The sequence below is a fragment of the Myotis nattereri genome, assembly GCF_964212035.1.
Source record: "Myotis nattereri genome assembly, chromosome: 9".
NCBI lineage: Eukaryota > Metazoa > Chordata > Mammalia > Chiroptera > Vespertilionidae > Myotis > Myotis nattereri.
The window spans coordinates 36,114,502-36,175,449 of NC_138084.1; the positions used below are offsets into that span (position 1 = coordinate 36,114,502).

The window sequence follows — 60,948 nt, forward strand, 5'->3', positions numbered from 1 at the left end:
GATCATGTTGATCTACAAGTCAGTGCCCTCTATGCTCTGCAGGTGCACTGCTACAACAGCAACTTCCCAAAAGGTGAGAGGACCAGCCTCAGAAAAGGGGCAGGTAGGGGGCGACTTTTACACAGCACATTAAGTAATGAGATGAAATTTTGTTTTTAGGCATGTTACTCCGCTTTTTTGTTCACTTCTATGACATGGAAATTATTGAAGAAGAAGCTTTCTTGGCTTGGAAAGAAGATATAACCCAAGAGTTTCCGGGGAAAGGCAAGGCTTTGTTCCAGGTAAATGTTACGCTGGAGAAATTTGGTCTGCTTTGTCCAGTTTACTTGGTCTTACTGTAATGACAAGTCTTTAAAACTGAAATACAAGCAAAATAGTCATAATGGTTTGAAGGTACCATTCTGCGCTGTCATGCTGTGGTAGAGTAGGTAGTTAGCTTCAGCAAAATGAGGTAAAGCTATGAAGTAAAAGGCTTCAGTCCTTTGTGTAAAATGTTAGGTTAGAAGTGGCTAATTTTAAGTAAAGCCACTTAAAGGCTGGGTGAGATTGCAAGGTGGGTTTAAGCCCTTTTTTTAAATGCCATTTAAAATGAGATTGTTTTTTCTCATAGCTTGATTTTTCAGTCTTACTGAGTGGAATTCTGGTTCTAGGGGATTCTAAATGACAGCAGGTTCCAGGCCAGATACAGAGATTCTGACTTAATAGGTCTGTGGTACACGATCCAGGTGATTGTTAAACTAGTGTTCCAGGGGACCAGGCCTTGAGAAACTGGTCTACAGTATCTTATCTACTCCTAAGGCTCTATGAGGATCAGTCACCCTTGCAGCATTTACACTTAGCTCTGTCCTTGGAGAGACTGATCCAGCAATTTTGGGGTGCTAGACATTTATTTAGGAATCTTCTTTTGACATTTTTTAAGAGGGGAAGGGAGAAACATCAGTCAGTTGCCTCACACACACAAGCTGGCTGGGCATTGAACCCATAGCCCAGGCATGTGCCCTGGCCTGGAAGCAGACCCGCAACCTTTGGGTGTATAGGAGGACACACCAACTGAGCTACACCAACCAGGGCTAGGAATCTTCTTTTCACCCCTCTCCTTCACAGTATAGCTTTAACAGATGTAGGTTTGGAAAGAGCATCTTGTCTCCTAAAAGGATCCTGAAATATATAACGAGTGGTGTCAAAAAATGACATCTGAGCTAACTTACCATAAATAGTTTGTATCAGTAGTCACCAACTTTTCGAACCTCATGGACACCAGTGGTCTGCTCACCACCATTTGGGACTGCTGGCTTGTATGGTATCCAAACTTTAAATAATGAATACTTTAAAAAATAACTTTAAAGCTAATATGTAAATAGTATATTTGCTCTGTGTCCTGGAGACAATTACAAAAGGTAAACATAAAACTGCTGTCCTTGGGTGGGTGCTAATTCGGTCTTCAAAGCTTCTGTTTGGAGTTTTTCCATCAGTACTACCTATTTTTTTACGTTACAAATTAATTTACAGGTGAATCAGTGGCTAACCTGGCTAGAAACTGCTGAAGAAGAAGAATCAGAGGAAGAAGCTGACTAAAGAACCAGCCAAAGCCTTAAATTGTGCAAAACATACTGTTGCTATGATGTAACTGCATTTGACCTAACCACTGCGAAAATTCATTCCGCTGTAATGTTTTCACAATATTTAAAGCAGAAGCACGTCAGTTAGGATTTTCTTCTGCATAAGGTTTTTTTGTAGTGTAATGTCTTAATCATAGTCTACCATCAAATATTTTAGGAGTATCTTTAATGTTTAGATAGTATATTAGCAGCATGCAATACTTACATCATAAGTTCGCAAGCAGAAGGCAGTCTATTGCAAGGATCTTCTTTGCTGCCAGTTATCATAGGCTGTTTTAAGTTAGAAAACTGAATAGCAACACTGAATACTGTAGAAATGCACTTTGCTCAGTAATACTTGAGTTGTTGCAATATTTGATTATCCATTTGGTTGTTACAGAAAAATTCTTAACTGTAATTGATGGTTGTTGCCGTAATAGTATATTGCCTGTATTTCTACCTCTAGTAATGGGCTTTACGTGCTAGATTTTAATATCCTTGAGCCTGGGCAAGTGCACAAGTCTTTTAAAAAAGAAACATGGTTTACTTGCACAAAACTGATCAGTTTTGAGAGATCGTTAATGCCCTTGAAGTGGTTTTTGTGGGTGTGAAACAAATGGTGAGAATTTGAATTGGTCCCTCTTATTATAGTATTGAAATTAAGTCTACTTAATTTATCAAGTCATGTTCATGCCCTGATTTTATATACTTGTATCTATCAATAAACATTGTGATACTTGATATAGTTGTGTGTGACTTTAAGTTATCATCCACCAACTTACAAGTTTGGGAACTTTAAATTCTTACTACTTTACCTTTCCATGATGAGACAACTTCTCAGGTCAGGTTATTGGAAATAATATATAAACAATTCCTGTAATCAAAGGCAGTGCTGAGATCATAAGTCTCAACAAACTTGGGTGGTAAGTAGAACCAATGTGTGTCCTATTTGAGTCAGAGAAGCTTGCCCTTAACTATTTTGGCAGGCCTCTTCACTGACATTCTAACATACATAATAGACTTAGAGCTTTTGGTGGATATCCTGAGTACAATGAAATTAAAGCTAAGTAGAGACGTGCAGATGAATTTTTCTTTAATGTTTTGATTTTAGAGAGGGAGAGTTCTAGAAACATCAGTGAATGATGAATCATTGCCTCCTGCAAGCCCCCTACTTAGGGATTGAGTTCATAACCAGGGCATGTGCCCCAACCAGGAATGGAACTGACCTCCCTGCAGACCACTTTAGATAAAGAGAACTTAGGAAGCTGACTGCTGGGCTGTGGAATTAATGAGCTATAAACTGCATTATTCCTGGCCTTCTGCCCAACCTTTCCCTTAAAGGGGACATTGGAGTTAGCCTGGTAAATGTGTATAGTAGGTCTTTGCTTCAGTTTACAGCCAGAATTCCTCTAATTCAGCTAGGGAACTGGACCAAAGGAAGTCTTAGGCCTGATGTGTAGTCTTTGGTTAAAGAAGTCGGGCTTTCACATATCAGTCACATGCTTCAAGAACAACTCAACAATGAGTTGGGGGGTGGGTCTGGGAAGTGGGGCAGGCTGGGAGAGGACAATGAGGGAGTGGGAAGGAAACATATGTAATACTTTAAACAAAAAAAACCCCTCATGATCCCTTGAATAATCCATCTTTCTCCAAACAGTATTGTATAACCTACCATACTATGGAACATTATTTGGATGTACTCAGCATGCACCTCATATGAATAATGCCTTTAGCATCAGCACACAATTATGCAGTGACTTACCTTAAAAATAAGATTCCACATCTTTTACTATCCCTTTGAGAGAGTTGTCTCTTCATTTTGCCAGTTCCTTTTCCATTCTCAAACAGGCTGCGCTCAAATACACCAAAGCTTTCTCAAGATCAATAACCAGGGCTATGTTCAGTCGTTTTCATTCTGTAGGCAGAATTGGAAAGTAAATCATTCCCTGGGATTTCTTTTCAGTCAACAAACTTCATTTCTACCTTGTTTGTTGGCTGTCCCTTCTCAGTCTCTGGTGGGAAACACCTCAGCTGCTTAACTGTCAAACCCAACATCTAATCAACTCCTGGTTCTCCCTCCAGAACAGGAATTGGGCAGCTTACCTCTCCTCGTTTCTATCCTATATGCCCCAGTAGCCTTAACTGGATTCTCTGGCCTGGCCTCCATTTGGTTCCTGGGACACGCCAGGTATTGGAGGTTTTTAATGCCTAGATAACTGGATGACTGGCTACCTCAGCTTCATCAGGTCTTAGCTCAAATGTCACATTTAGTAAGTCCCTACTGTCCACCTCTTCAAAATGTAACCCTGCACACATATATGTCTTCTTTCCTGCTGTAGGTAACTCCATGCCTACCATTATCAGGTGTGCCGGTTAATGGGATTTTTTTCAATAGATGGAGTACACATATGTTGATATATATGCGATTTGATACGTATGTTACTTTGTTGTATTGACAGCAAGCTTCAAAACTTCGTCATATTTTCTGAAGATGTAAACATGGATATTTTAAAAATGTCGAATTTCATGCCAAAGACATTTGCGGCAAGTTTTTAATGTGCCCTTGGCCAGAATTGAACCTGGGACCCTTTAGTCTGCAAACCGACGCTCTATCCACTGAGCCGAACTGGCTAGGGCGCATTTGTGGGAAGTTTTAATTCATTATTTTGAAGAAAAGTGCTGCTGAAAGTTATCGTATACTTCGAGCAGCTTATGGTGAACATGCTCCATCTCAAGATACTTGTGAACGCTGGTTTAAATGCTTTAAAAGTGATGATTTCGATATGAAAGACAAAGAATGTCCAGGTCAACCGGAAAAGTTTGAAGACCAACAATTACAAGCACTGTTGGATGAAGATGCATGTCAAACAAAAACAACTTGCAGAAAGATTAAACATTGCTCAGCAAACAATTTCAGATCGTTTACAGCAATGGGAAAGATTTTAAAGGAAGGAAAATGGGTGCCACATCAACAACAAAAGACAAATGAAAAACCGAAAAGTCATCAGTAAAATGTTTCGATGGCATGAAAGACTTTTTTGCATCTAATTGTGACTGGCGATGAAAAGTGGATTTATTTTGAGAATTGCAAACGCACAAAATCATGGGTTGATCCAGGTCAACCATCAACATCGACTGCAAGGCCAAATTGCTTGGGAAAGAAGACAATGTTCTGCGTTTGGTGGAATCAGGAAGGTGAGGTGTATTGTGAGCTTCTAAAACCAAGTGAAACCGTTAGTACTGATCGCTACTGACAACAACTAATCAATTTGAACCACACTTTGATCGTGAAATGACCAGAATGTGCCAGAAGACACGGCAAAGTAATTTTGCTTCATGATAACGCACCATCACACACTGCAAAACCAGTTAAAGACATGTTAAAAGATCTTACCTGGGAAGCATTAACCCACCCCCCGTATTCACCAGACCTTGCTCCTTTAGATTACCACTTGTTCCGATTGATGGCGCACACATTTTCTGAGCAGCACTTCAAAATGTACGAAGAAGTGGAAAATTGGGTCTCTGAATGGATTGCCTCAAAACAAGAAAAATTCTATTGGGACGGTATCCACAAATTACCTGAAAGATGGGGGAAATGTGTAGTTAGCGATGGACATTACTTTGAATAAAGCACTTTTGATGTTTCTCTTGAAATTATCGTGTTTTCTTTGATTACAAAATCGCATTAACCGGTACACCTGGTATATGATGTACTGAATATATCTGACCCCCTACAGAATGTGAAGAGATTGAACTTTTTGACTGTTTTGTTCTCTGCTGTATCCCCCACACCTAGAATCATGCCTAGCACACAGTAAGCTCAAGTATTTGTTGAACCAAATCACAAATTAATAAAATTATCTTACACAGCAGGAACTGGACATAAAAGAAGAGGTTGTGGAAAGAACTCAGACTTAAGCCCTAAACGGTTTGGCTCAGTGGATAGAGCGTCTGCCTGCTGACTGAAAGGTCCTGGGTTCGATTCTGGTCAAGGGCCCGTGCCTTGGTTGTGGGCACATCCCCAGTGAGGGGTGTGCGGGAGGCAGCTCTTCGATGTTTCTCATTGATGTTTCTGACTCTATCCCTCTCCCTTCCTCTCTAAAAAAATCAATAAAATATATATATCTCAGACTTAAGTTATAGATAGATCTAGGATTCATCCCTACCACCTATTAGCAGTGTGATGTTAAGCAAGGTCATTTCAATTCTGAGCTTTTAATTTTTTATAATGGGGTGAATGGTTAAGCATTGCCAGGAGAACTAAATAAAGTAATATGTGAGTCAGCTTACAGTCCCGCACCTAGTAGTCCTTCAATATATGGGGGGGGGTGGAGGGGGCAAAAATAGGTTTAGTCGTGAGTACATGAAACATTTTATTCTTGTGTGGAAAATAATACAACAGTTAACAATACAAGAATAAACTGTTCCATGTACTCAAAACTAAACCTGCTTTGCTCCACCCTGTATGTGAATTCATGTCTGATCGCAATAGCTTTTTTTTTTTTCCTATTTTAAATATTTATCTCAGTAGCTTTTCTAAAACATCTCCCCTAAGAACTTCCATCCTGAGCTTGCAATCACCAGCTAAGATCTAATGGGCATTGCTCGGTCTTACTTGACTCAAAAGAAGCAGTCGTCCTAGCTGGTTTGGCTCAGTGGATGGAGTGTTGGCTTGTGGACTGAAGCGTCACAGGTTCGATTCCAGTCAAGGGCACATGCCCAGGTTGTGGGCTTGATCCCCAGTAGGGAGCATGCAGGAGGCAGCCGATCAATGATTCTCTCTCATCATTGATGTTTCTCTCTTCCTCTCCGAAATCAATAAAAATAAAATAAAAACAGTCGACTGCTCTTTGTCTTCCTCTCAGGCTTATTGGTCTCCTTTTTAGGCTCTTTTCTAGCCTGGCTCATGAATGCTCTGCTTTCTTCCCTCAATTCTTATCACTTACTCTTGTAACTCCAATCACTATCTGCTGATGACATCTATGTCTTGAATCAAACGTCTTCCCAGAATGTCAGACTTGCACCTCCAGCCAGGTCCTGGACGTTATCTGAATGTGCCATAAGAATTTTAAATGGGCTGAAGAAACCAAGATGGTGGCATAGGTAAACACAGGAGATTGCTGCTTCGCACAACCACTTCAAATATACAACTAAAAGACGGAACGGACATCACCCAGAACCACAGGAAGGCTTGCTGAGAGAAAATTCTACAACTAGAAGGAAAGAGAAAAGCATACTGAGACTCAGAGGAGGCGCAGTGCGGAATATACAAAGGTGCGGAGGTGTGTGCAGAGCGGGCTGGCAGCTGAGGGCGCAGTTGTCTGTTTCAATCCAGAGGGAGTCTCAGGCTCTGAGCTCCAGTTCTGGGCGAGCCTCTGGGGACCCAGACTCAAACGGGAGATGCGGGACTCTCTGGCATCGGTCGGAACTCGAGGGCAGCTTTCTCTCCGAGGTTTGCAGCGGTTGCTGGGACTCTGAGAGGCAGAGCCTCTGGGGATGGGACTGAGAGCAGCCATAACTGCTCGTTCCACCCGCCCTGTTGATCCCCTGGGACCCGCCCTGCCCAAGCCTTGCACAGAGGCATTTGTGGGATAGCCTTAGGCAAGGGCTAGATTAGCACCTCCCTAGAGGACAGAAGTTCTCCCACTGCAGACAGAGCTGATTTTCACAGCCAGTTGGCCTGGAGGTCAAATCCCCCCCCCCCCCCAGTATTACCTACAACAATCAAGGCTTAACTACAACAAGACTGCGCACAAAGACCACAAGGGGGTGCACCAAGAAAGCATAAAAAATGCGGAGACAAAGAAACAGGACACAACTGACAGAAATGGAGGATATAGAGTTCAAAACCACACTTTTAAGGTCTCGCAAGAACTGTCTAGAAGCCGCCGATAAACTTAGTAAAGCCCTCGAAAAGACTGGTGAGACCGCCGATAAATATAGTGATCCTCAATAAATGAGACCCTCGATGTTGTGATAAAGAACCAACTAGAAATTAAGCATACACTGACTGAAATAAAGAATATTATACAGACTCCCAACAGCAGACCAGAGGAGAGCAAGAATCAAGTCAAAGATTTGAAATGCGAAGAAACAAAAAACACCCAACCGGAAAAGCAAAATGAAAAAAGAATCCGAAAATACGAAGATAGTGTAAGGAGCCTCTGGGACAGCTTCAAGCACACCAACATCCGAATTATAGGGGTGCCAGAAGAAGAGAGAGAGCAAGATATTGAAAACCTATTTGAAGAAATAATGACAGAAAACTTCCCCTACCTGGTGAAAGAAATAGACTTACAAGTCCAGGAAGCGCAGAGAACCCCAAACAAAAGGAATCCAAAGAGGACCACACCAAGACACATCATAATTAAAATGCCAAGAGCAAAAGACAAAGAGAGAATCTTAAAAGCAGCAAGAGAAAGAAAGTCAGTTACCTACAAGGGAGTACCCATACGAATGTCAGTTGATTTCTCAACAGAAACTTTGCAAGGCAGAAGGGAGTGGCAAGAAATATTCAAAGTGATGAATAGCAAGAACCTACAACCAAGATTACTTTATCCAGCAAAGCTATCATTCAGAATTGAAGGTCAGATAAAGAGCTTCACAGATAAGGAAAAGCTAAAGAAGTTCATCACCACCAACCCAGTATTATATGAAATGTTGAAAGGTATCCTTTAAGAAGAGGAAGAAGAAGAAAAAGGTAAAGATACAAATTATGAACAACAAATACTCATCTATCAACAAGTGAATCTAAGAATCAAGTGAATAAATAATCTGATGAACAGAATGAACTGGTGATTATAATAGAATCAGGGACATAGAAAGGGAATGGACTGACTATTCTTGGGGGGGAAAGGGGTGTGGGAGATGTGGGAAGAGACTGGACAAAAATCGTGCACCTATGGATGAGGACAGTGGGTGGGGAGTGAGGGCGGAGGGTGGGGTGGGAACTGGGAGGAGGGGAGTTATGGGGGGAAAAAAGAGGAACAAATGTAATAATCTGAACAATAAAGATTTAATTTAAAAAAAAAAAGAATTTTAAATGGAACATGAGTCAGCCGTGACCCCTCCTCCCTCTCAACCAATCACTGCATTCTATTCATTTTATTTACATTATAGCTATTGAAGCCACTTTTCTCCCTCTCTCTGCACTGCACCACCCTAGTCCAAGCACCTGAATAACTCATGCACTAAGCTTCCACTTGGTCTCCTGCCTCTCATCTTGCTCTCCTAGTCCATTCTCCACATTACAGAGTGGTCTTCCATAAGCATCTGCTCTTTCCTTGGCCTTTCCGTGGCTCCAGGTTTTCCTCAGAATAAAACTCAAATTCCTTAATTTAACAAGGCCTCAAGCCATCTGCTGTTTCCCCTCTTTTACATTTTATTTTTTCATCTCTCCTAATCTCTGGGCCTTTGCAAAGGCTATTTTATCTGCCTGGAACATTGCTCTCCCTACTATTCCCCGCTCCCCTCCCTTCATCTAACTTAGTCTTACTCTCCTCCAGATATTAGCATGGGTAGCCCACATTTGGAAAGCCTGCCTCCTCTGCCAAGGTTGACTTGGGGGAGTTCTTGGTAGCAAAGAAGAGAAACTCACTGTGGACAAACTAAGTAGAAGGGGGGTTCATTGGAACTCCACTTAAGAGATCCACCAGGTTTGGGAATGAATGGTGACTAAGAGAAGTTGGATAGAATCAACCAGAGAGAACCTGGCTAAGACAGTGGTGTAACCACCCCCATCAAACCCTGGAGCTTCCCGGGCCAGAATGCGAATGAATTCTCCAGGGACCTCCAGTCCAGGTTCAGAGTCTCAGGGAGAAGTCCGCAGTTAATTGAGCTTGGATCATGTGTCCACCCCTTGCTGCCTTGGTTTTCTTTAGCAAGCAAGGACTGGCCTTCTGGGCCCCTGTTGTGTCAAGACTCCCACCAAGACTTACAGTATGGGGGAAAACAAAAAACTTTGTAAGGGATCTGGGTGGGTAGTAAAAAAAAATAGTAATTGTCCACTCTGTACCTCACTTCCCCAATGTAGAACTACTGCACTGTGACCACAGCTTACTGCCTGTCTTTCCATTGTACTGAGCAGAGAGTGCCAAGATTGGGAGTGTCTTTCTCATTCGCTGCTCTATTCCCAGTGCCTAGCACAGTATTGAGCACATATCAGAGATCAATAAATAGCTTTTTTTTTTTTTTGCTTAAAATTAGATATTTATTTAGTGTTATAATGCAGCCATCATTTATGTTTCGTTTTCTTTCTTTTTTTTATTGTTTAAAGTATTACATATGTCTCCTTTTTCCCAATCGACCCCTCACCATGCAATAAATAACTATTGAATGCAACGGTAAGTCCAGGTTTTGTGGAACCTGAATTTGATACAATTGTGGGGAGAAGGTGTGGCTCTTAAAGAATTAGGTTTAGGATCCAGAAAGAGTCCAGTGTAAGAGGATGGCCTTGAAACTTTACTGATCTCATGGTAACTGTGAAAGACTGACCATAGTTGATACACTACATTATAAAAATGTTTGTACCTACCTGCGCCAATGCTCTAGATGGAAACTAAAAACTGGGTAGTTATCGGTAGGTGCTTGCTGCAGTGACTTAAGATTTTTCATTTGTGGCTGTCCCGGCCTTCCCATTTCTTCCCAATGCTTCCAATTCAATTACAAAGCCCCCAGTTTCCTACATTATGTTAATTTATTCACTTGTGCATTCAAAAGTGAGTGCCTCGTCACTGCCAGCCTTGTGCCAGAGGCTGGGACACAGCATGGCTAAGGCAGTGTCTCTCCTCCAAAGGAGTCCACTGGTCAGCAGGGGAGACAGCCAGGAGCAAATCATGGGGACACTCAGATGTGAGTAAGGTGTCACCTGCGCTGAGAAGAGGAAACATCCTGGGGCAACTGAGACTTCAAGGAAGAGTCACTTTCCCAGCAATCATTCAAGGAAGAGTTTTGTAGGCAGAGCCAGGGACCCAACTGTGCTTTCTCCTGGTTCCACAGAGCTCCACCTCCCTTCTCCTCTATAACGGAAAGACCCACAGTCTGAATGAGGGACATCCTTCACCTTCTGTTGGAGGTGGCTGTGCAGAGCAGCTTCCGATACCAGCTGTGTAGTGGGGCCAGGAGGACAGGGACTTACTCTTTCCCACTTATCTCACCAGCTTTAGAGACAGCCTTCCAAGGGGTGTCCAAGGAAAGCCAGGGCTCTGGCCCAGCAGAAGCTGGCACCAGACTGCCTGCTTCTGTACAGAACTGCTTGCACTGTTCCTGCCATCTGAGCCAGCCCTGTCAGTCATCGGTGACTGACACTATACTTTCCGTCTGGAAGACAAAACAGGCTGGGCACTTAACGTGTTATAGGAGTTCTGGAATCCTATTTCAACCAATGGGACTGAAGTTTTCCCCATCCAACAGGAACTGCATAGCTCCAGCCAATCAGGCTCTATTCTGACCAATCAGGACAGCACCTTTTAGGCCAATCAAACTTCCAGGACTTGGAGTCCTCATTTACATGAGGATGGACAGGGACTTATGTCCATATAAGCCAGTTCCCTCTGGCTCGGAGAGTGCACTTTACTTTTCCATTCAGGACTGTGTCTCTTTGGGCTGAGTTGAAACATGGCAGATGTCTCGCCAGAGCAGATCAGCACAGCATAAAGCAGATTGGCATGGAGCAGAGCAGAGACCATCAAGGCACAGAGCTGTGTCGCCGAGAGGGGCCTGGCTATGGGGCCACCTCACAGCCATGCTGCTTTCGCAGCTGTGCTGTGTCACAATTGAGCCGTTTTACACTGAATATAGTTTTCTTCTTCACTGACTCAAATTAGGGATTCCTGTTGGCACTGAATTGGTGCCAACGACCATCGGTTGACACACATTAACCTGACATGGCCGAATCATGGCTAGTTTTCAATGTTTATGGAGGCCCCCTGATGGGCTTCGTACAAAACCAAACCAAACCAAACCCAAAAAAGCACAAAGAAGTTTAACACAGCTTTAACGATTATTCCTGGAGACATGATCACACAATCTAAAGAGTTAACAAAAGTTATAAACAAGCGTTTTAAGGATTGCTTTAAAAAATCATACGCTCAGTTGAGACTGAAAATACCCATCTACTGGACAAATAAAAGGCCTAATCTCCCGATGTGATGCAGATGAGCACTTGTAACTAGGTGTAGTATTTCCAGCTGAACACCGTCAGATTCTCCGGCCTGGATCTCAAGCAATGCCATGGAAGGGAAGGAAATGTTCTCTCGAAAGCCATGTTAGATGATTTGGAAAGCGGTTCAAGATCAAGACCCTGGTCAAAGATTTCATCATGAATTTAAAGTTATTTAATTATTTTATATAATTTCACATTATTTTATGAAATGTAAATGAAGTTCTTTTTTTAAAAAATATATTTTATTGATTTTTTACAGAGAGGAAGGGAGAGAGATAGAGAGTTAGAAACATCAATGAGAGAGAAACATCGATCAGCTGCCTCCTACACATCTCCCACTGGGGATATGCCCGCAACACAGGTAGGTACATGCCCTTGACTGGAATCGAACCTGGGGCCTTTCAGTCCACAGGCCGACGCTCCATCTACTAAGCCAAACCGGTTTCAGCATGAAGTTCTTTTTTAAAAATATATTTTTATTGATTTCAGAGAAGAAGGGAGAGGGAGATAGAAACATCAATGATAAGAGAAAATCATTGATCGGCTGCCTCCTGCATGCCCCCCAGTGGGGATCGAGCTCACAACCCGGGCATGTGGCCCCTCCCCCACAACCAGAATCAAACCCAGGACCCCTCATTCCCAGGCCAACACTCTATCCACTGAGCCAAACCAACCAGGACAAGAATGGGGTTTTGATTACATTATATTCAGGCCACCATATATTGGAGCATATATGATATTTAGATCTCAAGACACAATTATCACTTTGTCTTTAGAAAAGCTGAGTAGGGAATACTAAGCCACCAGTGTAATGTAGACACTGCATTGTTTAATTATGTTGCTTTAAAAAAGCAACATCAGCTCTGGCTGGGTAGCTTAGTTGGTTAGAATGTTGTCCTGATACGACATGGTTGCAGGTTCGACTCATGGTCAGGGCACATACAAGAATCAACCAATGAATGCATAAATAAGTGGAACAACACTGATGTTTCTCTCTTCTTCTCTCTCTCTCTCTGCTTCCCTCCCTCTCTCTCTAAAATCAATCAATAAAAAAGTTACAAAAGCAACATCAATAGCAACATGCCATGGAGAAACAAGGTTCTGTCCATATGCCTCATGCTTCAGGGCCACAGTGCAACAGGGCTCTAGAGAAGGGACGCCCCAGCTTCCTGCTCCAGGAGTGACACCACCCCTGTCATTCTTGTGCCCCGCCCCTCTGCCCGAGACAAGATACGTACGTACGTGCATTACTGGAGCTGCAGGGGACAGTACTCACCCACAGCCCCCTTATACAACCTGAACTTATTACCCATCGTCTCATCACGCCTTCCTCCCACCTCAGCTCACCAGAGCCCGAGGCCAGGCCCCCGGTCATCCACCCTGGATCCTTACCCATAACTCCTCCGCACCTACGAGTCTGTCCCATCCCCGACCCCTTCTCTCTTGAATCCTTCCTCCACACCCTCTGTGTCCCACAGTCCATCACCAGCCAACGTCCCTGTATCCTCAATGACTCTGAACATTCCTGTCACCTTTTTGCTCTGAAGGAAACCTGCTGGTCCATGCCCCCCACCCCACTCCCCCCCCAACACACACACAGTGCCATTGCTCCCCCTGCTGTATTTCCTCTCACACCAATGGCCTTGGTGTGGCCACTGATCACCTTGCTTCCCACTAGTGCTTTCCAGCCACTCTGCCCTCCTTTCCACCAAGGACTCAGATCCTTTGAAGTTCTCACCACCAGACTTCACTGCTTCCCTGGTGCGCTCCCTTTCCATTTTGTATCTGCTCCTCTTTCCCTAACCTTCTTTGATTCTTCCCTCCTACCTTATGAAATTACCTTGTTAGGCCTTTCAGCTATATTGGGGGGGCGGGGAACCAACAAAAAAACTGTGGGTGTCCCACCAGCAAGGATGCATTTACAATGATATACAACCTGCTACTCAAAGTGTAGTCTTTGGGCTAGTGCCACCTGGGAGTTTGTAGGAAACGCAAAATATCTGTTCTCACTCCAGTCCCACTGGATCAGAATCCCTAGGTTCTTTGTTAGCCCGTTCAAGTGTGATGAGCTCTGATACACAACCTAATACGCGCCCCTTGCTGACCAGCAAGAACTGTACTGCGTCCCCAGCCACAGCGTCCTGGGACTCAGCTTCTACCCCACTGAGAATCAGTTGAATCCCCTTCATTTCTTCCTTCCATGGAAACTACCAACTGACCAGCAATTGCCCCGACACGTGACTTCCCTCCTTTTTTCTATGGATGAAAGGTTTTAGTTCTTTCCAAAGGCCAAACCCTGTCCCCATTCTCAGACCCCATTCCCTGGGGCCAAAAAACTGTAAGGCGCGTGCCATCCCCACTGAAGGGAACAAGGGGCCACTGGCCAGAGCATGATGGTCATTGGGAGCACGCTGCCAGCTCACGTGAAAACGGAGAGCTTCAAGGTTGCCCTGAATAGGGGCCGTGAAGATCAGCTGTCTGCAATGTGAGATTCCAGCAGGAGGACTCCCTGAGTCCTCTTCGATGATCAGAAAAGTGGAAACTTGATTTCTGTGAACCATGGAAGAGAAGAATGTCTGGTTCCTACGCCAGAAAGTTCAGACGAGACCAGCAAGAGAACTGCGGGTTGCTGAAGCAAGCAAGGCGTTACCATCCGTTGAACTTCTGGCCCTCACATAATTGCTCAAGGCCAAGGAATACAGTGGCGCTCCCTTCTCCTAACTCCTTGGCCCACGCGTGGTCCCTGGCATCGCTTCAGCTGCCGCTCTAAGCAGCAGGAGGAGAGAGAAGCGAGGAGTGTGTCTGCACCCCGGCAGGGGGACGCACATGCGGCCCGGACAATGCAGCAGCAGGCCGAGGCAGGAAGTGAAGTCTCCGCTTCTTTCCAGCGAAGGAAATGGAAGCACTGGCTCCCATTGGAGAAATCAAAGCAGCATTGTTTCAAATCACAGAACCGTCCAGGAGAGAACAAAGGTTTTGGCCTTGATCCCTCTCTGGAGAAGATGCTATCACAGACGCTCCACCCCACTCGGATGCATCCAGCCTGCTCGGGTACTAAGACCACTTACAAGTTTGTTTATTAGGATCGTGCTCAAGAGTAGTGATCCTCTGGCCGTTTGACCAGCACTCGGTGCCTTCACAGTTGTCAGAATGAGAACGAAAGCTGGTGAGCAATGTGAACGGTTTCTAAGAAACAGCAACCTGACCGTTTACAGCTACGTGGAGGGTCTACAGCTCATCTGAGGGTCACCACGTCTGCGACTCACGCCTGAGTGCAGGTGCCCTGGCCTCAGAGCAGATGGCTGCCTTTGACAGTCCAAGTGGAAACATCACGCCAACAAAGTGAATTTGCTAAAACACAGTGCAGGAGAGGACGGAGCTACCAGAGACCGCAGTGGAGAGAGTCCAATCCTTTCCTGCAACCTCTATTTTTAGATAAGAAATTTGATTTTTAAGAACAAAATATCAATTAGCACCCACTTCTTCTTGCCAAGTCTTATGCTTGGCCCTTGGAAAATAGATGAAAAAGATATAATCCATGTCCTTGAGCTCACTGTCTGGTCTGGTGGGGACATATGAATAGATCATTTCAATTAATAATCTGGGGTAATTTAGAACAGAGGTGAGAAGCCTAACACATCTCCTTTCTTTTTTTTTTTTTTAAAAAAAATGTATTTTTATTGATTTCAGAGAGGAAGGGAGCGGGGGAGAGAGACAGAAACATCAATGATGAGAGAGAATCATCAATGGGCTGCCTCTGCACACCCCACACTGGGGATCAAGCCTGCAACTGGGGCATGTGCCCTGACTGGGAATTGAACTGTAACCTTCTGGTTCATAGGTCGACGCTCAACCACCGAGCCACGCCAGCTGGGCACACATCTCCTTTCTATGGGAGCACACAACAATAACCGATGTTCAAATTATGACCCTGAACCATCAAGAGGATTAAATATCTCACTCAGAAGTATCATATCTGGGAATGGAGAAGGGTGCAACTAAGAAAGGGTACACAGGAAGATTCTAGGGGTGTAGGCGTTGCATTATCTTCACATTTTACTACATTATATGTTCTTCTGTGTGCATGACAAAAAGAAGGAATGAGCTGAGTCTGGCAATACTGAGTCTTCCTATTTAATCGTACTTTCTTTTCCCCAATCCCCCCAATGCCCAGGGCAGGACCTTTCCTGATTGTTAATTCAGTTTGAAACTGTTTGCTGTGATTTGTCACCCAAAGCATCCTCATTGCAATCGGGCTACAGAATACAGCGTTTTCCTAACTTATTGCCTATCTATCCCATTCTTTCTTAAGGAGTATCTTCTGGGACTGGCGTCTCATAGAAAACATTCTGGGGACACGTGGATTGGTGATCTAGTCAGGAGGCAGAACTGACAAGAATTCAAAGTGCAGTGACTTCTGGATAAGAGACTGGCACATCCAGCCCAGATGTCTTGCCCCTTGGTATTCTCTTCACTACACAGCCGTGGAGCCGTGGACCCCACAAACAAATACAGATTTGCCCCCAGGATGCTGCAATAACGGCAATCTTCAGTCACTCAGCTACGACAAGCAAAATACATAGAAAGTTGACATATTTTTGGAAACTCAATATTTTCAAAATGAAAAATATTACCAGGACATTTTTGCTGTAGTAAGCAGAATAAAGAAAAGCAAAAAGCAGCAGTAAATACATATATTTCAGAAGCAAAAAAAAAAAAAGTAACTTATCTGTACCTTTGGAAATATTAGGCCTGAAATAGCAGACATGGTTTTCAGTTACAGTGGGGCCTTGACTTACGAGTGTCCCGACTAACGAGTTTTTTGAGATACCAGCTGTCTCTCGGCCGATTTTTTAAAAAATATATTTTATTGATTTTTTACAGAGAAGAAGGGAGAGGAGAGGGATAGAGAGCCAGAAACATCGATGAGAGAGATTGATCAGCTGCCTCCTGCACGCCCCCCAGTGGGGATGTGCCCGCAACCAAGGTACATGCCCTTGACCAGAATCGAACCTGGGACCCCTGAGTCCGCAGGCCAACGCTCTATCCACTGAGCCAAACCGGTTCGGCACTTGGCCAATTTTTTGCATTGAGTTGATAGAGTAATTTGAGTTAACGAGCTCCTTAACGAGCTCGGTCTCGGAACGAATTAAACTCGTAAGTCAAGGCCCCTCTGTACTTAAAACAGAAAGACCTCAAGTTACTAGTGCAGTGGAGGCTGATTACACAGTCTGTTTCAAATTCTCTGTGATGGAGACAAGAGACCCAAACCACGGGCCCTGCAGCGGAGGAGGCACGTGCAGAGGAGAGAATGACCTCCGGCTGCACCTGGAACCAAAGACCCCCCCCCCCCTCCCCCCGCCCACGCCACGCTCCCCAGGGGACCAAAGGACTGGGATGTGGACGAAACCTGAAGCCTAGAACCCTTTCAGAAGTGAAGGGTCCGTTGCCCAGGAAGATCTGGCTGAGCCCCTTACCATGCCTGGCTGAGTCCCAGGGCCCTGCAGGTGAAACCTGCCCAACCAGCCTTCCCTGTGTCCGAGCCTCCTAAGCCAGTGGTTCTCAACCTTGGCTGCACGTGAGAATCACCTGGGAATCTTTTTAAAATCCTGATTTCTGGGCCTCATCCTCCGGAAATTCTGTTTCTTTGTTATGGGATGGGGCCACAACATTAGTAACAAAGAAACAGAATTTCCGGAGGATGAGGCCCAGAAATCAGGATTTTAAAAAGATTCCCAGGTGATTCTAATGTGCAGCCAAGGTTGAGAGCCACTGTTCTAAGTCCTCAGAAACCCTTACCCTCGGGCAGTGGTCGGCAAACTCATTAGTCACCAGAGCCAAGTATCAATAGTACAATGATTGAAGTTTCTTTTGAGAGCCCCATGTTTTAAACTTAAACTATATAGGTAGGTACATTGTTATTAACTTAATTAGGGTGCTCCTAAGGCTTAGGAAGAGCCACACTCAAGGGGCCAAAGAGCCGCATGTGGCTTGCGAGCCGCAGTTCGCCGACCACGGACCTAGGGGTAAGCAAGCACGGTGGATTTGAGGCACTGTCTTCTCCGTTGGTGCCTTCTTGATCAAGAAACCTTTTTTTACTCCGAATAAACAAATAAATAAAGTAAAAATAAAACTGTGCAATGGCCCTGGAGTGTATAACTTAAAAGGAGCCTCAAACAACCTTGCTTTATAGGTGGGGAGGCTGAGGCTGAGGCGTGAAGCATTCTGTCACATCAGTGTCAGCGTCAGCGTTGGGCTGGCGGCCAGGGCCACCTTCCTATGGTCAGGGCCTGATGCCAGCGGAGACTGAGGACAGCCTGCAGTCTGCTGACAGCTCCACTCAAATCAAGGACACACCGGTGTCGGTGAACTTGACTGACCTGTAGCACACCCCCCTGCCCTGTGCAGAGGATGTACACGGCAAGCAAGCATCGCGACGGACCTGTCCTGCTCCCACACACACGGAAAGCCAGAGCGCCAGAAACCACCTTTAGGGAAAACCTGCACTGGCTTAGGCTCCAAATTCTAGCTCTAGTTTTCAGAGCTGAGACTAGTCTCCTTGAAAAGGTCTTTCTTGCTTCTCTTGGCTACTTACTCTCCCAGGGAAGAAACTGCTCACTAGTGGAATCAAAACAAGGGATACTTTGAAAGCTCCAGGAAAGTCTATTGCCTGGAGAGTAAACATTTTTTTTTTCCCCCTCAAGGAGAACTAGGAAGGAGCAAGAATTCCTTAAAGGAAGGACCTATGAAAAAGAGTAACTGACCAGTCCCCAGGTGGCCTGAAGAGGGCTCCGTGAGCTTGATGCCTGCCAGGCGTTCAGGACCCATCCGCTCCTGGGAGGGCTCCTCCGGGAATTCACCAGGTGCTCACCCCTGACCCTGCCTGCATGCTCCTTGCAACAACCTCATGAATTAGGCGTCGTCTTCTGCTATAATGGAATAGTTGCTCACCTAGGAAACTCATGGTATAAAAATAGTACTGTCGGCGGAGGAAGTGATTTAGTGACAGAGTCAGAATAACCATGTGGTTTTTCCTGCCTAAATTTAGGCAAAATTTACTTTACAATTAAGTAGCTCTAATTATGGTTGTGGTACTTGGTCTAGCTCTGAATTGACATCACAGCCGATGCCATTCACATTCTCTCACTGTGACAGATCCGACTGAGGCTCTCCAAGCTTGCAGTGCGGTGCTCACTTCAGCAGCACACAGGCTGAGACTGGAACGGTGCTGAGATTAGCATGGCTCCTCTGCAAGGCTGACACGCAAATTCATTGTGTTCCATATCTTTAGTAAGAAGCACAAATTGGTAGTTGCAAAATAGTCACAGGGAAGTAAGTACATCATAGAAAATATAGTCAATAATAGTGTGATAACTATATATGGTGGCGGTTGGGCTACTGGAAACAGCGAGGGGAACGCTATGTACATGGTTGTCGGCCCGTGGTTGGTAAACTGCGTCTCGTGAGCCATATGTGGCTCTTTGGCCCCTTGAGTGTGGCTCCTCCTAAGCCTTAGGAGTACCCTAATTAAGTTAATAACAATGTATACCTACCTATATAGTTTAAGTTTAAAAATTGAGCTCTCAAAAAATTTCAATCATTGTGCTGTTGATATTTGGCTCTGTTGACTAACGAGTTTGCCGACCACCCTAGAGTCTAGGGTGCTATATCTCAGAAGAGCATAGACAGGAATTCTTGTTCCAACCAGAGTCTGGGTCTCACTTCGAGGGAAAGTACCCAATAGCTATGAGAAGAAAGAAAGTACACAGGTGACACACTAACTTCGCTATGTGACTCTGGGCAAGTCATGTCCCCCTTCTGAACCCTACCTCCTCCTCTAGCCACCAAGAATTTGGGCCCAACACTTTGTAAGAATTTGTTGAATCTTTGGAGATAAATAGACTCACTTTCCAGCCATGAGCCTTGTCTAGAGTGGAGCTATTATTTTTCCCCTTTAAAAGGCCTCTTGAAATACAAGAACATCATTTAAAAGTGAGATCTTGCTGTAGATGGATATGTTCCAGTATTAGATGAGAAGGGGAATAAAACCACATCCATTTAAAATCTGACAGAGGACCAAGGAGAATAAAACCCTCTTGGTCTAATGACAGGACTAAATTGGGTTCTGTTTCAAGTTGCCATTGAGTTTCTGAGTTCTTTAGAAGGAAGATAAAACAACCTCAAAAAAAAAAAATGATGTATATAACGGATTAATTTCCAGAGCATTCACAGATGCCATTTATGTTGCAAGTCTTCCTTCCTGAATTGTTTTCAATTTTCAATTAAGTGGTTATTTCAAAGCAAATAGATGAACCTGGTGAAAGGGAGAAAGAGAGTGAGGAGGGAGTGTGGGAAAGAGAGGCTTTGTAATGACTTCCATGTGAGGACAGCCTGGGACCCCTTTCTCCAACCTCATCTCCTTCCATCCTTTCTTTCACTTTATGGTTGGAACACATCATAATTCCCCAACCTGTACACTATTTCAAGCCTCTGGGGTCTTACTTGGACTGCTCTGTGTCCAAGTAGAGAAGTAGAGTTCTTTATTCCTCCTTTTGGTACGGCTTCAAAACCCTGTGCCTTATCCCCTAAAAAAAAGACAGGAGAAGAGCGCAGATTGGTTTGGCTCAGTGGATAGAGCGTCCGCCTGCGGACTGAAGGGTCCTAGGTTCGGTTCCGAGAGAGAGAGAGAGAGAGAGAGAGAGAGAGAGAGAGAGAGAGAGAGAGAGAGAGAGAGAGAGAGGATGAGGGGGAGAGGGAGGATGAGCCATTATGCTGTACACCTGAAACCCATACAAAATAAAGTTGAAGGAAAAATAAACTTACAGAGCAGGAGAAATGGCTCATTTAGATGCGGAAAGTGGAGTACCCAGGGAAGAGACTTGCCGGAGGTCACATGGCTCATCAGCAGCACAGAGCAAGGTCCCAGGACTGCTGCAGACCCCCTGGCATCGCAGGTCTGCACGTAACCACCGACTCCGGTGCTGCCGCCAAACGGGAGGCTGAGCTTCTTTTCAAGATGGTGCACAGGAAGATCCCGACCTCCCCTCCGCAGAGGGTGCACCAAAACCACCGCTTCGCAAGGGTCAGTTTCTCCTAAAAACACACATACCCCCCTAAGAGCCAGTAAAATACTGTTTCAATTCAGGTAAATGAGAAAAAACCACTTCGAAGGCAGTAGGAAAGGCTGACACAATCTCACCTAAATCCCACCCACAATCTGGAGGGAACCCACCACCCAGGGTTCTCCGAGGAGTGAGTTCTACCCTACATCGGCCACCCAACTTCTAAGATCTGCACCTGGGAGACGAGCCCCCAGATATCTCCCTGAGAACCGTCGGGGCCTGTGGTGAACTGAGAAAGGGCTGGCGCGCACCCACTCACCTGGGGCCCAGCCGGCAGCAGCCTGGGGAAAGCACGCCCCCAGGTGAAAGCGCTCACCTGCCCATGTAAAGCGGGGGAGGAGGGCAGGGCCTGATGGGATGCTAGCCTGAGGGAAACTGGTGGGTGCCATCCTTGTGCACTCCCTCCGCCTTGCGAAAGCCGTCTTTCTTTTCAGGTGCCTCTCCCTGCTCTGACTTGCAGAAGCTAGCAAGCACCATCGTCTTCTTTTTTTCTTTCTTTTAACTTTTTTTTTTGGTGGGTGACATTTTTTGCACGCCCCCTCTGCCTTCGCCACTTCCATGCCCTCTCTCCGCTGCCCTCCAGAGCCCCAGTGCCTCTCAGAGGGGAGCTCCTAGGCGTGGCCAGTGCCCTGGTGTTTGCATCTGTGGCCCAGTTTTTGTGGTTGCTGCCCAGGGGACACCCCTTGAGCCCTGGCTCTGGAGGCCAGAGGGGCTTGTGTTCCTCTGTCCCATGAAACTGTACCATCAGAGACAGTTCTTGGCAGGCCAGCACCCTTCCCCCCCCCGCCCCCCCCTCCACCCCGGGCACTGCACAGACAGCAGTGACTCCCCTAACCCCCCGCCCCCCTCTTTCTATGAAAGAGGCTGATTTGTATGTCTGGGAGCTTTGGCTGCACATGGAGGGATCCATGGAGCTGCTCTCTGAGAGCAGAGGCTGGAGCAAGCAACCTCTGCCTTCCCCCTCTCACTCGATCCGCAGAATCTCAGAGCTACACTCTCAGGGCACAGCCTGAGACAGACCAGGGCCTCTGTGAGAGGCCTCTTGCTTACAGTCACCATGCACTGAGGGCGCCTTCCAATACAGGTCACATTTTCTTTACCCAGCAGTTCATCGTGGGCACGGAGGTTGTTTCCATTATTCAGGTTGTAAATAATGCTGCAATAAACACAGGGGTACAGGTATCTTTTTGTGTGTTTCCTCTTTTTATACTTTTTTTCTTTTTAGTGTTTTCTTTTTATCTGATAAATTCCCGGAAGTGGAATTGCTGGCTCATATGATAGTTCTATTTTTAATTTTTTGAGGAGCCTACATACTGTTTCCTATTTTTATAACTATGGATGGTGATGGATATTAACTAGACTTAATGCAGTATATACAAATATCAAGTCATTAATGTTGCACACCTGAAACTAATGTTATATACTTGAAAAACAAAACAAAAAAAGGCTAATCCTGACAAGCAGGCTCCAGGACAATGAAGCTGCTCTGAAGCTGCTTGGGGAGCCGAGGGCAGTGGCAGCAGACAACAGGTCAGTCGGGTTTCCTTTGTCACGGGAGGGACCCTCTCCTTCTGTGGGGCCTTCCCCAGGTCTGTCACTTCTGTCACCTCCAGGTTCCAAGGGGAGCTGCACCTGAAGAAACGGTGGCTTCTGACTCGGCCAAAGTGGGCAATGCGACTGGGGGAGAATATTGCTGTTCTGCTAATCTGAGGGCTCACCTGGGAGAACTAGCCATAGTAGGCGGATCGGCCTCCAAGGGTGCAGGAATATACTCACAAGCACCTTTGTAGCCAAAACCTGGAGCAGGTAGTGAAATTGCCATCAGCACTAGGTTAAATCCCTACGTAACCAGCATGCCATTGGACCACCTGCCAGTGAACTTCGGTTTAAATACTGCTTGAAGTTCAGAGTTATCAGTTGGGAAATGCTTTTCTGAGGTGGACTTTTGTCATTTGGGGATTAACTGATTCACCTCAGTTATGTGACATTGGAAAAAGCAGGCAATTTGAACCTCACCTTCAAGAGCTGCATGAGCTTCTGAATCTCAGGCTCTTCACCTTTCAAAGCCTCACCTCCCTTATTCTGGTTCCTGCCACAGCCTGTAACACCCGCCCTTAATTCTCCACCTGAGTCATCTCAGGTGTCCCGTCCATCAGGAAACTTGGCCTAGACTCCATCCTCCCTTTGCTCTCACAGCCTGTCCAACATTACCCCATTTTTCATACCATAGGGACAATGAACTTTCACCACTACATTTTTTAGGACAGAAAAGACTTCTTTTTTTAAATCTCTCCATTCTCAAAACCTAATACTTATTGAATATATTAATTATAGCTTTTACAAACTGTACTGAGCTAAATAAAAATTCTGCTTAGATTAACTTATTGAAAGTAAAACTCATAGTACCACCTTAGTTTACTTGCAACTCCAAAAAAAAAAAAAACCAAAAAAAAAATACCTCCACAAATCTACAAAGAATTACAAGTTTTGAATAAACATTTGACTTAGTTCAGGTTCTTCCAAATATCTGTCTAGTCCAGTGGTTGGCAAACTCATTAGTCAACAGAGCCAAATATCAACAGTACAACGATTGAAATTTCTTTTGAGAGCCAAATTTTTTAAACTTAAAGTATATAGGTAGGTACATTGTTATTCACTTAATTAGGGTACTCCTAAGCTGGCCTTTGCTAAAACGTCCTCAATCTGATTGAGGTACGTTGGCTGAGGTGGACCCCTTCCAACTCTCCCATCCACACTCGTCTTGTATACTTTTTTCGTCTATCTCCTTTCGTTCATCCTCTCTATATGTCCACCCCCCACTTCTTCTAACGCCACTTCTTCAAAATAGACTTGCCCAGGCCAAAAACTGACACCTGCGCATGGGACACGAAGTTTCAATTGCACTGTACGTGCGCGCCCGCACATGGTATTTTGTGGAAGAGTCACCCTCAAGGGGCCAAAGAGCCGCATGTGGCTCGCGAGCCGCCGTTTGCCGACGACTGGTCTAGTCTATGTATGCTAAATTTTCACAAATAAAAAAAAAAGGCACAAAGTTGCCCATAAAAGTTTGAAAAGAATTTTATTATGCAGCTTAGGTTTCTACTAACAAAAAAACATTTTCCACATCTTAACCTAACAAATTATATATAAGTTTGTGATTTTTATCTACATCACTACAGTATTACACTACTGAAGAAAACCTTCTTTTCATTTGTACTTTGGTGCAATTATACAGTAGGTACCTCTTCCTCCAGAAAATAAAAATATTCTTAATCTAAGATTAAAATGGAACAAAGACATTAATGCCAAGTTTCTTGCACCACTTGGTAAAAGATTGCAAAAGTCAAAACTGGATGCTGCTTAACACAAAGAGCATGAGACTGCCAGTTTCAGTCAAACCTTGTAGGAATGGTTTAGCATCGGGTTTATCTTTACTGCAGTTTTCACATATGATAGGTGGGACTGTACCATCATGAAGAATAGTCACATTCTTCACTTGCACAAGAGAGTCAAATATTGGGCTCGAGCACAGGAAATGTCGCTTGGGCTTAGCAATATACAAACGGATAAAAAATATTGCCTTAGGAAAAATTTCACAACTGTTTGACTAAACATTTGAAACACTTTTATCACAGCTTAATATATTAAAAAAGTTTCCTCCAGAGATGCTTATTTATGAAATAAAACCTAGTCGCTATCATCTGACCCATGTTCTGAGCCCCGATCCGAGGCCTCATTGTTGGATCCCTCTGGTTCTGACTCGTTTCCGGAACCTCGGCCAGAACCCTCGTTATCAGATCCTCTCTCCGAATCTCGCTCTGACTCAGCACTCGGGGAAGCCGGCCGAGAGTCCACCTCCGAGCCGGGGCTCCTCCCAGACCGCAGAGACTCATTGTCCGACTGTTCCGACCCCGAGGGCCTCCTCTTCCTGGACGGCTGGTCGCTGTCCGAATCCTCATCCGACCGCTGTCTGCGGGGCCCTCGGGGACTGCCCGCCTCACTGCCAGACCTGTTCTGGTTCTCATCTGAATCGCTCTCGGAAGAGGCTCGGTCCTTCCGCGGCTCACCCTCGTCCGAGTCGCTGTTGCTGTTGCGGGGATGTCTGGCAAAAAGACAAACACTGGTCAGACACCAGGATTCTGGCCAACCAAGAACTTGACAAGTAGAGAAGGTGCTTTTAACACATAAGGGCATTTAATGTTCTATTTCTTAACTTGAACGGTGTTTATACAGATGTTCATTTGTGATATGTTTTGGGTACTTTTTAATAAATGTGATATATTTCATAATAAAAAAGGATTAAAAAGGAAAAAAGAAGGCACTTTATAAGCAATATAAACACTGAAGAATGGCCCTCACTGGCTTTAAGCACCTTTCATTAGAACAAAGCATTACATTTCGTATATAAAATTATAGAAAAAGGATAGTTTATTTTTATAAGCAAATTCATAGCAGCCCAGGAAAAGCCCAGGATCTCACTTGGCTGTAGAAACTGGAGGTTAACCCTGGCCCCAGGCTGGATGACTGGGACATTTCCTGTCCTGTGACCACCTGCCTTCAGCACTGAGCAAAGTCACCTTTTCTCCCCCTGGATCTGCTACTGCACTGGTGCCCTCCAGCCAGACACCTACTCAAGCTGGGAAGCTGGGCTCCAGGAATTCTGCAGCTTGTGTACTCTACTTATCAGCTGTGAGGTTAGGGGAAGGGTGCTTGTGCCTCTGCTTGGAGTGGTGGCGGCACCAGGGACTCTGTTTCCTGGAGGCTCTGGAGGAAAGAATATTCCTTTAGCCACTCACCCCCCCAGAGGCTTGGAGAGGGGACATACTTCTCTGGCACATTCCTCAGTTATGGCTCCCATTGCAGATATCCCAAGAAAGGAATACTGAATCCTATAGGGTTCAGTCTAAGAAAGGTGAGGGAGGTGAATGTACTAGGTTCTTCCGAAACCTACATGCGTGCATGTTACGTAACTTGGGTCACGCTGACAGAATATGAAGAGTGACCAAGAGGACACTAAATATTCATTCTGTATAGACACCAAAGCCACTGGGCACCCTGGGATCCAATTCACTCCTTTTCATCTTGCCAAGCACGTCACAGTGGTTAGGACAAAGTCTAACTGATGTAAGTGGCCCCAATCAACCTGGCCTTGGCCTCAGGTGTAGGTTTGGCAGCAGCTCTCACACTGGATCTTCCTGGCTACGCATTTTAACAGTGCTTAATCCAAAACCACACACTTCATTGTTCTGATCACACATGCCTCTAACCAATGGGCCAGGGCAACACTGTGGGCAAGGGCAAAACAATGCCGTAGAGAAAAGCAGCCCGAATTTGTGTCAGCCAGTGTCTCTGTCAGAGAAAAGGGGAATTGCAAATCTTCACAGGTGACTCCTTTCAGATCCCTCCCCTACAAGGCCAGCCTCTCATCAGCACTCAGGCCCTCAATGTGCTAGCCTCTCATCTCTGCCTCAATCTCTAACCCACCAGGAGGATCTATTCTTTTTCTAACACTCAACTCAAACCACCTCTCACAAAAAATATCTCTTACAGCTTCCCAACTCCAGATTAGGTATTGTCCCTGGAAAACGATAAATGCAAACCTAACTGATAGCACTTAACCTACTAGAATGTGTTTTATTTATCTGTGATTCCCCGCTGCTTCTAAAGCATAAACTCCTTGGGGGCGGGGTCTACATCTTTTTCCTCTATATCCCAGTACTTAGCACACCATCTCCTACAATGTTGTTCAAATGTCTACTGAGTGAATAAATGATGTGATGACCATCAGAAGAACATGGTGTAGTAGAGTATCATGAGTCCTGGTCTTAAGATTCCAAATCGGGGAGTGGGGGGCACCTCAATCTTGAAGGGCAAGTTCAGGACAAGTAAAAGCAAATATTACTTCACTGGGAGCTGTGAGGTAAGGAGGAGTACTGCACAAGCTGTCTAGGATAAGCCCTCACCAAGTGGGTGGGGCTGAGTCACCTCAACATGGGAGGAAACGGTCAAGCAGTCCCTATCTCCACGTGACCAGGATCAGGCTCCTCCACTCAATGGTAGTACAGCAAAATTACACATTTAGGAGAATGGTGTGCAGGAAATTTCAGCTAATATCCATGAAGAAATAAGATTTCAAAATAGGTTTTCTTCTAGGGACAAACACATAGTGGAACAAAATGATGGGTTAGAAGAAGATGGGTGCAAAGGCTTCTTCCAACTATAAGATTCTAAGAAGTTGGAAGAGAAGACATTTTGGCAGTGACCATTCTATTTCTTTCCTTCCTTCCTTTCCTCCCTCCTTCCTTTCTTTTTTTGTCTTTTGTTTTTATTACTCAAACAAGCTTCATTTTTTTAACTTACCTTTTTGACTCTGTGCTTGTGCCTTCAACACTTTCACAATGATTTTCTGCTCAATACGAAAAACACGCCTGATCTTGTCACAGCACAATTTACACACAGGGGCCCACCCTAGGCTCTACTGACATGTTTTTTTCATTTTAGAAAACCTCATTACAACTTTAGGTCTCACACACTAACTCCACAAAGAGTGCTTAGGCACACACCCCATATGGATATTGGCACTTTCCCACCCTTTTTGGTGTAAAGGTAAACAACTCTATTACCAGGGATTCAGGCCAGACTAGTTTTGTTAGAGGCTGTATTGCAGGACAGCCTATAGTGGTATGTCAAACGCTGGACCATTCTGAATGCTTATAGAGACCGTCCCTGGAAGAGCTCAGTTATCTTTCATTGGAAGAATATGCCTACCCTTCATCAGCAATCTTCAGTTTATCCTCATCCGAAGAATCATCACTTGATGATATTATGGCTTTGGATTTTATTTTTCCCTTCATTGAAGGAGGCAGGCGTTCTGGCTTGGGCTAAAGAAAGATCAAACATAACAGATCAGTCAAGACTCTCACGTCAGGACATTTTGTTCAGTTGGGTTTGTACTATAATGATACATTCAAACAGCAACCAGTAAGTTTCAAAATCAAGAGTCAGTGCTTGAAGAAACTGCAGGGAAAGAATGTATTTTAGTGCACTAAACCTCTTATGGAGAACCACAGTATTATAAACTCACCGCCTTCTTCTTCTCTGCTCTTGGTGGGCGGCGCTTTTTCGGTTTGGGGCCATTTTCTGTTTCTTCATCATCAGATCCTTCTTCTCCCTTTGTAGGTCTTAAGTAGTGAACACCAAGAAAAAGTCTGTCAAGATTCATGCATGCCTATAAAGTCACTTGCCATCAAAACATTCACGTTCGCCAGTTAAGTCACTCTTGGGCCCTCTTATTATCTAAAATAAGTCTGAACCTGGCATTTGGTGGTGACAGAGGATGTGAGACAAGACCCAGGTTCCAGACTTCAACATCTCCCTGTCCTTTCTTCCTTCCTAACTACTCATTCTAGGCCAGCTGATGTCCCATTGCAGCTTCAATCCTATGGGTCTGTGTGAATGAATTAATCAGATTCTTTCCCAAATGTAGTCATCCAAGGGTTGGGAAGAAGAGGCCAGGGGAGAGGAACGGGACCCTTTAGAGCAGTGGTTCTCAACCTGTGGGTCGCAACCCCTTTGGCGGTTGAACGACCCTTTCACAGGGATCACCCAAGACCATCCTGAATATCAGATATTTACATTACGATTCATAACAGTAGCAACATTACAGTTATGAAGTAGCAATGAAAATAATTTTATGGTTGGTCACAACATGAGGAACTGTATTTAAAGGGCCAGAAGGTTGAGAACCACTGCTTTAGAGGCACCTCCAGGTGAGAGATGGGCAGGGCACCACTTATCTCAAAGTGGATGGCACTGGGCCGATTAAAAGAGCTTTTTTTCACATGAATTCACTTTTTAAAATACCCATCAAAACCATGAAGTGGGCATCACTATTACTATTTTACAGGGAGGAAAGTAAGGCACAGTGACTACACAGGGACAGGCAGTACGGACACACAAGGTTTTCTCATTCTAAATTGCACACATCCTCCAATAAATATTACAACTTTAAAGGTAAAAGAAAAGCAATTAGTTCTAACTTGTGGCTCTCAGAAGGGAAGCTGTGACGATGTGAGGTGATTCCAGTACTCAAGGGACTTTGGTGATCTCTTGAAGGATTAAAAGGAAGTGGGATATGAAGAGGCGCTACTACCTGGAAGATCAAGTGATTTCCAGGTGTTTGCAAATTCTATACATAAGATTGATTCAGAAAATGAGAGGTCTTTTGCCACCTTCATAAGGTTATTTATAACTCATTGATAATACCTTCTCCTCTTTTTCTTCTTTCTCTCTCCACCCTCCTCTTCTTCGCCTTCTTGCTCACTACCACTGCCCTTTCTTCTCTTCTTCTTTTTGGATACTGGTAGGTCTTCATCGGTGTCATCATTGACAAATTCATCAAACTCTCCCTTCTTAGAACGCTGAAATGCAAATAAGACTATAATCAGCTCTTTCCTGGACGATGGAATGTGGCTGGAATTCTAAGGTATAGAAAGAGGCCATAGCCTCTCAGTCATGTGACAAATGAAGGATTTTGTACTGAATCACATGGAAGAGGTGCCTGGTGAGGCCCATATTTTAAAGACTTCTAATTAGGATAAATGCCTCAAATGGCAAAAATTGTCAACGACTTAGGTAGGTCACTACAAGGTAGAATGTACTCAGCTAACACCGGAATGCATTTCTAAGTAAAAGCACTCTGTCTGGGAAGACTGTCTATAGCTGAGGACTAAGTACAGAGGGAATGCAATCATTTTTATCTTCGTTTCTGGAAGTCAAGGCAGGGACTGGGGCCAGCAGTGTTAGGGGGAGGCACATCTTACCCGTCCACCACCACTGCCTCTTTTCTTTTCTTTTGCTGCTTCAGTCTCTCCAGTAAACATAAGGATGTTTTTGGTCTTCTCAACATACTGGGCCCGCTGTTCTAAAAGTTTCTTTTGCTCTTCCTTCTCTCTCAGACGTTTCTCTTCCTGTGAGAAAAAAAGAAAAAACCTCATCAAAATGTTCTTACGGTGAAATAAATCATAGCTACCCTCAAAAGGACTTCTTTTTTACCATAAGAAGTATATGTGTGCACATAATTCTTTAATTCTAGTATAAGTCACAATAAATACCTGTTCTTTAAGAAGTTTCTGCCGTAACAGTTCTTTTTCTTGCTCTTGTTTGGCCCGCAACTCCCTCTCTTCTTCGTCTTGTTTGCGTGCCCGGGCCACATGGTATTGGGCCTGGCTCAGTAAGTCAGAGCACTGCCTAGAACATTTCAGAGTTAGAGAAACATGAGTGCAGCCAGTGTACTTTTTGTTCAAAAACTCAAAGCATCTGTTTTCCTTACACAAATTAAGAAGTCTGAAGCATGATCATTAGCTCTTATCTATGGGAAGTGTTAATAAGCAAAATTAACTTCATTTTCCATAAACCTATACTATCAACTATGTTAAGTTTCCAAATTTTAAACATCTGCCCAAAAGGTCTTCAATACTATCTTCACGTGACTCAAAGAATCAGGAATCATATCTCGATTCTGGTGACACAGCTGATGTAGTTTCACAGCCAATGTAAGCACTAAACAAATGTTGCCACATTCCCTGAAAGAACCCCCAGAAGAAAGCCTTGGTCCAGGCTGGGGGTCCCAGAGAGGAGTGTGAAAGACTGACCCCTGGCAGAGCAGGACCCTGCTCACTGCATCACTCTCCCAGCCCCCCTCGCCATCACCACTTCTCCCAAAGTCACCATTTACAAACAGTAGTTACCTGGCTTCTGTGGCAGCAAGGGCCAAATCAAATCTCATTTTATCTCCCACTTTACTCAAGTAACTGAAGTATCTAAACAAAATGAGAAAATAAAACTTAAAATAATTTTAATAAAATAGGCCCTTTAGATTTTTTATCTGTTGTACAACAATAGTCTGAGCAAAGATTTATACATCAACTGACTTATATGCACGTATTTAATACATGAAGGGCTAGCATCTCAATAGGAAAATTATATATGCAACCCACTTAAAAAAAGGACTCTCATCAATATACCAATTTGTTCAATAAAAAACCAAGTTCATTAAGAAAAGCCAAATTATACTTAATGTTATCAGTAAACTAACAAATAACCAAAAGTCAGTTCAAGCAATGAGTATTTACTAAACACTAAATTTGCTAAAAATGTCAGCATGGAGGTTAGGATTCTGAGACCACGAAAACACAATCTAACAAGCAAAAGAAGAAATGCTTAAACAAGGATTCAAAAAAGGTTGGACAAAACCTGAAAAGATGTCAGGTTTTAATTTTACCATACACTGAATTACAAATAAGTACTATCAAGTTACACACATTTTAAGCTTAATAAACATATTCATTATTTAAGAGGGAAGGCCTTAATCTTAACTCAATGAAAATTAATATCCCATGAAAAGACACACTGGCATAACGAAACCAACGTAAGTGGAATCTAAAAGTTTCAGTGTGTAAAATGAGGGGTCGTATCACTGTCAGGTTAATGAAAAATCTAAAAATGAAAAGCTTGCAAAGCTAGCTAGTCAGCCAGTTCCGGGGATCTGGCTCTGTGATCCAAATCTGGCAGGATCCCAGCTACAGTTTGGCACCACCTGGTGGCAGCTATCTGCTTTGGTTTAAAAATCGCTGGAATTATTTGAATGGATTCCCTTTTTCTAAGAGATTCCCGAGAGAAGTGATTTTCAGCACCTTTTGAGACACATAGGTCTAAAGAAATAAAGCATTTCAAAGGTTGTTTCTGCAAACTCTTTACCTGTGTGCAAGCTCCAGTTCTTTCACAGCATTAAGCACTTCCTTTAGATTACTCTTCTCGTCTTTCAGGACAGAGGTAGCTAACCTTTGTAGGACCAAGGCCACATTAAACATAAGAACTGTATCACTGGGTGCCACATGTCTAGCCTATAAGTAAAAAACAAAGTAAATATTTCACATAATCTAATGACACAAAAAAGGATTTTAGTCAAATAGTGTCAGGTATGTGAACATGCATAAAACAGAATAAAATGTATATGAATTATTTTTACCTTCAGCAAAGTCTGTTTGCATTCCTGCAACTTGCCACACTTGAAGAGGGCCCGGGCCAAATAGAGCACAACTTCAGTGTTCTGGTGCTTATAGAACTTTCTGAGGCAGTTTTCATACTACAATAAAAGAGGAAGTTAAAACTCAACAAGGATTAAATTATACTGTTATTTTGTAGTAACATTTCAAACAGTCTTAAAGCTATATAAAAACGTATTTAATCCTTTGAATAGTTAATTTCAAAGAATCTGAGAATGATTTTTGACTTTCACCAGGATACATTTTTACAACATAAAAAATCTGATCAAAAGAAAAACTATTAGAAATAGCTTTTCCATTTGAAATTTGGACCAACATAGAAAGGATAAGCATATTGGAAGGCCGTTTTCCTCTTTAGCAATACTATTTAGAATCAGCTATTGACAACTTATTAGAAGTCATATACCTTGCTCCTTTGGGTTATACTCTCTACCACCTTTTTTTAGGATTGGCAGAACCTACTGGCAATGGGCATGAGAAGGCTCATATTTTTGGCTGTTAGCATTTTGGAAAACCAGTAATATAACAATACTGGTATTACTTTTGCCATGAGCATGTCACTTGTTGATCATGGAACACATCTTGTCATACATAAGATCTTTTTCATAGAAGATGGTTAGACAGTTTCCCCCGATTATCTCTAGAAATCAACTGGCATTTTAAAAGGCGACATTATCATTCTGCAGATCAGGAAGGTGCACCTCCAAAAACATAACTTCTGACACTATCATATGCAATCTGGCTTCTGTAAGTCCTTGCGACTAGTGCCGTTCTGATATTCTGAATACAGCAGTAATACCCACCCTTCTTAGACAGGCCACCAAAGACAGGCCTTCACATTACACAATTATAAATCTCTGAATTGACACAGTATCACAAGAGAGCATGCAACTCCATGATAGGGTCAGAATGGTTCAGGAAACATCTGCTCAACAATAGACACAAAATAAAAATATCTTGAAAGATAAGACGTTACCATCTGGACAGCACTGATATATTGCTTCTGTTCCACATAGATGTGTGCTAGGTTCAGCCACACATCACTGATATCTGCTGTTGCTTCTCTTACTTGGGCAAATACATCACGAGCTTCACGGAAATACCCTTTGTGGGCCAAAACAGCTCCTAAAGTTAGAAAAAGGTTCACAGTTCAGAATTTTCTATTTGTGGTGGGATAAACAAGTGAAAGTCCATTTTAAAACAACTAACTTCACTACACTTAGAAGAAAATTCTGATCTACAAACATTCCTCCAAAAGCACTCATTTCACAAATTATGGAGGTCCCAGTCTCATAATCACCTATTCCATTAGCCGCATACAGGTTCTTTGCATCATTTCTCAGTACTTGCTTGTAGATGGCCAGAGCACGATCTTGATGGCGCTTTTCCTATAAAAAACACCCAGATGATATACAAAAATTCAAACAAGAAGGAAACAAGTATCAGTTTTGTTTTAAAGAGACAAAAAGAAATTACTTTTTCTCTATCTCGGGTGGGCTGATGCAAAGTTTGGAGCCAGACGTTGCCCAGGGCCAGCATAGAGTACGTGTCACTCTGTGTAGCCGGTTGTTTTAATATCCTCTCAAATTTCTTCTGGCCTGGACCCCATTCTTGTTTCGCCAAATGAAGATTACCAATCAAAGACCAAGCATCTGGATGGTCCTGAGACACATATAAAAATAAGTGAAATCTGTAATTTGAATTCAGAGATCAATTATCTTTCCACACAGCTGATTACTGAAGAGGTTTATAAGCTACGTTTACAACAGTGTTTTCAAACTGAGAGTTGTTAAATCAATTTAGTGTGTAATTATCAGCAAAAGAAATGCAGTAGAATGGAATAATACAGTAAAGATATCAGTGTCATCCACATGGCAAGAGCACATAATGACTAACAGAACGTTCAGTTTGTATACGTGTGTGTACTAAGCTAGGATGAGAAACCTATTTCTTTCTGTGGGCCATATAAAAAAGTTAAGATAAATTCTATACTCTTTAATATCTTTAACAAGTAAATGGAAAAAACAACAACCAAAAAACAAACAAACACAGAGAGATGCCAAGATACTAGAAATATAATAGCCATTAAAAGGAAAAACTGATTTACTGGGGCAAAAAGATGAAATAATTATTTTTCAAACCTAAGTGTTAATATTACCAACCTGATTAATCTGAAGCGCTTCCTTAAACCAATCTGAAGCCTCATAAAAGTTTCCTTTATCTCGAGCCATGGCTCCCAGGCGCAGATAGCCTGAAAATAAACATTTAAAAGTTTTTGCTTAAAATATTAGCTATAAAGGTCATAATTTTAAAGGCATACACTTGAAACAATTGTGTTTTTTTTTTTTGGTTACACATTCATATGATGAACAGAAAAAGTCCCACAGGTAAAAAAATATCAAGCATCAATATAACTAATTAATAATCTAGCAAGTTAAAGCAACTCAGCCACTATCAAGTCTTACTGTTTGAAATCTCAGATTTACCTCTCCCACTCCATTTCCAATGTTAGCACCCTGTTCCAAGTCCTTATCTCAAGCTAAATCCTGTTAAATGCTTAGAGCTGTTCCGTATCCAATTTCTCTCTGATGCACAGCACTGTCAAGTTACTTTTCCTTACAAAGCTGCTCATCACCCAGCAAAACAGTGAAAGCAGGGACGACTAGGAGTTACTTGTTAGAAAACCTGTACTCTAACTGTGACTCTTTCACTTAAGTAATATTAATAAAGGTGCCACACAACCGTACGTTATTTTCTCTAGAAAACGTCATTTTCCTCAAGAAACCAACCATCGCTGACTACTGCCTATCAAATCAATCCAGATTCAGTCTGGCATTCCACTAAACTCTTATTGATTACTGCATCAATAATAGCATGTCAGAAGCCAAGTTAATAGCTCCTGATTTGACAAGTCAAAACACCATAGCTTTAGGTTCTTTTAAGGAAGTACTGTATGTAAATTATATTCAATTAAAAACTTTCCAAATTTTACAATGTTTAGGTTGTAAAAATTCAAGGAAGAACATTTTTAGTACTGATTATTTTAAGGAAAAACACTGCTCGTTCTCACTATTACAAACATTGCAAAAATTTTTCCAGGAAATGAAAAGCAGGACCAACATAAAGGTAAATCCATTACCAAGGAGTTGCTAAGTCTAATAAAGGTAGCTGACTCACTGCGATAGCCTTACCCATGAAATATGTACAACTGATTTTTAGTTGTGTCAGTTTCTAGAATAAATTTAAGAGAAGCTGCATTTTAAGGCCACAACTTTGCCTTAAAGAAAAGGGGACATTGTAACCTTCAAATTTTTTACTACTGGTTTTAAGAAAGATTTTTTATTTTCAGGCTAAATTTCTGTTGCCACTGTGGGAATTTTAATACATTAAAATGAGTTTAAAATTCTTACAATCAACATAGTTAGGATGTTCCCGTAAGATGTTCTTATACAGTTTTTCTGCTTCATGGAATTCACACATCGCCTCATACAGCCTGGCTAAATTGTAGGATGTTGTGACAGAAATGGCATTATAATAATGTTCATCATGCTCAGCTTCAGCCTTTGCACGATCCAGTGATGCCAAAAAATATTTCTATATAAAAAAAAGAATCTTTTGTTAAAAAACTTAGAGGATACAGCTAGAAAAGTATGCATTCAATTTGATAGCATAGAAGAAGGGAATATCTATTTTCTTACCTTTGCCTCCCCTAGATTTCCAAGTCTAAAATGGAGAGCACCCACATTATTTAGAATCTCTGGGGGGACATCGGCCTGTACTTTTTCCTGAAGGATCCGTGTTGCTGTTCCATAGGCTGAGAGGGCACCCTGTATTTTCAAAGTGAGCAGAATAAGATGTAAGTGAAAGTGAGTGAGACATACACTCTGCCAGGCTTACAAAAAGCACATCAGGTAGGAGATGAAAAGCATTGCTATAATACCTGGATATCAGTCTGTTCTAAGATTTGTGCCAGTTCAATCCAAGCTTCAACATCATCAGGATACTGCTCTGTGACCTTCTTCAAATGGCCCTGGGGAAAAAGAGTTTAAGCTAAAGCATTCCAACTACAAGCTGTCAAAGTAGAAAGTGGTGACTACTCTACAACTGTTCTTTCAATTGGAGCTAGCTCAGCTAACAAACTGCTTTCATCCTATCTCTACCAGCAATGACAAGAAATAAGGCATGAGTCTAGGGAGAAATAGATAACAGAAAATAGCTAAGATTTTAAAAACATGTACCTTGGCAATGTCTCGTTTTTCTTGATCTTCTGAGGCAGCATACAGAGAGCCAAGAATTTTCATAGTTTCGTAATTATTAGGATAAGCTTTCAAAACTTTCTCAAAGCACTGAGATGCATTTTCTTTGTCACCTCGATAAATATACATTTGTCCCAAACCAAAAAACGGCAGCACAAAAGAGGATGAGGCAAACTGTGTGGCTTGATAGTAGTACTGGAAAGCTTGGTCATAATCTTCCTAAAAAATGAAAGTAAAGCAGGACCAACAATATGTACAAAGTTTTTCAAAGACATGAAAAACTAGAAAAAGGATTTCATATTTAGAGAAGGCTGAAAATGATCTTACCTGAACATGGAATGATCTAGCCAGCTGGTAGCAACTTTCTGCTTGCATAGCCTCCACTTCTGTGTTATGGAATGCATGGAGGGCCAAGTGCTGGACTTTACTGTAATCCTGAACAATGAAGATCCGAAACCAACAGAGTGAATTCAATCTCTATCACTCTCAACTTTAAAAGACTTCTTTTAAAATGTTAACCGAACTAACAGCACTGTATACAGATCACTAATCATTTTTCTCATTTCCCTTGCTGATAAATTTAGGGGAAATGGGAACTAACATTTACCCGGTATTTAACATTTGCCCATTATATCTATTACTTTCTTAATCCCTACAACAATCCTTTGCAGTAATCAGCCCTATATTTGTGATGAGAAAAATCTAAGAGAGGTTAAGTCCCTTATTAACAGCGATGGGAGCAGTTACAATTTATTGAGAACTACTACGTGCCAAACACTATGCTAGGGATACTTACATTAGTTCCAAATTTAGTCAAAATCCTGCCAAGAGTGTCATTATTACCATTTTACTGATGGGGAAGTGAAGGCTTAAAGAGATAAATAAAGCGTGTTGTCAAAAGTGGAAAAACTAGACTCTGAATTCAGGTGTTTGTTTGTTTAAAATATATTTTTATTGATTTTAGAGAGGAAGGGAGAGGGAGAGAGATAGAAACATCAATGATGAGAGAGTATCATTGATCAGCTGCCTCCTGCATGCCCCACACTGGGGACCAAGCCCAGGACTGGGCGAACTAGCGAGCTCCTGGTTCGTGGGTCGATGAGCAACCACTGAACCACACCGGTTGGGCTGAATTCAGGTGTTTTTAACTCCAGGGAAATGTTGTATCACCCGAGAATAGCAACTGACAGACTGAATTCAGCTCCATTTGAATGCATGGATCATGACCTTCACGAAAGACCTGATTTTTCACTTGGATTACCGAAATCATACAGGTTCCAAGAGTATAATTCTACAGTCATCACTTGTATATTACATTGCATGTTTATCACCTAATGTCAAATCTCCTTCTGTCACCATATATTTGACCCCCTTTACCCTTTATTATCCCCTCCCTGCCCTTTCCCTTTGGACACCACCATACTGTTGTTTCTATGAGTTTAAAAAAATTATTTTTTAAAAGCATAGAACTTTAAGAAATTACTTCTCCTACCTTTTTGAAGAAAAAGTGATTTGCCAAGTGGTTCAACACCATAGGGTTGCTAGGATCGATGGTATAAGCTCTGGAAAGAAGCTGGACACCATTTTTGATGGAATCAGCCTGAAAGAAAAACAATGATGACAGGGCTGAGTGAAAACATTACTTAACTAGCACTTTCCAGTTTTCCTTATAGTCTGAAGAAATAAGGTTATATAAATCTAAGTTCCGATGTCAAAATATAGCTCTTGTTTTAGTTGACCTTCACCAGGGATAAAACACTTCAAGCAGTGAGTTAAACTGTAAAAATTTAGTTTTCTTATAATTAATTGCAGAAGCACCTCCACTGAAAGCCCTGTCTAGGCAATTATACAGGGAAGTATGATGGGAGCTTACTTCTCAATACAGGATAGAACTTTACAAAACCATTACAGAGGTATTTTATTATTTTCCATTTATAATGCTAGGAATTCACAGGGAAGGGTTCCAGCAGCTCAGGCTCCTTTCCACTGGTCCTCACAAAATGTTTCTCTGGGTGGAACAGGCTGACACTTCAACTGAACCCATGTACCTTTCTCTTTGGCTTCTTTTTCTGATCATTTTCCTTCACACATTTCAGGAAATTTTCTTGGCTAACTACGCACATTCATTCTCTTGGCAAGAATCTTGCCCTTAATTTGCTTGTTCATAGCAATGTCCACTGCATGCTGGTGACACTGCAGACTCTTCCAGTTTTGCCCTGGCAACATTTGTGGGGCGCTCCTTTTGGAAGAGTGCCCATTCCCTCGATGTCTACAATATCACCTTCTTACAGATTCGCATGTATGTGGCCAAAGGAATAACTCCATGTTTTCTAAAAGGCCTAGAGAACATACAGCGGGTGCCTCTCCTCTTTCCCTTTGTGTTAGTCATTTTGGTGACTTATTGGAAGACGGTGGTTCCAGCCGAAAGGCAGGGTAGAACTTCTCTAAGAGAAAGCCTTTTATCCTTTCCCTTTCCTCCTTCCTTATACAGATATAATAATGAGATCCCTGGAGATGTATCTTACAACTATGAGGTGAGACATGAGGAGGAAAGGCCACACGTAAGGGAGGACAGAAAGATATAAAACCCTGGGTTTGATGATAATGAGGTGCCAAATCCAAGTATAGCTGGTTTAGTACACAATGAAAAGCCTTATGTTTTTTTTTTTGTGTGTGTGTGTTTTTAAGCCTTATGTTTAAGTCACTTGTGTGTGCCTTTTGTTTGTTACATGCAGTTGAAAGTACTCCAAACTGATAGACAGTCTATAATCTCATAACTGAGATTCTGAAATCCAAAGCCTCTAAAAAAGTTTCTTTATTACTTTGGAGCAAGCTCATTTGGTGGCAGACTTTACCTGAAGTGTGAGGCTATCCTATTGGTGTGAACAGCCACTCCTTTTGCCATAGAAATATAAGTTTACATTTGGGCTTGAGTCCTAATAACCGGGTTTTCTATATTATGCAGTGCAGGTACCACCTTACATTTCTATAACCTGAAATCTTGATTTCTAAAACACTCTGGCCTCAGGAGTTTTAGATAAGGGACTGCAGGCCTGACTATCAGCCAGGATTTTTCCACTCACATACCTCTTTATTGTTGAGCTCTAGAACAGCCAGTCCAACCAATGCTCCCACACATTTGGAATTAAGTTCCAGGGCTCTGCTGAATGCAAGACGAGCTTTCTCCAGTTTGTTAAGTTTCACAAAGCAATGGCCCATTCCTAAACGAACTTCCGCTAAAAAAATAAAGTCATTCAATCTGTCAAGCTAGAGCATTTTAGGGTTTAAATTTTAAAAATGCTTAAACATTCTCTATTTATGAGTTGCAAAAAAAAACCAAAAACCAAACAAACCCCCAAAATTAACCTCAGTATAACTACACTGTTAAATTTTGTGGTATATTACAAACTTTATTTCACTGAAGGTTAGATCATACTACTCTCATTAAGACCTTAAATATTGTGACTGACTACATGACAAACTATCTCTCCGTTCACAGCTATGCTTATACACACTGCCTGTTTTCAAGGCCATGCCAAAACACAACCATGTTCCTAACTAAAGAACCTCTCCACTGGTCACAAGATCCTAACCTTCACATCTACGTAAGGATATTTTTCCTGTATCATCCAATTTTCCTTCTCTACTAGATCATTCTTATCTACATTCTCCCATCTTAAAAAAAAATCTTCTTGATTCCATTTCCCTGTTCTTTTGTCAACCCATTCCTATTCTTCCCTTAACAGCAAAACTTGAGATCTAAAATAATGAGATTTTAGAAATAAAAGTAGTATAGGGAAAAAAGATTATAATATCACCTACTACTCAGTTTTTGAATCAAACATAATATGTTTGTAAAAGTCTCAATTCTGTCATTTCAACAAACCTACAGTATCTTTTCAAAACTAACTTTATAAGCAACTGCCAAATCCTTAATATTTTAGGTTGGATCAAACACAGCTTAGACTTAAAATAAGGTTTTTCTCTTACCTGGACATCCTGGGTTAGTACGCAATGCTTTCTTATAGTAAGCAAGAGCTCCCCTGTAATCCTTCTTGTTAAAGGAAATGCAAGCTTTACCTGTAATGATTGTTAAAAAATAAATATGCACTAATTAAAGAACACAAGTCTCACATTCTCTACACTCACCTAAATCAAATACACCTCAGTAAGAAATACTTGAGAACAGTGAAAGTGATTTCATATCAAAACTTGTTTTTCATAAGGGTATATTAATTTATGCCTATAAATAAAACAGTCCTGTCTTTATATTGAATGTTAACAATAATTAAAATAGCTTAGAGTTGTCCAAACAGAGATTGTTTATTGACTCTTTAGAAGTGGATAACAAAATTGTTCTAACTGGTATATATTTTAGTTCTGTAACTTCAACAGAAACAATGATCTATTACAGATAGTTCTATTTTTAATAAGGTAAAGCTCTTCTACTTTGGTGTCTACCCCATTACTAAGGAGCTATTATGAAGAGATATATTTCAGGTATATGCTAAAAGATAGATTTGTAAGATGTTTGCCGAAAATGACTTACCAAGGAGGGCTGGAATATTATTTGGAGACTGGTTGAGTACAAAATGAAACTGTGCATCAGCCTGATCCATTTTGTCACCTTCAAGTAGGCAGAAGCAGGCTCTTCCCAATAAATGGTTCTGAAAAAGCAATGCATCATGTTTGATTTCTCTTTACCAGGACTAACCACAATTTAACATGAATGTGTAACACTAAGATGAAAACCATGTAGAAAGGAAGTGCAGCATCACCCAAATTCCTCTATCACCGTAAGGTGTTTAAACTAGTAATGAGCAATTCTTAATAACAAACTGAGAAATTATTCTGAAATGCAACAAGTCTCCTGTGCTAGGAACAATGACATAAAGAAAAGTTCAAACTTTTAAAATTATGCTTGAAATTCACCTGGAGATGCTGGAATTATTGACTAAACATGTGGATAAGTTTTGTATGCTAAATTACTTCACAGTACAAGGACCAAAGAAATTCCAATTTTAACAAGGGAAAAAAAACCACACAAATAAAATAAAAAACAAAAATCAAGGAACCCCTCTTAATTTTGACTATTTATATTATCCATGATATTTTAAGAAAAATTCTCTCAAAAAAATCTATTGCCTATCATACACATTTTTTCATGTAATATTTTTTCCTTTCATAAATTCAAAGAAATAAGACTTATTTTACCTGATCATACATAATAATTTTATCAGCCATTGTATACAACAGGGTTGCCTGTGTGATGAGATCTTTCTTATTGTCCTTATTCTTTTCCTTCCGAGCCTGTTGTACATAGTAGGCTGCCAATGTATCCAAGCAAGTCATCTGGTCTTTTTCATGGTCTCTATAGTCCAAATTGCCATCTATACGTGCTGCTTCCAGCAACTTTACAAACTCTTCTGTTTTTCCTTGCTTGTAGTATTCCAGCTATGAGGTAAAGAATCAAATCAGAATTACTAACGCATGTGTCCATACAAAAAGCTGCACACAAATCTTTATAGCAGTTTTATTTGTAATAGTCAAAAACTGAAAACAACCCAGCTGTTGATCAACAGGTGAAGGAGAAACAAGCTGTGGTTCATATGCACAATGGCTACTGTTCCGCAGTAAAAAGGAAGAATTGTTGACACATACCATAATGTAAATAAATCTAAAAATAATTATTTTGAAAGAAACCAGACAAAAAGGAATACATATTATATGATTCCATTTATATAAAACTCTAGAAAACGCAAACTAATCTTTAGCAACAAAAAGCAGATCAGGTATTACTTGGGCGCTGTAGGGGGCAGGGGAGAGTTAGGAGGAAAGTTTTAGGGGGTGGGGGGCGATGGATATATATTCATTATCTCCATTGTGGTGATGATTTCACAAGTGTTTATATATGATAAAACTTCTCAAATGGTACCCAAGAAATATATGCAGTTTATTACAGGTGAATTATATCTACTAAAGCTATCAAAATTATAACTTACTACAGATGTTTCCAATTTACTTCTTACCTAGCAATAGTTGATTTCAAACTAAATCAGAGCCCAAGAGAGAAAGCAATAATGAGAGATATATAGAACTCCAAACAGAAAACTTGGGTTCTGGCTCTACAGATCTACCAAAAATTATCTATGACTTGGGGCTTGTTGAGTAACTTCTCTAGGCATGTTTGGTTAATTTATAATAAAAGGAATATCAATCATTCATTAACTAATTACTATGGGCCACATAGTATGCCAGCAGCTTCATATACGATTAGATATAATGTATATTCACCACCCTTAAAGTGAATGCTAACATCCCCATATTTTAGATGAGGAAACAGGCTCAGAGGTAGATTACTTGTCTAGGATCACAGCTAGTTAGCAGCCATGTTGGAATTTGAACATAGGACTCTAAAATCCCAAAGCCCACACTCTTTTCTAAGTAATAAGTTATAGCCCACAATGTTTCACCAATTTATTTTACCACAGCTGCCATGCTAACTCTTCAATACTCCAATTTTTGTATAAGTGCTGTTAAAGGAAACATTTGTACTAAAAAAACTGAAATTACTTTCTGGTTTTAAAAAATGTGTGGCAAGTATTAATGGCTTGTTCTGCATAGGCTAGAAAACTTAGCACGTCAAGCACTGCTTGTCACTGAAAGCACTTCTCAGTACATCCACACGTAGGAAACTCTAAGAGTTAGGCTTGAGCACTGGGCACAAGCCCAAATCCAGACCTACTTCTCTGACCCTCAAAACAACTGTATTAGGAGACTATGTGTCTTTCCATAAAAGTGGCCTGTGGCACACTGGCTTAGGAATAATGATTATAGTGTTTATTACGATAATCATTTACTATAACGTTCCCACAAAAAAGGAAACATCATTATGCAGCTGGTGCTGCCGGGGTGGAGGGTGGTAGAATTTTAGGATCTCTGAGGTGATTTTCCTGAGAATTTCCAGTAGTACTGATGACCAAACAGGATAAAAACCTTAAGCCCAAGATAAGCTTCATCCATAAGGGCTTTTGTGAGTTAGTATGGGAACTAATCACCTTCTAGAGTATTTTATGGGAAATGTTTTATTTTATGGGAAATAATGGTAAGTAGCAATGTTTACATCCTGACACCTTGTCTTTTCTCAGCTTATCCTTAAACATTCAGCCAGTCTTCACTGAGCAATCACTGAATAATCAAATACTTAATATAGAGTACTATTTAACTTAAATGAATTTTGCCTTTACCAATATATACTTTTTTGTTCCATAAATGGTAATACAGTTAATTTCTATACACATGGTACAATGAAGCTATTTATGCACCCAAGCTGGCTATTACTGTATCTGAAAACAGTTTTCCCAGCCAACATATAAAAAAATATTTGTTTCATGAATACTGACCGCCAAAGCAATCCATATGTGCAGTTGTGTGTGTTCCTGCTTCAAAATACTGATAACTTCATCTCCCTCCGGTAACTGATCGAAGTCAAGTTCAATGACCTAAAACACAAAACGCAGGTTTTTAACCTTTCTTTTTTTTTTTTTTACATTCACATTTCTTTGCTGCTTTTCTTGAATATACATCAATACGGATATATGCAGGGTTTCTGCTCACTGTCCGGAGGGCTGAGCAGGTGTACTAGCACATATCGGGAAATGTTTAAGGAGCAAACAAGTGGGTTGGTTCTACGGTAACATTAAAGAAAATGCACAGAGAAGCAAACAAGTCCTGTGAGTTGCCTTCCAGTCACGACAACTATAAAATACTACAAAAGCTTTGCTTACTCAAAAACTACAAAACAAAACCCTGCTTAACACAGAACTGCAGGCAAAGTGCAGACAAGCATCCCAGAGGCTCTGATGCCACAGGTCTGGCCATCCCAGGGGCAATGCCAGGTTGAGAGCCACTGGACACACCTGTGCCACAGGAAGGCGCACCTGAATGTGGGCACCACCACTGTAGTAGGAAAACGTCCAGGAATTAGAGAGCGGTGGTGGCTACACAGCGTTGTGAATATTACTAAAAAACACTGGATTTTACGGTAAGTGGGTTATATTTCAACGAACAAAATAAGAGGATGAGGTACCCAGTAAGAGAACATCAATGCTGAAAGCCACACTCGGACCGGCCGCAGGCCCGGGGACTGAGGCGTCGGGAAGGGAAGGGGGTGAATTCTATCGGAACACAGCACCCGCCATATGTCGGGGTCTCTATTTCGTGCACCGGGACAGACTCGAGTTTCTAAGGGAGAAAGGACGACACCCCACCTGTTCCCGGGGAAAGACGCTTGGTCTGAGCCGCCGAGACCACGGTGACATCACCCACCTCTGTGCTCTGTGGGCACTCTCGCCCCCTGCGCCCGTGGATTAGGAAAATAGCAGAGTACCGTCCAAGGAGCCGGCCGGAGGGGAACTTTCAAGAGCTCCTTCTCCGGTGGCCCCGGCTGCAGGTCCGCACTGCCCCCGGCTGGGAGGGCGCCGGCGCTGGGGACGGGGGCGCGCCGAGCTGCGGCCGGGGTTTCCGACCCGCGGTCCCGGCGGAGTGGGTGCTCTCGCTTTGGGAACGAAGCGGAGAGAGAGGGGGAGAGGGGAACGGGCGAGTTCACCGCCCCAACCCTCCCCACACTCCACACTCACCTCGTCAGTGTCCCGGAGGGGAATCTCGATGGAGCCCCGCGACATGATGAGACCGAAGGGCGAGCGGGCGCCCGGCCCCGCCGCTCCGTAGCCGCTGCGCCTGGCGTCTGCCGCGTCCGGAGGTCGACAGTCCTCCGGGGTCTGGTCGTCCCCACCGCCGCGCCGCGGCGCCGCCGGAGCTCCGGTTTCTCCTTCCCGTCGGCCGCTTCAACAACGAGCAGCCGACTGTATCCGGCCACTTCCGGCAGCCCCGCCCCCTGCCCCGGAAGCACTCCCGGCAGGCGGGCCTATTGGATTGGACTACACTGGCCAGCAGCTTCTGAATCTGAGTGACCCACGGCCGCTGGCCAGAGTATACACGCCGAGGGCGGCGCCGCCCGCCCCGCCCCGCCCAGAGGAGCGACCAATGAGGTGCCGGTTCGGGGCCTGCCCCTGACTGACGTGTGACCTCCAGGCACTGGCCTCTGTGGAGTGGGCGTGGCCAACCTTATTTTCCTCAGCTATAATGAACAAGTCACCTTTGTGATCATTTTAATATAGACGTTACATGGATTCTGTAATCATTGTGATAGTTCATGTATTTTTTTGTGATTTTTTTTTTTTTTTTGGTTCTTTGAAGCGCATCTTCTACTTATATAAAAACTATGGCCCTGACTGGTTTGCTCAGTGGATAGAGCGTCGGCCTGCGGACTGAAGGGTCCCAGGTTCGATTCCAGTCAAGGGCATGTACCTTGGTTGCAGGCACATCCCCAGTAGGGGGTGTGCAGGAGGCAGCTGATTGATATTTCTCTCGCATCGATGTTTCTAACTCTCTATCCCTCTCCCTTCCTCTCTGTAAAAAATCAATAGAATAAAAAAAACAACAAAAAAAACACTATAGGTGGTGTTCATCATGCCCAGAAGAACCTCTGGGACCAAGTGATGGAAGTTAGTCCTGCAGGGGTTGTCTTGGCAACCACTGCACCTTCCCCCAACCTGTTTTCCGGAGCTGTTTCCTGTAAGGGCGGAGTTTGAGGCAGGAACCCAGCCTCGGAGCCAGGAGGCATATCTTTCTAAAGTGTGCCTCACACCAGCATGGCCAGGGGTGAACCTGAGTGGGGGTGGCTGAAAGGCTTAGAAAAGACAGATAAGAGAATGAAAGCCGGGTCTCCATGGGACACTGCTTCTCTGAGAGACCACGCCCACGCCCACAGCCATGCCTTTATTTTATAGCAGATGCTACGAGGCAAAGTAAGGGCATGACCAAGATGTTTACAACATTCTTCTGGGTTTCAATCCTACTCAACTACATGCACCTGAACTCTATCAAGCCTACATCGCTCAGGCATGTGAGGCCACATGTTTGGACCATAGGTTCAAGCTTACAGCAATAGCTGTTGGTTATAATTGTGCTGGGAGGGCCCTGCCCTCCAAGCTGGGACTTGCATGTGGCAATGAGAGGACTGTGCCCTCTCATCAGTCCAAGGCTTGAACCTGTCCGAAACACTATAGCAGCTCCCCACAATAAAGTTTTAATTCTGTTTCTTTGTTACTAATATTGTGGCCCCACCCCATAACAAAGAAACAATTTCCAAAGGATGAGGCCCAAGAATCAGGATTTAAAAAAGATTCCCAGGTGATTCTCACGTGCAGCCAAGGTTGAGAACCACTGCAATAGATAATATTAAACATATATCTAAAGGTGCAATTCTTTGTCCAAAAAAATGAGCATGTACAAAATTAAATGAAGAAAATTTGGATATACTTGATGGAGATTTTCACACATATTTGAGTGATGATTCTATTGATTCCACAGATGATGCTGAAAAGGAAAATTTTCCCATTGAATTTCTTAATAGTATTACTCCTTTGCGAATGCTGTGTCATAAATTAAAATTGAAAGTGGGTGCAATCATCATGGTATTGAGAAATCTAAATAGTAAATGGGGTCTTTGTAATGGTACCAGATTTATTATCAAAAGATTACGACCTAACATTATCAAAGCTGAAGTATTAACAGGATCTGCAGAGGGAGAGGCTGTTCTAATTCCAAGAATTAATTTGTCCCCATCTGACACTAGCCTCCCATTTAAATTGATTCAACGACTGTTTCCCATGATTCCAGCATTTGTGATGACTATTAATAAATCACAAGGACAGAGAAACGAAGATGGCGGCATAGGTAAACACCGAAAATTGCTGTCTCGCACAAACCACTTCAAAAATACAACTAAAAGACAAAACAGACATCATCCAGAAGCACAGGAAGGCTGGCCGAGTGGAAATTCTACAACTAGAAGGAAAGAGAAAAGCACACTGAGACTCAGAGGAGGTGTGGAAGTAAATTGCAGAGGTACAGAGGTGCACTCGGAAAAAGCTGGCAACTGAGGACACGGCTGTCTTTTTGAATCGGGAGGGAGTCACAAGTCCCCGACTGCTCTGAACTCCAGTTCAGGGTGAGTCTCTGGGGACTCAGACACATACAGGGAGAGACTGGACTGTCTGGCAGCGGGCAGAACTCGGAACTCAAGGGCGGCTTTCTCTGGGGGGTGCCTGCAGCGATTACTGGGACACTGAGACGTGGGACCCCTTAGGGCAGGGCTGAGGATCAGCCATAGCTGCTTGCTCCTCCCTGTTGATTCCCTGAGACCCCACCCAAGCTGTGCACAGAGGCTTTTGCATATGAATGCCCTGGCCCTTTGCAATCTGAAAATTACCTAACAAACTGCAGCTGGGCCAGACAGACCCAGAACTTCCAAGAGAAGGCCCAAGGCCCCACAGCAGCTTGCATTGTTTCACAGCTGGGCCTCATTTGGGCACCTCCAAACCCCAAACAAGGAAGGGGAATCTGCAGATCTCTTCTTAGCTCCTGCTGGGTAGCCTCAGGAAGAGGCTAAATTAGCACCTCCTTAGATCCAAGAGCCAGTGTACCCAGGTGTCAGAGTGGGACCATCCAATTACAACTCAAATCCATAAGGGACACACTCAGGGGGCAGACTCAGTAAGCACCAAAGCCCCACTGAAGCAAGTCTTGCCTCATAAGGGTGTCTTCAGTACAGAAGTTCTCCCACCGTAGACACAGCTGACTCTCACAGCCAATTGGCCTGGAGATCAATTCCTCCCAGTGATACGTACAACAATCAAGGCTTAACTACAACAAGACTGTGCACAAAGCCCACAAGGGGTGCACCAAGAGTGTCCACCTCAGGTAATTGGGGAGGCTGAGCCACTGGGCCCTATAGGACACGTAGCACACAGAGCCACTCTACCAACACAGGGAAGCATAAAAAATGCGGAGACAAAGAAACAGGTCACAAATGACAGAAATGGAGGAAAGAAAATGACTGGATATAGAGTTCAAAACCACACTTTTAAGGTTTTTCAAGAACTTTCTAGAAACCGCAGATAAACTTAGTAAGACCCTCATAAAGTCTGGTAAGACTGCCCATAAATGTAGTGAGACCCTCAAGAAATCTAGTGAAACCCTCAAGGTTATGATAAAGGACCAACTAGAAATTAAGCATACACTGACTGAAATAAAGGATATTATGCAGAGTTCCAACAGCAGACTAGAGGATCCCAAGAATCAAGTCAACGATTTGAAATACGAAGAAGCAAAAAACACCCACCAGAAAATGAAAAAAGAATCCAAGAATACAAAGATAGCGTAAGGAGCCTCTGGGACAGCTTCAAGCATACCAACATCAGAATTATAGGGGTGCCAGAAGATGAGAGAGAGCAAGATATTGAAAACCTATTTGAAGAAATAATGACAGAAAACTTCCCCTACCTGGTGAAAGAAATAGACTTACAAGTCCAGGAAGCGCAGAGAACCCCAAACAAAAGGAATCCAAAGAGGACCACACCAAGACACATCATAATTAAAATGCCAAGAGCAAAAGACAAAGAGAGAATCTTAAAAGCAGCAAGGGAAAGAGGGAGTACCCATACGACTGATTTCTCAACAGAAACTTTGCAGGCCAGAAGGGAGTGGCAAGAAATATTCAAAGTGATGAATGCCAAGAACCTACAACCAAGATTACTTTATCCAGCAAAGCTATCATCCAGCCCACAGCATCTGGGCTGCACTCTCTGCATCTCTGCATGGGGACTCGGGCACCGTGACTCGGGCACCGTGGCTCAGGCAGAGGGGGGTACGGGGGGGGTGTGGGGGGGAGGAGGGTCCCAGGTGCTGCCCAGGGCCCAGAGGTCAGCTTTTTGTTTTTCCCTAACTTTAGCAAATACTCATTAAATTAGACATTTTTAAGCTGTAGATCACAGTTTGGAATGAGTACAAAGATTTTATTTCAGCTGCTATGGTTGGGCAATGTCTGTTCATAAACTGCTAAGCTCTATGATGGGCCTGAGTGCACCAGATCAAGGTAAAGCAATTAGTGTATTTAGTCAGTGTTGGTTTTGTTGAGTAGTATTCAAAATAGCTAAGCCCAACTTGGGTAGTGTGTCACTTTTCCCCATCCCCACGAAGGGTCGTGGGGTTTGATTCTGGGTCAAGGGTGCCATGTACCTGGGCTTTGGGCTCATGCCCCACCCTGGTCCTGGCACATGTGGATGGCAACCCGTTGACTGACCCTTTCACATTGATGTTTCTCTTTCTCCTCTTGCTCACCACGCCCCCCCCTCCCCCCCCCCCCCGCCCCACCTCCACTCTCTGAAAAGCAATGGGAAAAATATCCTCTGGTGAGGATTAACAAAAACCCACAAAAATAAAAAACAAAATAGCTAAGATTCTTTATTTTTCTGTTGTTGATACTGTGATGGGTTATGTTATTAATAAATACCTACATTTAGTCAGTTCAAAGACTGAGCTATTTTATATGTTGTTAAATATGATAATTATTAAAATGTATAAGGAATATTTAACCTTTTCTTTTGTTTTCTTATTTTTTTGGGGGAATATTTAATCTTAACAAAGAATATTTGAGATCTTAAATTAGATAACTTTCAAATAGAAGGACACAATGGGAAGTGTTTTAAATAGTTTGTATACATTATTAAGAAATAATAGGAAGCTGTATTCATTTTCTAGGGCTGCCATATAAAGTAACACAGACTGGGAGGTTCAAACAACAGAAATTTGTTTTCTCACATTTATGGAGGCTGGGAGTTCGAGATCAAGGTGTGCAGAAAGTTTTCTTCTGACGCCTCTCTCCTTGGCTTGTACATGGCTATCTTCACTTGGTCTTCCCTTGTGTGTCTATGTCCTAATTTCTTTTTCTTATAAGGATACCATTTATATTGGGGTAGGCCCCACCCTAATGATCTCATTTTAACTTAATTGGTTCTTTAAGACTCTATCTCCAAGTACAGTTACATTTGGAGGTACTGAGGGGTTAGGACTACAATATATACATTTTGGGAAGACAGAATTCAGCCCTAACAGTGTCTATCAATACAATAAGTTTTTGCAGCTGTATTTTAAAATTGTGCTTTCTCTGTCAATTATTAAAATAAGGCTTGTTTCTGAAATTAGGACATATGATCATTAGTAAAACATTTTAGGCTTATAATTTGGGGTTACAGTTGTCTGGGCAGCTGTTTTAGAATTTATGCCATAGTTTGTTCTAGGTTTTCAATAAAAACTCATCTCAAAAACATGAGCCTCTTTTCAGGAATTTAAAACTGCATAAAATGCTCCCTAAGGTAAGAACTGGGAAGGTAGAGGTTAAAAGGTCCAGTTTGATTGTCAATAAAAAAATTGTGATTGGAATCTTTGTTCTGGCAAATTAGAGTAACCAAAAAATTCTCCTGCTATAAACACCTAGATACGCTAGGTTAAAAACCACAAGAGCAACATAGTAAATGTCCTTGTAAAGGCATAGCTGAGAGATCTAATAATCTGGACAGCAATTTAAGCCTATGCTAAGACTACCCAGATAGTGCTGGGTCCAAGCAGAACATTGTTTTCTACTACTTCAGGGACTTGAATTTTAAAACTCATGCAGAGACAGAATTATTGGCTTTGGAGCCACCCTGGAAGCCTGAAAAGACTACATTCTAAGAAAAAGTGAATGGGACTAAAGAAAAAATCCACCAATACATATTACTGTCTGGCCCCTGTTTATAAAAGCTGCGGAGGGGGGTGGTAGTGGTGAAGGCAGACTTCGACCAACTGTCTTCCCCCCAGGCAAGCCAAATGTCTTTCTTGAGCAACTGCAACCAGGAGTCTGTATCTCAGGTAAGGTTGGTGTTTGACATTACCCACTTGTTCTGGGAATTCCCAGGGCAAGATATTAGCATAAGAACTATCCCTAAGTGTGTGATATCCTGGGCAAGTTACTTAATCTTTTGGATTGATCCTTACTTCTTCTAATGCAGTGGTTCTCAACCTGTGTGTCGAGACCCCCTTGGCGGTCGAACAACCCTTTCACAGGGGTCGCCTAAGACCATCCTGCATATCAGATGTTTACATTACGATTTGTAACAGTAGCAACATTACAGTTATGAAGTAGCAACGAAAATAATTTTATGGTTGGGTTACAACATGAGGAACTGTATTTAAAGGGCCAGAAGGTTGAGAATCACTGATTTAAGTTAAGGAAGAGAATTCTTTGACAAATGTTTTAAATATGTTTTCTTTGACTGGAACTTAATCTTTTTTTAAAAAATTTTTTTTTATTGATTTGAGAGAGGAAGGAAGAGGGAGAGATAGATAGAAACATCAATGATGAGAGATAATCACGGATAGGCTGCCTCCTGTATGCCCCACACTGGGGATAGAGCCCACAACCCGGGTATGTTCCCTGACTGGGAATCGAACCAGTGACATCCTGGTTCATAGGCCGACGCTCAACCACTGACCATGCTGGCTGGGCTGAAACTTAGTCTTTTGATTTAATTTTTAGTTGTGTTTTTTCCCTTTCTTTTTTCATACCAAAGTTACATTACTACTTAGATGAATTGATTAACTTTTCCCTTTATGGCTTCTGGACTTTATAATTTTTCAGAAATATATATATATATATATATGTGTAAAAGCCTAAGTGACCATTACGACCAGATGACCAGATGACTGGATGGTAGCGATGATGCACACTGACCACCAGGGGGCAGATGCTCAATGCAGGAGCTGCCCCCTGGTGGTCAGTGTGCTCCCACAGCCAACCTCCTACAGTCCCTTCCCTGAGCAGGCCAGCACTGATCGGCTATGATTGCCGGCCAGGCCGAGGGACCCCACCTGTGCATGAATTCATGCACCGGGCCTCTAGTAGAGATATAATAGCTTTATCTTTCTTGTATTAGTATGAAACTAACTCACATTTTTAGATACTTTATGATTTATTTTTACATTAAACTTTTGATCTACCTGGGATTGATTTGGTTTAAGGAGTGAGATGGAACCCCAGTTTTGTTCTTTTTTTAAAAAAAAATATATTTTATTGATTTTTTACAGAGAGGAAGGGAGAGAGATAGAGAGTTAGAAACATCGATGAGAGAGAAACATCGATCAGCTGCCTCCTGCACATCTCCTACTGGGGATGTGCCCGCAACCCAGGTACATGCCCTTGACCGGAATCAAACCTGGGACCCCTCAGTCCGCAGGCCGACGCTCTATCCACTGAGCCAAACCGGCTTCGGCCAGTTTTGTTCTTATCTCCGTAGGCACTGACTAGTTGTGCCATCACTACTTATTTACTAATCTCTCTTTCCTCCAGTGATTTGAAATCTCACCTTTGCACTTTTACAATATACTAAATTCCCTTGTGCATTAGAGTCTGATTTCTGATTTTTCTTTGGTTCCATTAATTTCTTCTTTTATATCAAACTGCTTTATTGACTGAAGGTTCCAAATATGCTTTGATATCAGATAAATGTAGAAGTGGACATGCTGTGGGTGGGGTAGACAGAAATCTTGTTGACAGGTGACATTTAAGCTGTCATTTGAAGAATGAGAAGTAACCCACTTCATGGAGATGAAGGCAGGAACATCCCAGGTAGAGGGAGCTACATATCCAAAGGTTGGGAGGCAGAAGACAGCTTGATGTTATTTGAAGGAACTAAGAAAACACGGGAGAGAAGGAAGTGAGATGGAGTTGGAACAATAGGCCAGATTTTGCTGGAAGAGCTTGGTTTCATGTTAAGCTCAAAGGAAAACAGTAGAGAGGTGACAGCTCCAATTTCCTGGACTATAGCATCATCCATCACTCTGACTGTTTTGTGCAGAATGGTGGGCAGAGAGCAAAGGTTGCCAAGAAGAAGCTAGCTAGTAGGTTGCTGCAGTGTTCCAGGCCAGAGGTGGTCGTGGACAAGCTATAGCGTGGGCAGTACGGTTGGGGAGAAATGGACAAATTTGAGACACATTCTGGAAATAGAATTGATAAGATTTGTTGATAGCTTGGATGTAAGATGAGTAATAGGAAGGATTCATGGCTGAATCCCAGGGACCTTCTTTTCATTTTGTACCTTCCTGGGCCATTTAAGTTTACTCACCTTATGAATGTACATATTTTTAAATGAAAAAATGGCAATGGTTGGGGGACAGTTAAGGAACGTTAAAATATATATTCTGTCATATTTACAACATAGTCTCAGCAAGTGGTTCCATTTGCTGAGATGGGGAAGACTTAGAGGAGAAATAGGTTTAGAAGTGAAGGGGAGTGGGCTGGGATTATATCAAGAGTGTAGGAGTGCGGGGCTGAGATGTTAAGTTTGAGACGTTGGTAAATCCAAAAGCAGGTAGCACGTGGGCAGCTTGATACAAGCAAGCATCTGGGGCCAGAAGGAGAGCTGCAGATGGAGACACACCCACATACGCATGCTACTTAGAGTCATGGGACTGGATGAGATGATGGAGGGGGAAGAGAAGAAAAGAGAGCCCAGGACCGAGTTGCAAGGAACACCAGCTTTTAGAGATGGGTGGTGAAATGGCCAGCAAGAGATTAGGGAGCAGGCAGTGTATGCGGGAAGAAAGGGGAGGGCGAGACATCAGAAACCCACCTCCTAACCCTTCTGTGGTTCCACTGCACTGAGAGTGAAGTCTTTTACCTTGTCTGAGGCCCTGCCTTTTCTGGCCAGTGTTTACCGCCCCCCTCCAACCCCATTAGCCCTAGCTACTCCCATCTTTTGGGCCTTCATAATGGTACTTTTGCCTCTCTGCTTGGAAGACTCAGCCCCAGATTCCTTATCCCATTCTCAGTGGGACTCCTGTTCTGCTCAAGTTTTACTTCCTCCTCATCCAAGTAGCTTCCCTTGTTATAGTCTGCCCCAGCATCTTATTATTCTTATTTATATGGGATCGTTTTTTAACATTCCTTTTTGTACAGGTGTCTAGCAAACAGTAGGCATGCAATAAACATTTGATTCATGAATGAATAAGCCCTTTTAATCTTCACCTTGAAGTGAGTTTTAAATTCCTTCACCCACATTTAAATTTTTTTTAAAATATATTTTATTGATTTTTTACAGAAAGGAAGGGAGAGGGATAGAGAGTCAGAAACATCGATGAGTGAGAAACATCGATCAGCCGCCTCCTGCACATCTCCTACTGGGGATGTGCCCGCAACCCAGGTACATGCCCTTGACCAGAATCGAACCTGGGACCTTTCAGTCCGCAGGCCGACGCTCTATCCACTGAGCCAAACCGGTTTCGGCCACATTTAAATTTTTTTATTTTATGTTGAAGTACCGGAGTAGTGGGTTAAAATATTGTTCCAGCGGCCAGACTGAAGGGGAACTCTGCAAGACTTAGGGAAAAGAGCACGCCCCACCTCCCTTCCCCAGTTGCTGGTGAACTCCAAGGCTGTTTAAGGAAGGCCCCAGCAGAGGGCAGCAAAGGGCTGCACAGGACAGATTGGGCGTGTGTGGTGGCAGAGGAGGGAGATGAAGGGAGAGGCTGGGCAGCAAGCAGGCCTGGCAGCTAGAACCAGCACTAGACTAGAGTTTGGGGAGAAGGCGACCTTCTGTCCCAGCTGTGGGCAAACTACGGCCCGCGGGCCGGATCCGGCCCGTTTGAAATGAATAAAACTATTGAAAAAAAAGACCGTACCCTTTTATGTAATGATGTTTACTTTGAATTTATATTAGTTCACACAAACACTCCATCCATGCTTTTGTTCCGGCCCTCCGGTCCAGTTTAAGAACCCATTGTGGCCCTCGAGTCAAAAAGTTTGCCCACCCCTGGTTCTAGTCCTTTGTAGGAGTCTGAAATGCCTTGATGGGAAGGTGTGAGGTCACCTTTCTGTTCGTGTTTAGATTGTGCTGATTCTTATCACACAGAGTATAATGAATCTGTTTTACTGTGAGTCTCTTGTTGGAAAGGGGTAAAAGAATCTCCCGGAACAGTGATGGGGAGAAGGGAAGGCCGAGGCGAAATGGCGAGTACAGATGGGAATTTTTGGTCTTGGCGACAAGGGACAAGTCTCTTGGAGACTATTCTGCAAAACGGGGAATAAGGTGGTGGTTGGTCAGTTAAAGTCAAACAGGAGCTGGGGAGGAGGCTCAAAGGCAAGATAGCATTTTGGGGAAAATAGGAGGTTATGATTGGTTCAGCGACATACATTGTCAAACATACATTTGTATGTTTCTTACACTCTGCATTGGTATAATTTCTGTTCTCCTTTTGCTAGTCAGGTTGCTTTAAAAATTTCCAACCTATCATATGTGCTTAAGGGAAAGGAGATTTTTGTACATACTTTAGCTAAGGGCCCAACCGCCACGGGCTCTGGGAGAAGGAGGTTGGTCATTGTCCACTTGCTCTGGCCTGGCCAACTGGAAGTGAACCATCAGCCTATACCTTGTATCTGGGATGTAACAAGGGGTCTACTGAGTTTGTCCCAATCTGCTCACCATTCCCATTCCTGCTATTTCATGGGAAGAACAACAGAATTGTTAGAAGAGACCCAAGAAGCATGTCTAGGGATAACCAAAGACCCCAGAGAGCACAGAACCTGTTGGTACTTTCAAATATCTCTTGCAACTGAATCCTGGGTCTTGGAAAATATGGGAGGTATTGGGAAAGAAACTCTGGCTACAGGAGCCAGGCTGGAGGATGGAATTCACAGTTCTTGGACTCTAGCACCTGAATAAGGGCACACGTGGAAAATAAGCCAGCCCAGAACTTGACTTGATCTGACCAAGAGGCCTGAGCATGGAGCAGAATGGAGAAACTGTCCAGTCAAAACTGCACAACAGTCAGGATTCATAACAGAACTCCTGGCTCTGGGCTACCTGCCTGAAATGCCAGCTGTTGTTGACTTGGGTGTCCCTGCCCTCATGTTGAACACTTGAAATGCATCACTAACTTACTTTAGATCCATGCCGTTGAAGGTCATGAGAGGCCTTTAACAGCTCTAGGCAGAACAGGCATTCCTCATTTCTCTTCTGATTCCAGACCCTGACTTCCTACCAGATAGCACCTCAATGGACCTAGCAGATGTGCCCAGACACTTCCTGAGTGTCTCTCTGCCGCTATCAGCCGGCCACCATTACTTCCCCAAGGGTCTTGGATCTCAGATATGAGCTTACAGGCTCACCAGATGGGACCACAGCCAGCCTTCAAGAAGTAATGGCAGGGGACTTGCTTCCCTTCTGAGTTCCGCTCACCCACCTTTCCACCACTCCTGGATTTTGTCAAGTGTGCATACCTACCTTTGGTGGGACATGGATGAGCATTTTAAGTGTCAATAGTTGTATACTTTAATGCACATTTTGAAAAATACATTTTACAGAAAAGGCAAAATTTTAGAATCCAATTTTAGATTAATGAGCCTATAGAACAGTGGTTCTCAACCTTCTGGCCCTTTAAATACAGTTCCTCATACTGTGACCCCAACCATAAAATTATTTTTGTTGCTACTTCATAACTGTAATGTTGCTACTGTTATGAATCATAATGTAAATATCTGATATGCAGGATGGTCTTAGGCGACCCCTGTGAAAGGGTCATTCGACCCCCAAAGGGGTCGTGACCCACAGGTTGAGAACCGCTGCTACAGAAGGAAGGGCAAATTTGTTTCATTCCATTCAGTTCTGATTGATTGGTAGTCACTCTCTGAAGTGCTGTGTTGGCAGGAATTCTGAAGGAGCATCTGGGCTCAGCAGGAAAGAGTTCCATGATCAATAGGTCAATGAATGTATGAAGGTGGGGAGTGGGGCATGGGTGCCACACGCTTACTACTTCTGGCCTCTGGTTTCTCTAGTGCTCATGGCCACTCTCTGTACGCATGTCCTGAACCCAACTTGTCAGCACAATCAGGTGGATACCTGAGCCAGAATGTAGCATACGGACTGCAACATAGCAAGCACCCACATTTATGCGTAGATCTGTCAGACTTTGTGAAGATCATCTCAACTGTCAGACTCTAGAAATACACATTCTAAACTGGGGTTCCTTTCAATCTCCCACACAGGGGAACATTATAAGTAACAGCATAATTCTTATAGCCCTTTAGGATAACAATTTAACAAACAATGTCACAAAAACCATAGAGAAATTCTAACCCTTTGCCCCAGTGATATCATCCTTGCATTGTTCTTCCAAGGAAACACTCAAGAGATGGAGGATATATTCATTCATGAATTTAATAAACTTATGAAAGATGTGAGGATTGTACAGAGGGGTTACTTATAGGGTACTCACATTACATTTTGTCAGCAACCTCTTCCCCATTCTCCCTGTCCCCTTTCAGTTCTCCACTCCAGATGGCCTCCAAGGGAGTCTCAGAGTCCCCCCCACCCAACTCCTCATTATAAAGAGTTGCCAAAACCGGTTTGGCTCCGTGGATGGAGCGTCAGCCTGCGGACTGAGGGGTCCCGGGTTCGATTCCGGTCAAGGGCATGTACCTGGGTTGCGGGCACATCCCCAGTGGGGGATGTGCAGGAGGCGGCTGATCGATGTTTCTCTCTCATCGATGTTTCTGACTCTCTGTCTCTCTCCCTTCATCTCTGTAAAAAATCAATAAAAAAATAAAATAAAGAGTAATTAAGCTCTCCATAACTCCTTCCCCAACACTACCTCACCCAAACCCCTCGGATGCTCCATTCAACACTCTTACCCTCACTCCACAGAAGGCAGTGAAAACTGGTTATTTTTTAAAAAAACACATTTTATTGATTTTTTACAGAGAGGAAGGGAGAGAGATAGAGAGTTAGAAATATCGATGAGAGAGAAACATCGATTAGCTGCCTCCTGCACATCTCCTACTGGGGATGTGCCTGCAACCCAGGTACATGCCCTTGACCGGAATCGAACCCGGGACCTTTCAGTCCGCAGGCCGACGCTCTATCCACTGAGCCAAACCGGTTTTGGCGAAAACTGGTTATTCTTAACATAGTTTTTTTTCTTCCTCTCACATATACAATAGAATAGTAGACAGCTATTGGATTTAAAAATGTGTTAGCTCTGTTAGTACTGACATGCAAAATATGTCAATGATCTATCATCTACTGAGAAAAAAACACAAGTTGCAAGGCAACGTGTAACACGTGATACCTACATATCATGAGGTTTGGCACGTTACATGTCAAACTGTTATGGTAGTTACATGTGGGAAGGAATTGGGGTTGGTGGTAGGCTATGAAGGAGAACATTTGTTCTTTTACTTCATATAACTGAGTTGTTTGAACTTTGTTTATTTTACAGTGAAAATGTATTGATTGTGTAAGTAAGAAAAAAAATAGGTGTAGGATTCCAGCATGGGGAAAGCAGGCCAAGAATCACCAAAGCTCTGCCTTCTTGGAGAAGCAAATTTTTACCCTCAGCTGGTTTGCTTGAGGCCAGCTACTCATTTATCCCAAATGCCTCAGGAAGCTGGGAAGAGAACATTCTCTACTGGGGGCGAGGACACAGTAGGAGAGGAACCTCTGAGAGGAGGTAGCATTTGATTTGGGCCTTGGAATATGAGTAGGAATGTGTTAGATAAAGTGAACTGATGGTCAGCATCCATTCTAACCTCCCTCTAGTGTGCCTTTCTCTACTGCAGAAGCTGATAAGATAAAACTACATTTCCCAGACTCCCTTGCAGGCAATGCTCTGGCTAGGATTTAGGTTCTACCAGTAAGATGCACAAAAGTAAGATTTGGAGGGCAGAAGTCAGGCGTGAGTCAAGTTCCCATCCCTTCTGCTGTCTCTGCTGACAAGTCTGCCATGGAGGTGTCTGCTTTTTCTGCAGCACAGGTGGGCATGGCCCCAGCGTTCAGACACTGGCTCACGGGTGTCCAGAGAAAAAGTGGGACATCCTTTTGCCAGTGAGGTTGTGACTGGAATGGCGTGCAAATTGGTGAGTGGCTCCCTGAGAGCCGAAAAGATGCAGTCCTCCTAGCACCTCTTCTAGAATTGGGGAAGGCAGACTCAGAGCACACGAACACCTTTCCTCAAACTCCCTCATGTGTCTACTCCTCAACACTCTTCTGTCCTTAACCGAGTGGGCACCCACTTTCACAAGCACTCAAAGATGATCTTACTTTGGAAAATGCCAGGATCTTGGAGTCTTAGCTGCAACTGAGAACAAAGCAGTTTCATTTTAACAACCAATTATTCCAAGTTAAAAACCATAAAATGGCAACAAAAAATTAATCTTTTGCTCTCCAGTCTTCTCCTGTCTCCCTCACTGAACCCATCCACACTCCGCAGGCAAAGCTGTCAGCCAAACGGAGGTGCCACTGGATTCATTTAAGAGATAAATATGGGAACTTAAGAAAGCTTATAAACTCAGCAGTTGTCAAGAACCAAGCTTTGCTTCGCTGGTGTTTGCCCAGGCTTTCTGGGCTAAGATGTGAAGGTTAGGACAGAGCTCATCCCCCACCAGCCCTGGGCGATGGAGACACTGAACCCTGATGGGGTTTTATTACCCTTGTTTTCTATCACTAATGCATCAACATCACATGCCAGCCTCTGTGGGGCTCTCACTCTCCCAGCACCCCCTGCACACACACACCGCCCCAGGCACTCTTTGGAGACTGACATCCCCACACTCACTTGATAAATATTTATAGCTTAAAAGACGACAGGCTGAAAAGCACACAACAGCCGCGGATCCCACCCACAGTGGGACCTGCCTGGTGTCAGCTTGTCTTGTAAATCTTTCCGAGGGAGGGCAAGGCGTCCTGGGGGAGAGGCTATAAACATGCACTGCTTGGCTGAGCTCCTAATGGACAGAATCTTGAAAGCAGAAAGCTGATCTAGGTTTCCTGCCCAGCCCATGAGCCTTCACTTTCCATGGTGCACACCCTCTCTGGAAGACAAGCATGAGGATGACATGGATTTGACTTTTGAAAGATGGTTCTTTTTTGAATAGCAATAAAAAAACCAAACCCACAGTATCCAGATGTTCCAAAATAAGACCTCCTTTTGCATCTCCTAAATATTTTCCAGGTCTTGGACCCCTAGCAGAGTATGATTAAAGCTTTGGGTACTCTCCCCAGAAAAATGCACACAGGCACAAACACAAACACTCTGGACGTAATAACTTCAGGGTTAAAGATTAATTAGACCCAGCCCTTTGCCTTCCAGAAGCTAACAGTCTTACAGAGAAGGTAAAGAAACAAGTAAAAATGCATATAAATATAAGTGAGAAAACGCCAGAACTCTGAAGGATTGTAGTGCCTAAGTATTTTGAGAGTTTGTGGGGAAGAGAGAATGAGAGTTGTAAGGTAAAGAGCCAACAGATGTGAAGTCCAAAATGCTATTCACGTGTGCTACGATGTCTGCTGAGGGCCTTGGCTCCCTCATATCCAAGGTGGCCCATGGACTCGGGAGTGTGTCATCGTCTCCTCTGTTGGTTCACTGTGGGGACCTTGGTTTCCTAGCCCTTCCACCTCTCAAATTCCTGGCTTCCTCACACACCACTTCCGTCCTCATACTGTGTCTTCCCCAACATGAAATTCAGTCACACCTCTGGTTTCCACAACCACAACAACAATCAATCAGACCAAGCATTTATACAGGTTTTATAAAGTATGGGAGACGGGCCCTGGAAAAGGGTCATGCCATACACTGAGTTCTGCCTTCTCTTCACACTTTTGCTTCTCCTCCCTCCCCCACCCCTTTAAGTTCCTGATCTTTAGTGTCAGCTGATACCTAGGCCCGGGGTGAGGATGAGGTGAGGATTGGTGGGGGAGGGGGACTACCCTCTCTTTAAGCACTTGTCAAGGCATCCTACACACACAC

General features: G+C 43.1%; 2 protein-coding genes and 1 pseudogene across 3 annotated transcripts in view; 1 reads left to right on the top strand and 2 right to left on the bottom strand.

The window, feature by feature from the left end:
* The window catches only part of EIF4G2 (eukaryotic translation initiation factor 4 gamma 2), a gene marked incomplete at its 5' end in the record, with an annotated part of 9,939 nt that extends 7,600 nt beyond the window's left edge, over positions 1 to 2,339 (top strand). Inside the window, 3 exons of the mRNA XM_081099083.1 lie at positions 1 to 73; positions 160 to 281; positions 1,510 to 2,339. The exon at positions 1 to 73 is cut by the window's left edge and continues 139 nt beyond it. Of these exons, the coding sequence (XP_080955209.1) occupies positions 1 to 73; positions 160 to 281; positions 1,510 to 1,575 (261 nt within the window). The remainder of the gene's footprint in view (positions 74 to 159; positions 282 to 1,509) is intronic.
* A 21,608-nt stretch (positions 2,340 to 23,947) lies between these two features.
* CTR9 (CTR9 homolog, Paf1/RNA polymerase II complex component) lies at positions 23,948 to 45,110 on the bottom strand. Its single transcript, XM_081099432.1, has 25 exons — positions 44,847 to 45,110; positions 43,611 to 43,709; positions 41,422 to 41,661; positions 40,757 to 40,874; positions 40,198 to 40,287; positions 39,295 to 39,443; positions 37,700 to 37,807; positions 36,535 to 36,642; positions 36,190 to 36,426; positions 35,892 to 35,981; positions 35,650 to 35,778; positions 35,362 to 35,545; positions 34,114 to 34,202; positions 33,428 to 33,613; positions 33,252 to 33,339; positions 32,928 to 33,076; positions 31,915 to 32,031; positions 31,644 to 31,789; positions 30,635 to 30,706; positions 29,999 to 30,134; positions 29,708 to 29,854; positions 29,151 to 29,305; positions 27,970 to 28,066; positions 27,654 to 27,766; positions 23,948 to 24,987 (listed from the first exon to the last, which is right to left on the bottom strand). Exons 1-25 carry the CDS (start codon positions 44,889 to 44,891, stop codon positions 24,573 to 24,575), a joined length of 3,507 nt encoding a protein of 1,168 aa, XP_080955558.1. The 5' UTR covers positions 44,892 to 45,110; the 3' UTR covers positions 23,948 to 24,572.
* LOC308524683 (large ribosomal subunit protein eL34-like) lies at positions 26,743 to 27,587 on the bottom strand (annotated as a pseudogene). The gene is made up of 2 exons: positions 27,246 to 27,587; positions 26,743 to 26,798 (listed from the first exon to the last, which is right to left on the bottom strand). The product of its transcript is annotated as a large ribosomal subunit protein eL34-like (transcript).
* Positions 45,111 to 60,948: the final 15,838 nt, after the last annotated feature.

Excerpts from the sequence above, each read along its gene's own strand:
- CTR9 (XM_081099432.1), bottom strand. The coding sequence starts at position 44,891 with ATGTCGCGGGGCTCCATCGAGATTCCCCTCCGGGACACTGACGAG. Across the intron at positions 37,808-39,294 it reads TAGAGCTCAACAATAAAGAG|GCTGATTCCATCAAAAATGG; the intron begins GTATGTGAGTGG and ends TTTTTCTTTCAG. Across the intron at positions 31,790-31,914 it reads GCAAACAGACTTTGCTGAAG|GCTAGACATGTGGCACCCAG; the intron begins GTAAAAATAATT and ends TTTTACTTATAG.